This window comes from Henckelia pumila, chromosome 2, assembly GCF_033568475.1.
Source record: "Henckelia pumila isolate YLH828 chromosome 2, ASM3356847v2, whole genome shotgun sequence".
NCBI classification, from domain to species: domain Eukaryota; kingdom Viridiplantae; phylum Streptophyta; class Magnoliopsida; order Lamiales; family Gesneriaceae; genus Henckelia; species Henckelia pumila.
The window spans coordinates 103,065,340-103,137,428 of NC_133121.1; the positions used below are offsets into that span (position 1 = coordinate 103,065,340).

General features: G+C 34.2%; 3 protein-coding genes and 1 long non-coding RNA gene across 5 annotated transcripts; 2 read left to right on the plus strand and 2 right to left on the minus strand.

The window, feature by feature from the left end:
• Window positions 1–2,722: 2,722 nt before the first annotated feature.
• On the plus strand, window positions 2,723–3,400 carry LOC140878048 (probable pectinesterase/pectinesterase inhibitor 17). Its single transcript, XM_073281648.1, has one exon. The coding sequence runs from the start codon at window positions 2,723–2,725 to the stop codon at window positions 3,398–3,400; it is 678 nt and encodes a 225-aa protein (XP_073137749.1).
• A 1,474-nt stretch (window positions 3,401–4,874) lies between these two features.
• Window positions 4,875–7,453, plus strand: LOC140878049 (probable pectinesterase/pectinesterase inhibitor 39). The gene is made up of 2 exons (XM_073281650.1): window positions 4,875–5,319; window positions 7,263–7,453. The coding sequence occupies exons 1-2, from the start codon at window positions 4,875–4,877 to the stop codon at window positions 7,451–7,453; spliced, it is 636 nt and encodes a 211-aa protein (XP_073137751.1).
• Window positions 7,454–19,329: 11,876 nt separating this feature from the next.
• On the minus strand, window positions 19,330–20,040 carry LOC140878050 (uncharacterized). Its single transcript, XM_073281651.1, has 2 exons — window positions 19,968–20,040; window positions 19,330–19,820 (listed from the first exon to the last, which is right to left on the minus strand). Exons 1-2 carry the CDS (start codon window positions 20,038–20,040, stop codon window positions 19,330–19,332), a joined length of 564 nt encoding a protein of 187 aa, XP_073137752.1.
• A 44,552-nt stretch (window positions 20,041–64,592) lies between these two features.
• LOC140883106 (uncharacterized) lies at window positions 64,593–68,834 on the minus strand. Of its 2 annotated transcripts, XR_012150325.1 has the most exons (3): window positions 68,621–68,834; window positions 66,136–66,629; window positions 64,593–64,840 (listed from the first exon to the last, which is right to left on the minus strand). It is a non-coding gene; the product is annotated as an uncharacterized lncRNA (long non-coding RNA). The 2 variants fall into 2 exon arrangements; XR_012150324.1 differs by having other exon boundaries at window positions 64,593–66,629.
• Between the last annotated feature and the right edge of the window lie 3,255 nt (window positions 68,835–72,089).

The following is a 72,089-nucleotide window of genomic DNA, read 5'->3' on the forward strand; positions in this document are numbered from 1 at the left end:
GGTAAGCCAACAAAAACTTGTAGAAACATGTGAACTAGGAGGCTTGTTGTTACAAAAACCTACACAAATTTATATAGAAGACTCACTAAAATTTGATATTATCCATTAACATTCTATTTCTCATAATGGTACGTAAGAAAAAAAAAATTATTTCGTGGAAACTTGTAAATATCGCAAGGAGATGATATGCATGCAGATAGCCATGACGAAAAATTCCAAATCCCGGCCATTATATGATGAGAAATAACTATTGGGAAATTACAAGCATATTTAATATATTATCATATGGCTATATATTCTCATTTCTATATAAACTTAGTCATTGTCTTTATCCATCTTAAACATGAAAATAGGAATTAACTATAATTGTATGTATAATCATTTTTGTAATTTGTTAAAATGATAAACAACGAAATTTCAAGCTTATATATAAATGTGGCCGGACAACGTAACAATGCCTATCACTTACACACTAGCTAGCTAGCTCCATAAACTTTCAAGCTGAAATTCTTATAAGATCGTAACTCGTAACAACCGTGTGGTAGTTCTTGCTTTAAATTCCGAGGTCGAATCTGCGGCAAAAATCGTAAGGATTCTCTTGAGTTTATTTTTACGTACCAATATTGTTCTATGATTTGTGCAATATATATGATCTTCGATATAATCACAGTACTTCATAACAATGTCCAACTTCTTGTCAATTATATATTGTAGAAGAAACTGACGAGGAATTCTGAGGCTCTCATTATATGATCAACATTATTTAGAGCATACGGACTGCAAATAATTAACCAGGTAATTAATTAAAAACGATTTCTAATTCGTTTGAAAGAGCTGCGTTTCGGTTTATTTTTTTCTCAGTACTCAAATGTTTTAGTAATTAGCATTGCAAAAGTGAACATACGTATGGTCAATGGATTGTGTAAGGTCCGTGCATGGTAATTATATTTTATTTAAAATTAATTAGAGATAATTATTTTAAATTTTTGGTATTTAAAATAATTAAATCAAATAATTTAATCACGTATTTAATAAAATCATGTTTTGGAAAATATCGGACGGCGCCGTATCTCCATCATCGGTGATCGGTTTTCAAAAGTAAATGTAGCTTTGGAAATCTCTATCTCTCGACGAGAGCTATCTTCCGGCACCTATATTTCATTTTTTATATCTGCTCTCAATGTTCGAATCTTAATACTATAGTCATTATGCACACACTTTATATCAGTAACATAATTATATGAATATTACGTATTGTGTATAATTTGTTCTAAAATTCTTAATAATGAATTCTTTATTTTGTAAATGTCAAATTTTTTTTTTTTTAAAAATAGGGATTAAAGTAAAAGGTGAAGGGAAATTATGGGATTAAGATAAAGGCTTCACAAAAAATTAGCTATATTAAATTTTCTTCGTTTATTAATTGCATAGGGATGCATATTTTTTCGCTTTATGATCAAAATGGACTAACACATCGAAACAGAAAAGTGGGTAAAAATGATGTTATGAATCAAATGTTAGGCTATAAAATATTATTTTATCATACTCTCAACTTTAGTAATTTTTCTACGAAAAAAAATTTAAACTGATTTGTTTGGTAAATAATGACAAAATTCAAAATTACATTAACATTACATCGGAAAAGAAATTATTGAAGAGCGATTTTATAGATGGAGAAGATCATTTTAGATTTATATTTCTAAATCCTAAGTTTTTCCGGTATTCGAACGTTTTTGTTTTTCATTATTTAAAAATGCATCTATGAAAATTGACGCTTGACCACTTCGTTTTCATTTAAAAAAAAAAAAAAAATTATATGCAATTCTTACAAAAGAATTATTATGAACAAACTCTCTTCCATTTTATCTCATTCGTGCACCTCGATCGTTCTCATCATAAACTTAATTGAGGATTAAAATTAAAATTCTTCTTAGTAAGAATCTTTCCCTATCAAAAAAAGTTATATATGTGTTAAAATAAATGTAATTAAACCTTAGAGGAAAAATAAAATACCATATGAATTAAATAAATATTACGTTTTGGTTACACCCCTTGAAGTAGTAAGAAAATTGACTACATGTGCCCAAAAAAAAACAATGTGTACACAAATTCAATGGAATGCTTACTAAAATTTTTAATTTTCTATCAACACACCATTTTCCATAAGTTGACTATGATCTCTATATAGTATTTACCACTTAAACAAGAAAATACAATTAACTATAGTCCAAAAACATATGTAGGTGTTTAAACTTTTGTATAGGACAGTCATTTGGAGCTGAAAAATAATTGAGATCATCACTTGCACTCTCATCAACTTCATTTCCGAATTTCTGAAGCTCAACTTCTTAGACACAAAAACGGTTCTTGATCATAGCCGGAGGCCAAACTGCAAAAAACAAATTGTAAGAATTTGGTGTGTATATTTGTACAACATTCTGGTATTGTTTCTGAGTTATGAGAAGATCTAACTCTACTCAGGCACTGTTTGCCTCCAAGGCCAAACTGCAAAAAACATGGGCTACAACACTTTTCGAACAGCAACAGTTAGTAAGTAGATGATAATATGTCTTCCAAAATTTTTCTTGACCAGTATGTGTTTTTCCCTCCCATACAGACTAGTAAATCGGTTTATATTTGCTAAAGGTAGGAGTGACCATTTCAATTGAACACCATTATTAACGAGATGCTGGTTTACATTTTAATTTATATTTCAGGGATCATGGCCGATGGATTTGTGGCCAAAGAAGTTACATTCGAAAACACAGCTGGTGTTAACATGAACCAGTCGGTGGCGATGGCAAATGAAGGAAAATATTCAGCCTTTTACAAATGTCGATTTTCTGGTTACCAAGATACACTGTACGTCAAAAAAGGGATCCAATTTTTCAGGGAGTGCATCATTTATGGCACCGTGGATTTTATCTTTGGTGATGCAAGCGCCCTCTTTCAAAATTGCAGTGTCTATGCCCGCAGACCTCGACAAGGGCAGTCGAATACCATCACAGCCCAAAAAAGAGAATCAGTAAAAGATGTTTCAGGCATCGTGCTTCAAAATTGCACGATTGATGCTGCACCAGATCTGCAGCCGATGTTGAACGTTGTGAGGACGTATCTCGGGAGGCCGTGGAGGAACTACTCCACGACAGTGATCATGCAGAGTTACTTGGGTGAACTGATTGATCCAAGCGGCTGGTTGGAGTGGCCAGGGCACAGCTTGGACAAACTATATTACGCAGAGAATGCAAACGACGGGCCTGGGGCAAATACGAGCCATAGAGTAGGATGGACGCACAGGAACATCAGTTATACGGATGCAAAAAAGTTTACTGCAAGGGCCTTCTTAAATGGAAGTGAGTGGATTCCTTCGACAGGAATTCCTTGTAACCTTGATCTCTAGCAAAAGATTTTTATAGTTTAGAAGATTAATGTATTCCTTGATTTGATGTTGTTAAGATTCTTACGGTTATGATTATATGTAATTTGATTAGATGTTCATGTTTGTTTGGGAACTCTGCGTTGTATGAAAAAAAGAGATTGAAATGACCAGCTATGCCCCGGTGAAGTGGCAGATTTGCAAGTATATGTTTGGTAGAATGAGATTTTTTTGCCATGGAATTGGTTGATCTTTGAATTCAATATTAATTTGCAAGTATGTTTGAATATTTGATAGAATGAGATTCTTAAATTATATATTAAGAGAAGAGAATGGAATGACCAGCCATATGCTTCGGAGATATATTTGCAAGTATATTTGGTAGAATGTGATTTTTTTGCCATGGAATTGGACAATTGGTTGATCTATGAATTCAGTATTAATTTGCAAGTACATTTGAATATTTGATAGAATGAGATTCTTGAATTATATATTAAAAGAAGAGAATGAAATGACCAGCCATATGCTTGGGAGATATATTTGCAAGTATATATATTTGGTAGAATGAGATATTTTTTTGCCATGGATTAATTTGCAAGGATTTAATCGAATGATATTCTTAAATTATATATGATTTGTTTCTCATTTATATATCCATTGATTTTAAATAAAGATATATAAATGTTTTAATAGTTTTTAAAAATTTGAAAATAGAATTATGCTAATTATAAAGAGATTCAAATAAAAAAAATGGTTTTTTTATTGAATATGAATAAAAATGGAACAATTTTTTATAATTTGAGAGGAGTATTTTTGGCATTTTTGAAAATTCACCGTCATTCCAAAACGACAATATTATGTGTACATAAAGTGTTACATTGAGATATATACGCCCTAAGTTAAGAAATTATCCCAAAATTCTTCTAATTTTTTTTATTCAAACTACAATTGCTTGTTTGGTTAATTTTTTTTTAATAAAAAGTAATTTTTTTTTATCTTTTTATTATTAATAAAAGTCATATGCGATGCATATAAAAACATCTTTTATTATCGATAAACGTTAAATAAATCAGTTGAGAAGAGAAAAATAAGCGTCGTTCAGTTAATTAATAATTTGCGTAGTATTTTAGTAAATAGTGAAATTTAATTTAATATATTATGTTCAATGTGTATTATAAAATAATGAGCGCAAACAATCTTTGTTTAAAGATTTTATATGTTACAAACCTAATTGATTTATTGTTGTTAGCAAATAATGGTTGTAATGAATATAATAATTTTATATAAATTAGACACTGGGTTGAATTTACTTGCCTTGATAAATGAAAGATTACATAATTAATAACGATTAATCCTATGTTTACTTGCAAAATTGAAAATAGATATAAATCCTATGAATATAATAATTTTATATAAATTAGACACTGAGTGACCATTTCAATTGAACACTATTATTAAAGGGATGCTGGTTTACATTTTAATTTATATTTCAGGGATCATGGCCGATGGATTTGTGGCCAAAGAAGTTGCATTCGAAAACACTGCTGGTGCTAACATGAACCAGTCAGTGGCCATGGCAATTCAAGGAAAATATTCTGCTTTTTACAAATGTCGATTTTCTGGTTACCAAGATACATTGTATGTCAAACATGGCATCCAATTTTTCAGGGAGTGCCGCATTTATGGCACCGTGGATTTTATCTTTGGTGATGCAAGCGCCCTCTTTCAAAATTGCAGTGTCTATGCCCGCAAACCTCGGCAAGGGCAGTCGAATACCATCACAGCCCAAAAAAGAGAATCAGAAGGATATGTTTTAGGCATCGTGCTTCAAAATTGCACGATTGATGTTGCACCAGATCTGCTGCCGAAGTTGAACGTGAGCACCTATCTCGGCAGGCCGTGGAGGAACTACGCCACAACAGTGATCACGCAGAGTTACTTGGGTGAACTGATTGATCCAAGTGTTGGAAAACGTGTTCAGATCAATCAAGAATTGATACCCGGTGCAGTGAAAGTTTAAAAATTTTATTTTATTATATGAAACGATTCCATATCAAGGGTATCAAAACTTTTACGATTAAATATGTGTAAGTAAAACAAATAATCACAATTAAATATTTTACCTTAAAATCTCAAAGCGAGATTATGGACACCAACAGAACTTAATCTGCTCTTCTTGTAAATCCCGGAAACCGATGGCGTCACGATCAATCACCGAAATTAGGTCCACGAACGAAAAACAGAAACCCTCTAATTGACTGCACTAGAAATCAATCAGAAGTTTTACGTAGAGAATAAACAGATTTGATCTGTTAATTCGGATTGCAATTTTTCACAAAAATCACAGTCCGAATTTTCTCAAAAGGGACAGAGGAATTTTCGAAAATCCTCTTGAATAATTTGATGCAGTATTTTCGAAAATTCAAGAATGAATTGTATGGAATTTTCAAACACTGCTGCCTATTTATAGATAATTTCTAGACTAGATTAAGTTATAATTGTATTAGGACTCTAACTCCTTAAAGCCCACAATCCATAACTTAAGCGCAACAAGGCAAGCCCGTTGTTCTAGAAATTAATATAAAATTCATCGTGACTCCGATTGATAAACTGATTTCACCAATGTGCACAGAAACCATTTCTGCATCTTTTAGAGTCAAGATAATTTTTCTGAATCCGAATTCAGTGATTTCCAAAAATGCCCACCCCTATGTCATTGTAGGAAATCCCACTCCCTTTAGTTAAGAAGTCCAACTTCTCTTTCATTAAATTTAACTCTTTAAATTTAACTATCTCTACGGGATTTTAGTAATCCATTACTTGTGTAACTCTCAATGGTTCAGGGATACAGCTAGCCGTGGGCTCACAACTCCTTGTGACTCGGAACAATAATTTCCGACTTACCCATCGAATCATGGTAAGAGCGTCTAGCAACATCGCCCCATGATTCCCTAGGTATCACTGATAGTGCCTGCAAGAACCAGTAGATTTTGGTTAGCGTACAGTACAGTCCCTTCATCCAAATATCCCGATCGAATCAACAACCATTGGTACATCGAGAGTTGTTCGAGATTCGATAACTATGCAATGCATCTTGAAGATCAAATAGTGACATCGCATGTGCTACTAGGAAACCAAGTAACCTAAATCACATCGAGTACTCTGGCCAGAGATTTGACACACTAATATCTCCTCAGATCGCATAGGATATCCACACTCGCAAGTATGTGGTGAATCCTTGACAACAAAGCATCGACTCCTATATGTGTCGTAATTGTACCCAATCCCGACACCTGATGACCCCAATAGAATCGATAAACAAGTCAAAGTACAGTACTAGCATATAAAGTCTCAATGATGTTTCAAGTAATAAGGACTAATGGTGTACAACCAAAACCGCGGACTTTATCCACTCGATAAGTGATAACCACTTGGAAAGTTCGAATAGGGTAGTTCGATCATTCATCATATGAATATCTATTTGCATGCTTTGAACATCTCCATGTTCATTTCCAATGAAACATGGTACTTGGCATCACAAATGCTAGTCTCAATCTCGAGCGATCCTTATCCTTATTTGCGGATGACTCAATTGACTAGGAACTGTTTAGAATATACAGTGACTATAAGATGTGTTTCATAATAGTGATCTCTCTTTATTCACTATCTCATCTTACTTACACTATAGTATATTCAAGGTCTTTATCAAAACAGCAATAGTATATCACAATATAACAATATGAAGAAAGATAAAGAAAATGCCATTAATGAATATAAATTATATTAAACAAAGATTGTTTATACATAGAGTCATAAAAGCCCTTTAGCCACAAGTTGGCTAACCGGGCACCCACTCTTTCACCAATTGGCTGGTTGGAGTGGGCAGGGCACAGCTTGGACAAACTATATTACGCAGAGTATGCAAACCAGGGGCCTGGGGAAAATACGAGCCATAGAGTAGGATGGGCGCACAGGAACATCAGTTATACGGATGCAAAAAAGTTTACTGCAAGGGCCTTCTTAAATGGAAGTGAGTGGATTTCTTCGACTGGAATTCCTTGTAACCTTGATCTCTAGCAAAAGATTTTTATATATAGTTTAGAAGATTAATATATTCCTTAATTTGATGTTGTTAAGATTCTTACGGTTATGATTATATATAATTTGATTAGAAGTTCATGTATGTTTGGGGACTCTGCGTTGTATTAAAAGAAGATAATGAAATGACCAGCCTTTAGTTTATGAAGTGAAGTGGGAGATTTGCAAGTATATATATTTGGTAGAATGAAATTTTTTTGCCATGGAATTGGTTGATCTTTGAATTCAGTATTCATTTGCAAGTATATTTGAATATTTGATAGAATGAGATTCTTGAATTATTATATATTAAAAGAAGAGAATGAAATGACCAGCCATATGCTTCGGAGATATATTTGCAAGTATATTTGATAGAATGAGATTTTTTTGCCATGGCATTGGTTGATCTTTGAAAGTATTAATTTGCAAGGATTTATAGAATGATATTCTTAAATTATATATGATTTATTTCTCATTTATATATCCATTTATTTCCCAGCAAAAAATGGAAGTTTAACGAAATATAAAATACGGAATTGAAGAAATTGATCCAAAATTTGCCCAACAATTTCTTGGTTCGTCGGAATTGTGCGGTTACCGGATTGCATAGCCTCTGTTTCAATAATACTAGTGCCTCTTCGCACACATTTCTTATATATACGAAAAATTTTGTATTTTGTTGTTTTTGTTTTTGTTTTTGTTTTTGTTTTGTTTTGTTTTATTTTTATTTTTATGGTTACTTATAATAACTACATTCAAATATTTTTTCTTCTTCAAATTTTATGGGTTAATAAATTTTTATGTTAGAAATGAAAATCTGGATAAAGATAAATAAATATTTTAGTTGTTCTTAAAAATTTGAATAGAGAATTATGCTAATTATAAAGAGCTTAAAAAAAAAATGGTTTCTCTTTTTTTTTTTTTTAATTTATTGAATCTATATATCTATATACAAATAGAATAATCTGCTAAAAATAAGTAATTTTCAAAAATAGTAAAGACAATATCATTAATCTTAAATTTAAAAATACAAATAATATATGGTTAAATTTAAAATTATGGATTAGAGATAATATTGAATATTAAAAAAATAATATTATGAGTGATAAAATATTTTATCTAAAAATTTTAAAATATAGATAAATAAGATTTAATTTAAAAAATTTAAAGTACTTTTTATAGTAATCAAACAAAATTTAATTTTTGTTTTTAATGAGATGATTGTTTTGTGTATCGATCAATATATTTATGCATAAAAGCAGAAAATTATTCTAAAAATATAAATTAACATTATACCGCTAAAAATTCGGTTCTAAAAAAATTAGAGACACTAGAATTATATTTAAAAATACAAATAAATGTATGACTGAATTTAAAGTTATAGATAAATGAAATTTTAAAGATTTAAAAAGAGATATGATATTATGAGTGTTAGATTATTTAATCTAAAAATTTTAAAACATAGATAAAATAAAATTGAATTTACAAAAAAATTCAAATAATTTTTTTCGTGATCAAACAAAATTTAATTTTTTTTTTAATAATGTGGTTTTTTGGTTGTATACATATAAAAATCTACGCTACAGATATTCAAAAAAATATGATATAATGATTGATAGACTATTTAATATAAAAAAATTAAAATATAAATAAAAATATGATTGAAATTAAACAAAATTTAAAATAATATTTTACGTGATCAAACAAACTTTCATTTTTTCTTTAAACAGGATGATTGTTTTGCTTATATATACAGATACACAACAGAGATTCCAAAAAAATAGTATTATGACTGATAAAATATTTAATCTAAAAATTTTAAAAAATAGATAAAAATAAGAATGCATTTAAAAAATTAAAAATAGTATTTTCATGATAAAAAATTAATTTTTTTATTTTAATAAGGTGGTTGTTTTGAAATAATTTCATTATTATAAGTATAATTTGATAACATAATATTTTCATGTTTTATAAATTTCTATTATTGTTAGAGAACCGAACCTATAAAGAGTTTTCTATCACATGCATATACAATAGATATATTATAATTATTTTTCATTATCACAATATTTTGTTTTTTTATTTAATTTCATATATTTTTCATATTAATTTTTATTATATTTAATATAAATATCATTTTATACTGACTGTAGAGTTTATTGTACCTCATCTTATATCAAACTGTTGTGTGATTTACATTTTATTATATTTATTTTTCTATCTTGCGATTTCAATTTTAAAAATCTACAAAATTTATTTTCGCATTTAAAAAGTTTATTTTATTTTTATAAAATATAAGTATTGCACGTGTCAAATTTATAACTACTAGCTAAATAAACCCCTTAGGAAAATAAACAAGTTTAGATATTTTGTTGCAACAAATCAAAACAGAAAAAACTGCTATTTTTTAGATTTCAAAACTTAATATACAAAAAATAATAATTCAGAAGAAAAATAATAATAGAATTAAAATGATTTTCTCATAAGAGGGTGTTCTGAGCTTATAAGTTGTTTTGAAGTTTATAAGATCTTCCAATTTATTTGACAAAAATTTGATCAAACAACTTATAAGCGGTCAATATAGCTATCTTGAAGTTATAAGTTCTTCCAATTTGTTAGACAAACATTTGGTAAAACAGCTTATAAGCAGTTAAATGAGTTTTTTGACAACTTATAAGCTGTTTTTAAAAAGTTGTGGTGACTGCATTGAATGTTCGTATATCATCGTCGTCGTCATCATCATCATCATCATCATCATCATCATCATCTATTTTTAATAAAACTTTGTATGAATATCTTTACCTATATCCCATGTTTTTAAAACCGAACCGGACCGGCCGGTTCGACCAGTTCGACCATGAACCGGTAACTGATCCGGTCCGAATCACCCTTAAAAATCGCTTTAGCGGTCAGAATCGGTCAAAAACCGGTTGCACCGGTCTTGAACCGGTCGAACCGGTTTAAAACCGGCCAAAAAAATGGTTCAACCGGGTTTTTATTAGTTTTTGTAAATTAGTTTTTTTAATTTTCAAAACTTAATATAATATTTTATTATATATATACAAGATTATTTAGAATTTGTACTTCATTAAAAATATTATTTTAGTAATATTAGAGTTTTTTTTAAAAAATAATTAATTTATTTATTCGTAAAAAATATATAACTATGGTTAATATTTTGAACATATTTATATGGTTATTTAGTTTTCAAACTATGATAAATATATATTTCTATTTCTATACATTTTTAAGGTCTTTAAAAATTTAAATATATTATTAATTATATTATATTATATAAACGATTTTCCGGTTTGACCGTCCGATTAAAACGGTTCGATCGGTTAGACCATTTTTTTAAGGTAAATCGGTTTGATCATCGGTCCGATTATGAAAACATTGCCTATATATATATATATATATATATATATATATATAAACAGAAAAGTATACTAAAAAAAGAAACTATCAATTTCCGGTTTATAGTTTCTTTCTAAGTAAGACTGGTTCTATTCTAACCAAGTTCAGTTTATGTATTCTCTTTTGATATGTTGCGGTCAATGGTCTCAGTTGATCTCTTCTCTTGCCCTGAAGGTTTTGATAAGTTTCTGTGTTTAATGCTCATCTCTTGATAGGTTCAAACATTTAGTTGATCTTTAGTTGTGAACCGGATTAAGTCAATATCAAAAAATTGTAGTTCCAACAAATTGTTTTTAAAATCAAAATTTTAAAAAATAATTATGACATGATGAAAATATATGATAAAATATAAAATAGTTTTTTTCTCAAACATATAATATATAAAAATATAGTAAATATTTTTCAATTACATAAATAATTTAAAAAAAATTGGGTCATCTCAGGTTTACCCAAATCGAACCCAACCCGATTAGTTTCTTCGAGTCAAATTTCAGGTACAACTCGATCTGACCCCGAACCCAAAACTTCAACCCCAATCCGTTATTTTTCTGGTTGATTCAGGTCAGGTTCAATTTTGACACCACTAAAATTGCATAATAAATAATAAAATTAAAAAAATATTTTCATTAAAATTTTTTTGAGTAAGACAAACAATTGTAGGTTGAAAAAAAATATTTTTTTGTATACTTTCTTAATTTTAATAGAATGTATAACTCTATATGTAAAAATCTACGTACAAATAGCATTATCTTCCCAAAAAATAATTACTATAGACACTGCAACGTTAATCATATAGTAAGTGTTAGAAATATCATGTATCAAAGTTTCGCTGTTTGACAAACTACTTTAGACATCAACTCAACTAAAGAACATATCAGTTGAGCTAAGAAAGTCAAATATCATACCAGTTAAGATGAAGGAAATCAAGACAACAACTTAACTGAATTATTAGTTAATTAAGAAAATCAGCAAGCAAATCAATTGGAGAGTAGACCAATTAAAGATCAGATCAATTGGTGAGCAAACCAAAGCAAACAGATCAGATCAATTGGTGAGCAGACCAAAGCACAAACATATCTGTTAGAGAACAAATCAAAAGAGCTTATCTATAACCAGTCGAAGCTAACAATTTTTGGATATGATTTCCTATACATTAAACAATAACAAAATGTGCATCGCACTACTAGTGTACTAATATTGTTGGGAATGATTATGTGGAGAAATACAAAGGAAATGAATATCTTATTAGGGACATATGAGATTTGAATCTTATGACCATTGAAATCCAAAGCTATTAATAACTATCAATTAAGAAGATGATGGTTGAAAAATCTCACTCGTCTGAGAACTCTCGCAATATCAAAGCGGTCAAGTTATCAAGCATTTGTGTTAAGATATTTAAGAGAAATTGAAGCAAACAAGTCAAGCACACATCTCAAACTATATCATATCAAGTGTATGATCAATTGTGAAAAGTCTTTCGAGTTTTAAACTCATTGTAACAGATCAGTTGAGTGTTTTGTAAAACATCAGTATCATTATAACAAGAATCAATCGATGGCTGAGTTCTTGGGATTAAGTCTAGGATTTCTGAGATGTGTAGTTTTGTATAAGTCGAAGTATTGGATAGGGCTGTTGCAAATTAATTGTAATCTTCAAATTATTATGGAGTGAATTCTATCAAGGTGAAAGAAGGGGTGACGTAGGAGATTTTAGCTATGAACATCCAGAAACAAATTTGAGGTGTTAATTACTATATGTCAAACACATTCACTTACCTCACCATGAAACCAAGACATTTGATAAATATTCAATATGTTAGGTTGTCTGTTTCCGCATATTATTTTTTTTGGTCAATTAACATCGACACATGAGAAAGATTAGTACTCGGTTGCTAACCATCTGAACTCATAATTGATCTGGTATAAGCCAGATTAGTTTTTCTTGCCCGGATGAGAACAATTCATAGCCATAGTCTGAACAATCCAAACACCAACAAGTGGTATCAGACCAAGGTTTCTTCTCGCCTATGAATATATTTTAAATCACTACTTTTATTGTCGTGACCCTGCATTGAATCACCCACTAACTGATAACTATTGCATGCATTAAAGTTAATTAAAGTATAAATACTAAACAGAGTAATAACGTGTGGAAACTTAACCCATAATATACAAAAACACAAAGTACAAAAGTTCAAGGTTTAAATACTGTAGTGATACAACCAAATCTAAATAACGTGTGAAAACTTAACCCATAATATACAAAACCACAAAGTACAAAAGTTCAAGGTTTAAATACTGTAGTGATACAACCAAATCTAAATAATTAGGAAGTAAACATTATACAGCTATATCGAATCCTGCTGTATAACTAACTATTCAAGGCTACTTCTCCCTAATCCTGCCTCGAACTCCCATCCCCATCCATCCTGCAACCTGCCCCGTGGAATAGGGTGTCCAAGATAACAACTAGGACGTGAGCAACTAACGCCCAGTACGTAAACATGAGTAAACACAAGTATATGATGCATGCAACCGTGATGACTGGTAATGGGTCATTTGATAAATCATGCTCAGTACAGGCGCCACATGAGTGATGTAACCTCACGAATCAACCTCTGGGTACAACCACACTCGTCTAGAACACCAGAGTAGTCATACTTACATGTCCCCGTCGTTGCGGTACTCTCAGCGATAGACTATCAAGTATAGAGATGAGCGGCTCTATAATAAGGGAATAACAAGGTATAGGCTCAACGTGTATGTGAACATGACATATGAATATGGAAAGCAGAAAACATACTTCATGACAAAAAAATAATGCCAAGTAAATGCAACATATAAACATGTATACTCGCTGACAGTCTCATTCAATGTGTACGTACCTCTAGGCTAGTTCAAGTCTAGTAGGACCTAGATTCCAAGCCTATATTCAAAAGTTCACCTTATCACTACACAAGTTCTATAAGCCTTAAATAAGCTAATAAGTATTCCCAAAACTTAAACAGATTCTTAGACCATACCTTCGTCTGCCGTAAGACCTTTGGAGTCGCTAGTTCTGGAGAACTATACCAACTTTTGTTATTCCAGAACCTTACTATAAACCGATAGGGCCCTCAAGTGTATATATCACACTATATAACTGAAGAAGGAAACTCAGAATTCGTATTGAAAATGAACTCCGGAGATCACTATTTATAGGCCAAGGATCCGTCCACGATCGGAACTTTTGATCCCCTAATCGGAGCTTTCGATCCAGCTCGATGCTTGCATGTGCGACACATTAGGATCAGAACTTCCGATCTGGGATCGGAGCTTCCGATCTAGTGCATGTCCGACACTTGTCAAAACTCATGGCTGAGTCATCGAGTATTGCTAGCAGCTGGAGATCGGAGCTTCCAATCCTGGATCAGAGCTTCCGATCATGCCTTCATTCCGAAGTAAACAAGCTTTTTTTGGTGCTTCCGATCTGCAGGGATCGAAACTTCCGATCTGAGTTCGGAGCTTCCGATCTTGTTCATGCGTGTGAAGCTCAATTAAGCCCTTGAATTTGTTAATTACTAACCTTCAATTATGTTTACCATATTATTATCCTAATATGGAATTTGGGTTACTAAATTTATTGAGATCTCTAAGGGGTTTTGGTACACCACATTGTACCATTGTACTGCCAAAACCGTCAAAACATATATTACTGCTAAATTTTTTTGGAACCATTCGATCTATCTATGTGATGTGAGAAGACTGAACAGATCAGTATTCCACTGACTGAAGACATTGAATAATCGGGTGCTCAAACAATGTCAGAACAAATTATGAAGAGAGCATGAGACAACCAATCCTGCCAACTGACTCACTCAAGAAATGCTCAACTGAACTGATTATCCTTATTAATGAAACTTGCTGTTCACTTAGATCATCAAGCTCCTCTGATAAAGATGAAGATAGTTTCTTCATGGATCATAAAGATCATTCCTTCACCAGTAAGCAAGCATCAGAACAACCTTGCATGACATGGTCAATGAGTACTGATCAAGCTTTTCTTGCACTACAAATTCAACGAAATAAATAATTCTTTTACACTCGAAATTATTTCAAGTGCACGAATCAAATTATAGTATAATGTACGAATACAAGTATCGTCCATAGAGACTGTATTTTTCAATTTCTAATTTAACGGACTTCTCTAGTCACGAAAATTGAGAATTGGATGTACCAACTAAAATAAAATAACTAATTTTTAGAATTAAGTATCAATCACTACCAAAAACAATTATTCAAAGATTTGAAATTCAAATGATTAATGACTATGTTGGAACTTTGGTACACCTTCCCTTTAATTGAATTGAATGAATTACTCCGATTATCAACTCATGATTTTGATAAGATTTCCTAGTTTATTAACACACTCTTTCAAGTTATGCTAAAATAACTCGCTACTATGAAGTAAGTAAATCTCTTTAATTATTTATCATATATGGTTGCAGGAACGGTTCTTAGAATCTCCTAGCTTTCAACTTATTCTTCTATCATTATCAACGTTTATTCAATTCCACATGTCTCTGTAAATTTTAAATTCACGGATTGCATTATTTGTTCATATCATGACCGTACCCAAGATAAAGAAGAAGTTAGCTATGCTTCAACAAACCAATTAAAATAAATAATGAAATCAAACACTTTTCAAAAGTTGGAAAATAATAATTCAAAATTAAAAAGTCGGGGTTGGATCCTCTAAATCCCAACAAAATAAGTTTAGTTACACATAAAATCCATAATCTAATCACAACTTAACATAAGAAAATAAGAATTCAATAAGAAAATTTGCAAAATTTGAGAAAAGAAGCTGCAAGAGATTCTTCAATTCCAAGACTTCGTCTTCTCTTCTTTGCCGCCTCTCTAAGTGTGTTCTTCTCCTTTTAACCAAATTCTCGACCTCTTTTAATCTCCTAGAGTCCAAAATTTTCAATCTTCCCTTTTCAATTTCTGAAATAAATTTTCCTTTACAATCATCTGTATCACGCCTAGGCGAAAAAACTTTTGTCCGAGCTTTACATATTTTGTCAGTCTTGCCTTGGTGCAATTGAACCTAGGCGCGACCTGTTCTTTATTTTTTCCATCATTTTTTGCCCAGTTGGAAAAAATATACCCTCTAAGCGAGAAATGTTCTTCATGACTCCTTAAAAATAAGCCTTCCCGAGCTCAAATTTCTAACATTTTCCTACAAAAAGTCTTAAGTACATGAGTGGATATCATAATGCTAAAAAACGTGAATTTCGGACATAACTATGAGGTACTCAAATTTCCAAGCCAATTGACCGCTTAAATCGGTTTGATTAAAAATCTACTGGCAAGCTCACCAGGTCAAGTTATAGATAGTGAATAAAAATCAGATGTCGAACCCACATGGACTGTTATTTTGTAACTACCAAAATATATTTATTTCTACTTAATCTAGACTAGTGAATAAGAGAAATTTCAGATTTTAAACTATGAAATAACTTTGTAAATAAAATAAAATTAACTAAAACGCAGCAAGAAAATTGGATTAAATTCAAATATGATAAAATTTCGATCAAGGACACACGTAGGTACCAGACAAATTATGTAACAAGTATTCGATTCAGGACTCAGATTTAATCTTAAATTACGAAAATTCTCCTAATTTTTTCAAAGGTCTATTTCTAGAACAATCAAACCTATTCAAATATTGACGGATTAATTTTTCGTAATTCTAATCAAATTTGAATGCATTAAATATTTATGAAAATTCAGTTTGCACCTAAAACCGCACATTGAAACCGAATTTTATTTTTAGTCGGTTCTACCATGTGTTAAATATTAGAGTGATCAAAATCAATCCATCATCTGTCGACTTGGAATCGATTAATATGCAAGCAAACAGTTGATCAGGCTATTCACAAGACAAATATGAATCTGACAATCAATAAAATAAAATCAAGTCTGAAAAATCCCAAATAAACATCCAAGTTTTCTACATAAATTTGTCTGACCCAATCACGTGGTCTTGATCGAAAAGAAAAACTACTCAAAATCTAACATGAATCATAAACAAAAGTTTTTTTTATCCAAAACATCAACCAAAAATCAAAAAATAAAAGAAAAGAAGAAGAGTAGAATGAAAGATGATGTTGGCCGCCTCTTGATTCTTCAATCTGCGTCCAGAATCCTTAATCTGATGGTAAAAGATTTATTTATATGCCCAAATATTCAAAAGATTGATCCTACTCGGCCAAGGAATTTTCCAAAAATAAAACTCTGCCCGTCATTCTCGCTCGAGCGGACACAAGGTGCGCTCGAGCGAGCACACTTCTGCTCCAAAGAATTATTTTTCCCGTCTTTCTCACTCGAGCAAGCATAACTTGCGCTCGAGCGAGTGATTTTCTGCCTCGTTAGTTCAGCTGCGCAAATTTCTTGCACGATAGCACATGATTTTAGCGCGATAGTGCTTGTTTGAGGCGCGATAGCTCATGATTGAAGCGCGATAGCACTTGTTCTTGAGCTGTAGGATAGAGCGATAACACTAGATGTATTGCTGTTGAATAGAGCGATAACACTAAATGTAGAGCGATAGCACTACATTTAGAGATGTTCAATCTCTTTAGCGCTTCAATCTCTCTTTTTTTTCTTTTCTCTTCTCTTGCCTTCAAAACTTTTTTAATTTCCATTTTTCCTACAAAGAAATCCCGGAGAGTGAAATACACATGAATGCAATAAAACACATAAAAACACACAAAACAATATGAATGCACACAAAATAAACATATAAAAATCTTGAAATAATACATATTAAATGCACTTATCAACACCCACATACTTAAACCTTGCTCGTCCTTGAGCAAGACATGCAAAAACAATATACAAACAACGACATAAGTAAGAATGAATCATGAACAAAATAGCCTCAGAAGTTCCAACTTCAACAACTAAAACCACTAATACTTTTGATTGACCACAATACACTGTCAGTTTAACGTAAATGTGTATGTGTGTGCCATGTCATTCCAATTTCATGCAACTTCAAAAGAATCTGTCCTAAGAATGCTTAGCGACCTATGACAAATCAATGCAAGTGTCACACTCCAGCACTCTTTCATCCCAATAATCCCAAACAAAAACATGGACTCTCTTGAGATAAATTACGCACCACTGGATTTTGCACCCGATTTTCTTAAGCCCCAATAATTATCCGCAAACTTAGCTATAACTAAGATAGGATTCGAATTTTAATCCCCTCGTCTATAGCCCGGATGGAGCTACAATCTCATTTAGCCTGCAAACTTAGCTATGGAATAATGATTAGAATTTCAACAATTTTCCAAGCCCGGATGGAATTGTTCTTTTAAATTTTTTTTTAACCTCATGGAATCCGCATACTTAGTCAAGAACAGAGGATTAGGATTTCAATACCCTACTCGTAACCCGGATGGAGTTAACTTAAGTTTCAACCAATTTTTCAAAAAAATTCTAGGTACGCCCAAGATAATACATGCAATGTCTAACAATCATCAGGAATCCAAAGACACTATCATATCAACAAACACCTATTGCCATGCAATGGTCAAGAAAACACGAAATTCATCAATTACTTTGCTACATTACACCAGTCTAACATGTGTGCTTAAAATGATTCACGATTCAACCAACATCTTATCATGTTCAATCAAAAGCAACATTTTTACAAAAACAATTTTAACAACTCTATCATCATAGGCCAACATTCATCATTCTACTTATGCACACGAAACCAACACTAAACACAATGACATGAAATGAGCACGAACTATATGCAATTAACTAAATAATATGGATGCAACAAAATGATAAATGATGCAAAACTAAACCCCCCATACTTATATAAAGCATTGCCCTCAAAATGCTTTAGAAACAATGAACAATATGCAGAAACAAACAAACTGCTTCAACACGAACAAAACACAATGAAAAAAAAACTAACACTCCCCTGGTCATAAGAACCCTCTTCATATTCCTCCTCGGCAGCATCTTTTGGGGTGACAGTAGCAAACTGGGTACATCAGTCAGGCACGGAAAACTGGAATGCTAAAGAAGCAAAAATAAAATAAAGATAAAAATAAAACTAAACAAAAAGAAACTAAAAAGCAAGGTAAGAACACTGGGTTTCCTCCCAGTCAGTGCTAAATTTATAGTCTATAGCCCGACTATACTTCCCTCTTTAGTTTCATGGCGGATCATCCACTATCCTGGTTGTATGCCTGGCTTTATCACGGCTCCCTCCAACTCATTTAGCATGCGAGTTGTGATCTCGTGGCTGCAACACGACATCATTGTTGTCATTTTCCTGCAAAATTCTTCCACACAAATATTAACAACATAAATCGCAAAGCAAGATTTTCCAATTGGATTATCTCTAACCGACTGCAGCATATTAAAAACCACTTGCTCATCATTCATTCGCTACACTAACTCCCCTTTTTCCACATCAATTAAGGCCCTACTAGTAGCAAGAAACGAATGACCTAAAATCATAGGAACATCATAATCCTCATCCATATCAAGAACGACAAAATCAACAGGGAAAATTAGCTTATCCACTTTAACTAATACATTCTCTACTACCCCTCTAGGATATTTGACAGAGCGATCTGCAAGCTTAAGAGAGATGGTAGTGGGTTCAATCGCCCCCATACTTAATTTTGTAGCAAGTGAATAAGTCATCAAATTTATGCTCGACCCTAAGTCATACAAAACATTATCAATTGAAAATTTTCCAATATGACAAGGTATGGAGAAACTCCCTGGATCGTGAGATTTTGGTGGGAGCTTATTCTGAAGTACAGCCGAGCACTCCTCATTCATTGTGAATTGTGTTATATCATTCAATTTCTTCTTGTTTTTCAGCAAGTCCTTAAGAAATCTGGCATAATTTGGCATCTGAGCTAATGCATCTGCAAAAGGTATGTTAATATGCAGTTTCTTGAAAATTTCAAGAAACTTTTTAAATTGATGATCAAATAGTAACTTCTTAGCTCTTTGAGGAAAAGGTAAATTAGAAATATCAACAGCATCATTAACCTCAAATTTTGAAGTCTTACCTTTCTTACAGGTCATGGAGGAATTTTCTGCATGCGCATCCTTTTTGGAATCTGAATTTTTCGGCCCCTCCATAGTTTTTTATTCGTCAGTCTGCTTAGGTTTTTTAGATTGTGCTTGAGTCACGACCATGATAGCATTCACGCCTCTGGGATTTGGTTCAGTGTTACTCGACAAAGTTTCAGTAGGACGAGTAGACAGTTGGGTTGCTATCTGGGCCATCTGAATTTTTTACATAAATTTATCTGGCACAATCACGTGGCCTTGATCGAAAAGAAAAAAATACTCAAAGTTTAACATGATTCATAAAAAAAAAAATTTCTATCCAAAACATCAACCAAAAATCAAAATATAAAAAGAAAAGAAGAAAAGTAGAATGAAAAATGATGTTGGCCGCGTCTTCATTCTTCAATCTACGTCCATAACCCTTAATCTGATGCTGAAAGATCTATTTATATGCCCAAATATTCAAAAGATTGAATCCTACTCGGCCAAGGAATTTTCCAAAAATAAAACTCTACCCGTCATTCTCGCTCGAGCCGACACAAGGTGCGCTCGAGCGAGCACACTTCTGCTCTAAAGAATTATTTTTCCCATCTTTCTCGCTCTAGCAAGCATAACTTGCGCTCGAGCGAGTGATTTTCTGCCTCGTTAGCTCAGCTATGCAGCTTTCTTGCTCGATAGCACATTATTTTAGCATGATAACGCTTGTTTGAGGCGCGATAGCTCATTATTGAAGCGCGATAGCACTTGTTCTTGGGCTGTAGGATAGAGCGATAACGCTTTTTCTTGAGCTTTAGGATAGAGCGATAACACTACATTTAGAGATGTTCAATCTCTTTAGTGCTTCAATCTTTTTTTTTTCTTTTCTCTTTTTTTGCCTTCAAAACTCTTTTAATTTCCATTTTTCCTACAAAGAAATCCCGAAGAGTGAAATACACATGAATGCAATAAAACACATAAAAACACACAAAAACAATATGAATGCACACAAAATAAACATAAAAATATCACGAAATAATGCATACAAAATGCACTTATCACCAATAATAAACCAAATATCGTGCTAATTTGCACGCAAATTCCAACTCCATTAACCACCAATATTAACCTTTTGCTCGCCCTCGAGCAAAATAGATTACAAAATAAAGACAAGGAAAATCAAAGACATTCACAATATTTTTTGAGGAGACTTAGAGAATCAATAACACTTCCCCCCGTCAATTCAATGCAGTCATAGCACCCCTTAAATTTTGCACACTATACCTTTAAATTGACATTGAACCTGTGTAGTGACCCGTATCCTAAATAATTGATTAAGTAGTAATTAACCATGTGATCATGTTTAGATTAAGAAAAATATGATTAAGAGATTTCCAGACGAGTCTAAGGAGTTCAGAAATGGATTCAAAATGCTCGAGAATGGCCCAAAGGGTCCTAGTCCATCGAGTAAAGATCGGAAGCACCGTTTGGAGTTCGGGAGCTCCAGTGAGATCAGAAGCTCCTAAGTGTGATGTCACCTAGTGCCAGCTGTCCAAAATATTACGTAAGGCAGGACGTTATGTAGATCGGAAGCTCCAATCAGACTGTCAGAAACCAGCCAGCATTTGAAACGTGGTTGGCTGGGAGGGATCAGAAGCATGGGTTTGGAGGCTGTGATCAGATCGGAAGCTTCGATCGTGCGATTGGAGTTCCAATCTTTGTCTATATAAGGGGATGTCGAGATCATTTTCAAATTGCACCTTTTCCCCTTTCCTCCCTTCATCTTGTAGTCTCTTACTTATTAGGGGCTTTCTAGGCAGCCTAGTGGCGAACCGATAGTATCTAGGCGCTACGGGGCTAGTAGCGGAATTGTGCCTAAGTATTGGAGGCAATCGCCATCAGCGGGCTGACGGATGCAGGGATAGCTTTTGCTTCCTAAAAATATTTAGAAGTATACAATAGCTTAGTTAAGGCTTTTAGAGCATAAATATTTATGTATAGATATTTGCATTGTAGAGTTGATGATAGGCGTGGAACTTAGAATGAGACTTTTATGACTGCCTCTTTAATAATGTACGTAAGTACTGACTGAAATTGCCAGCGGGTATGCATGCTTATATATTGCATTTATGTGTCATGTCTGCATGTTTATGTTATGCTACACGTGCATACATCTTGTGTTAGCCGGTTTTATTGGCTTATCCAGTACAGGGGATTGCTCAGCCCCATTGCATGTATGGACGATTGGATACATGGATGTGGATTAGGTTCCCATTTCCACGATTATATTGTATGGGAGGCATGACCGGCTAAATCGGTGTGATATAAATCTACTGGCAAGCGTACCAGGTCAAGTAATAGTAAAGTGGACAGAGAGTCCAAGTATCGATCCCACAGGGACTGTTGTCAATTCTCAAGATTTAATTATTTTACTTAATCTAGACAAAATAATAGAAGGATTTTAAATTAAATAAAATAAGAATATAAAATAAAAACTGATTAAAAAATAAGAATAAAAATAACTGAAGATAAAAATAATTAAGACAAAGACAACCAAGACACACGTAGGTACCGAACAAATCACGTAACATGTAGTCGATTCAGGACTCAGATTTAATCTTAATTCACGGGAATTCTCCTAATTTGTTCAAAGGTCTATTTCTAGAACAATCAAACCTATTCAAATATTGATGAACTAATCTTTCGTAATTCTAATCAAATTTGAATGCATTAAATATTTGTGAAAATTCAGTTTACACCTAAACCGCACACTGAAACCGAATTCTATTTCTAGTCGGTTTTACAATATGTTAATTATCAGAGTGATCAAAATCAAAACATTCTCTGTCGATTTGGAATTGATTAACATGCAAGCAAACAGTTGATCAGACTATTCACAAGATAAATATAAATCTGACAATCAATAAAATAAAATCAACTCTAAAAAATCCCAAACAAACATCCAAGTTTTCTACATGAATTTGTTCGGCCCAATCACGCCGTCTTGGTTGAAAATAAACTACTCAATAATTAAAAATAATAATTCAAAAATAAAAATAAAAAGAAGAAAAGAAAGAAGAAATCTTCTCTCCCAAGCCTTGTAGCCGCCTCCTCTTGCGTTGTCTGCGCTCTGGAGCTTTCGAAACCCCCAAAAATATGTTATATCTTCTATATATATGGTCCGGAACGCCTACCAGTTAATTTCCTCCCAAAATAAGGATTTTTCGGAACACATATGACCCCCGAACACGCGCGCGCGCGCGGCATAGGCCTCGCACGCGCGCAGCAGTTAAAAACAGAGATCTGATCACGAAACTCGCGCGCGCGCGAGCTTGATTCTCGCGCGCGCACAGTACAAGTTTTCTGCACCGAGCGACGATTTTCAAAAATTCATATCTCAAGATCTAGCCGTCGGATTGAGCTGAAATTTGGACAGCAGCTTCAAAACATCGTGAACTGTAATCGGACCGGTGGAGATCGGATTTGGAGCTTTCTATAATTAAATTTGATTTTTTGAACAAAGCTGGTCCGCAATTCACTCTTCAACAATATATTTTCCTACAAAATTAACCGAAGGAGTGAAATACACACACATGCACTAAAACACATAAAAACACATAAAAATAATATGAATGCACACAAAATAGACATAAAAATAACATGAAATAATGCATACAAAATGCACTTATCAACACCCCCATACTTAAACCTTGCTCGCCCTCGAGCAAGACATGAAAAAACAAAATGCAAACAAAAACATAAGTAAGGATGATTCATGAGAGTGCACAGCCTCCGAGAAGTTTAATCACAAAACATAAAACACAGACATGCTCTCAACTTTTCATAATACACCTTCGGTTGAACGTGAACGTGTGTGTGTGTGAAATGTCATTCCAGTTTCATACAACTTAGACCGAATTCGTCTCAAATCTGCTTAGCGACCTATGACAAATCAGTGCAAGTTTCACTCTTCAAGTGCCCATTCCTTCCAACGACCTCTAGACTAAACCCACCTCCCTTGAGATAATGAATTACACACCTCCGGATTTTGCACCCGGTATTGCATTAGCCCCAATAATTACCCTCTGACTTAGCTATAACTGGCTAGGATACGAAAAATCATTCTATTTTTTTTTCTAATCCCCTCGTCTATAGCCCGGATGGAGCATCAATCCCATTGAATCCGCATACTTAGCCTTAAATTTATTTATTATTATTATTATTTTTTTTTTAGGATTTTAATCCTTTCAAGGCCCGGATGGAATTGCATATAAATTTTTTTTAGGTGCGCCCAAGATCATAAGTGTAAACTAGAGCCTCATCAAAATTCATAGAACACAATCAAGATCCACAAACCATCTATTGCCGTGGAATGGTCAAACAGATAGAAACTTCATCAAATCTTTCGCTACAATTCACTGGTCTAACATTAGTGCTTAAAAATATTCACGGTTCAACCTACAGTTTCTCATGTCCAGTCAAGAGCATTCATTTTTCAAAAATCCATTTTTTTCAAATAAACTTCATCATCATTGGCTATCATGACTCATCCTACCCATGCAGGACAACACAAACAACAACAAAAACACACTATATGCAAACAGACATGAAACGAACTTTATGCAACACAAACACAAAACATAATGAAATAAACTAGTCTACCCCCCCATACTTATCCAAAGCATTGCCCTCAATGCTTCAGACAATGAACAGAATTCAAAACGAACAAAAACACAATGAAAACAGAAATAACACTCCCCTGGTTTTCGTTTCATTCTCTTCCTTCTTGTCGGCATCAGCTGGGATAGTAGCATCAGTCTAGATATATCGGCAGGCATGACCAACTGGCATGGGAAAGAAAACAAAATCAAATAAAAACAAAATATAAAAAAAAACAAAATAAAAACAAAAGAAAAAACACTGGGTTGCCTCCCAGTCAGCGCTAAAATTATAGTCTATAGCCCGACTATGCAGAAGCCACCATCAAAGAGCGGCTGCCGCCCATAGTAAGAATCATATGATTCTACGTATGGGTTTTGAATTTCTTCGCCCTCAAGCTTGGCGTGATATTTGCAGTTTAAGCTTGTCGGTACAACAGTACTTGGCATTAAATTTTTCCTTTGGAAAGAGACTCTGATTCTAGGCTGAAGCTCAAAGAGGATGTAATACTGTGGAGGTGGCGTCAATGGCAAAAAAGTATCTTCTAACGGTGTACATAAAACGACCACTGACGAGGTAAAATCTCTCTCCTTGTATAGTTCTTCCTCCTCCACTATCATGTTTGGCTCATCCTCACAAGAAGATTCCTCAAAAATGATTTCTTCATGCTCTGGCTCAGTTACTTCACTCAATTGGCAGATATCCAAAATTGGTTCTCTAATAAGCGCAATCTGTTCATCCAAAAGACTTATGCGGCTTTCTAAAAATTGATTTGACTCTGTCTGCTGTCGCACAAGATTTTCCAACTGAGCCACATAATCTTCGGAACGCCCCATGCAGTCTTCTTGATGATCCGGTGGCTGGTTCGCAAAATTTTTAGAGTTGATATCTGAAGGATATTGGTGACTCCAACCCTGCAGTGAAGGATCACAATGCCAATGGTAGTCAAAATCTGCCATATCATTTAACAAGTGCATCGCACTGTCTTCATCTCTTCTAAACAATTGACTGCCAGTGGCCAACACTCCATAATCCACCCAACTTCTTGTAATCTCCTCCAAACCACCATAAAAAAATTGAGTGAGGGTGTAGCTCGAAAATTTATGGCATCGAAATCTGTTCGCCAAATCATTGAATCTCCCCCAAACAGCATAGAATGGCTCCAAGTATTGCTGGCCAAATCTTGTGAACACCTGATGATGATCCATATCCAAGTACCTCACAAGCAAAAGAAAAGAAAAAAAAATCAAAATTAAAATAAAATAAAAAAAAACGAAAAGATAGAAAATAAAAAAAAATGTCTAGCCTCAAGCAAATAATCTATCCTAATATCAACTAAACAGTCCCCGGCAACGGCGCCAAAAACTTGACCGGCTAAATCGGTGTGATATAAATCTACTGGCAAGCGTACCAGGTCAAGTAATAGTAAAGTGGACAGAGAGTCCAAGTATCGATCCCACAGGGACTGTTGTCAATTCTCAAGATTTAATTATTTTACTTAATCTAGACAAAATAATAGAAGGATTTTGAATTAAATAAAATAAGAATATAAAATAAAAACTGATTAAGAAATAATAATAAAAATAACTGAAGATAAAAATAATTAAAACAAAGACAACCAAGACACACGTAGGTACCGAACAAATCACGTAACATGTAGTCGATTCAGGACTCAGATTTAATCTTAATTCACGGGAATTCTCCTAATTTGTTCAAAGGTCTATTTCTAGAACAATCAAACCTATTCAAATATTGATGAACTAATCTTTCGTAATTCTAATCAAATTTGAATGCATTAAATATTTGTGAAAATTCAGTTTACACCTAAACCGCACACTGAAACCGAATTCTATTTCTAGTCGGTTTTACAATATGTTAATTATCAGAGTGATCAAAATCAAAACCTTCTCTGTCGATTTGGAATTGATTAACATGCAAGCAAACAGTTGATCAGACTATTCACAAGATAAATATAAATCTGACAATCAATAAAATAAAATCAACTCTAAAAAATCCCAAACAAACATCCAAGTTTTCTACATGAATTTGTTCGGCCCAATCACGCCGTCTTGGTTGAAAATAAACTACTCAATAATTAAAAATAATAATTCAAAAATAAAAATAAAAAGAAGAAAATAAAGAAGAAATCTTCTCTCCCAAGCCTTGTAGCCGCCTCCTCTTGCGTTGTCTGCGCTCTGGAGCTTTCGAAACCCCCAAAAATATGTTATATCTTCTATATATATGGTCCGGAACGCCTACCAGTTAATTTCCTCCCAAAATAAGGATTTTTCGGAACACATATGACCCCCGAACATGCGCGCGCGTGCGGCATAGGCCTCGCACGCGCGCAGCAGTTAAAAACAGAGATCTGATCACGAAACTCGCGCGCGCGCGAGCTTGATTCTCGCGCGCGCACAGTACAAGTTTTCTGCACCGAGCGATGATTTTTAAAAATTCATATCTCAAGATCTAGCCGTCGGATTGAGCTGCAATTTGGACAGCAGCTTCAAAACATCGTGAAATTTAATCTGACCGGTGGAGATCGGATTTGGAGCTCTCTAAAATTAAATTTGATTTTTTGAACAAAGCTGGTCCGCAATTCACTCTTCAACAATATATTTTCCTACAAAATTAACCGAAGGAGTGAAATACACAAACATGCACTAAAACACATAAAAACACATAAAAATAATATGAATGCACACAAAATAGACATAAAAATAACATGAAATAATGCATACAAAATGCACTTATCAAGGCACCTCTTGATGCGATGGCCCAGTGTGCTACATTCCATGACGCCTAGACTGAGCAATATATTATTCCCACTATGACATCCAGATATACATATGCATGCATCATGTTTGTATGTTACCCGAACTAGCTTATTGAGCATAGAGCTCACATCCAGTGTTTTTTTGTCCGGAAACCCTATTATACGGGGCAGTTGCAGAGGCAGATAGTGCGCCCAGAGACTCGGAGTAGTCGGTGATCAGGAAGAGATAGCAGGACGTAGCTGTAGGATTGTTTTCAAGATTTATTAGATTGGTTTGTATATCGATTTGTTGTATTCAGCCAATCATTGTTTATTTAAGATTCTGCAACATTTTCTGATTAGTGTTAATTGCATGCTTAGTTAACTCTAAACTCTTATTAGTAGTGGATCCGGGTTGAGTCTCTACATTTATTGGTATCAGAGCATGCAATAAGATTTTTGGGATATAATATTGATTATTTGGGATTAACTTGGGTTATTCTTGTTTGAAGATGACCGAATTAGCATTGGACGCTGGAATTGCGAAGTACTTGGGAGTACTAGAGATTTTCATTGCCAAGATTGGCAACAGAGATTTCCATTATACAGGATGAAACAGTGATGAGAACACCAGTAGTAGCATATCAGTAGATAGGCTAGCTACCTGGTACATTTCTTCATTGAGCATAGTATAGCTGGTCGAATATCACCAAGATTCCAGCCGGGCAGGATGGAAGAGAATATAGAAGATTTAAATTCAGGTTCCTCAGAAGATTGGTTAGAACGCATGGTGCATCGTGACCCATTTGGTTTTAACCAAAGAGGATTCTCCATTATCAGTTGGATATATTGTCATAAAGACCTTAACTCATCCACCAGGGTATTCACCATAAATTAGTGTTTCACCCGGTAGATAAATAAATATCTTTTTAGGAATATACGTCTGCCAGAGTATGCTTGCATTGATGCATGAAGATGACAGACGGAAAACTTCACGTTCAAAACCAGTAAACGGAATGAAAGAATTCCGCAGATACGTGGTTTTAAAATGTTGTCTTAAGTTTTGTTATAAACAAAATTTCATTTGCAAGAATTGAATCATCTATAATATTGATTTCAGGCCTTGATTGTATCATTTCAAGTTGAGTGGTACATTTCCATTGTATTTGGATTTAGTGATTTCTATTACTTGGGGTTTTAATAAAAGGTTGTACATAACTTGAAGTAATGATACCATTGCATTTATTTTAGGAAATTACTTGAGAATAATCTAATGCTTAATTGATTTGGGTTTGACTTTAATGACTTACTGGGGAAAAATTGTATGGTTTCAGTTGACTGGTTCTAGGTATTTTCATAGGATAAACTAGTTAGTCGGTGGACTATGTTTAGTATCATGGGATGAGGTGATTCATCAGGGGCATGAATATTGTTATATGATTGTTATCCTGAGAACAGTAGGATCATGTGAACGTTAGTAGGATATCGCCATGAGATTATGGATTTCTTCTTAGCACCAGGTCAAGTAATACCAAGAGTTGTGGACCGTGACCGGGACTAGGCATGAGAAGGCTTGGTTTTACTCTAGGAGTTTTTCATTACTCCGGTGGATATTTGGAGGCTTTATGCTCCTGGGGCTGTTAGGTGAGGCTATCTCAGTCTAAGGATTTTTTTTGTAGCAGTCACAACGGGGTATGATTTTGGTATGGACAGATTCCAGGGTATGGTGTTCGAGGAATGGTTATCATCTGGCTTGTGTCAGAGATATTGATTTGAAGATTTCTGCTGTCAGAAGCAAGTTTTGGAAGGATTTCCTTGACGAGTGGTTAGTGTGAGCAGATAGAGTTAGATCTTTGGGATCTAGGATATTACTAGACGAGTAGATCTAGTAGGTAGACGGATTTCTACTGGTGACTACGCGGAGCCTCGTACAATGTCTTCAGTGTTAAGCGTAGGATTTTCCATGGGATGGAAATGATCTAGGTTGATAGATCTAGATTTCCCTTGGGATTAGTTTGCCTTGGTGTTCCCTTTGAGTGAACAAAAAAGCAGTTAGTAGTTCTAAAATGGTACAAGGTAAGTGCCAATTACTACTCTTAGTTATTGCCTGATGCTGTCAAGGATATGCGTGTTGAACCCAGCGTGATTTTGTTATTTCAAAGTGTTTGAGAATAATTAATAGACTCGGGGAAATGGGACAATGTAGTGAACCGCATCGTGATCACCTATTTATCAGAACCTTAAGCATGAAATTAAAAAATAAATAACCTTAATCATAGTAAATGTGGAATTTTAAAATGAACCAATACCGGGTAAGCAAAAACTAGTGGTCAACCATGTTGTTCAGCCCTGGTCACCACCTAATCTCCCTATCTCCAGGAGAACTACCTGCATCTGCCTATTGAATGGGGTATCCAGATAATAGAAAATAACTGGAAGTGAGCCTAACATGCTCAGTACGAGAGTATGAATATACACTATTATATGTGCATGAATGTAAGTGAACTGGTTACCAAGACACTCAGGTCAAGAAACAAGCTCATAGACCAGGCCCAAGGTATATAGCATGCTGCGTCGTCGCCTTAGGTGGCTCATATACCCAGTGGATAATGGTGACCTGATACAAGTACAAGTGTCCAACCATCACGATGACTTGACATAAGACTTACGTATCCAATCATCCACAACTCGTAGAGTGAGCGCCCTACTACAAGTTACCTCTAAGGTAAAAGGCTAAATATTCATATGAATGCAACATACAATCATGACATGTTGTATCATATAAATCATGCAATCACAAAATGCATGCAAACACATAATACATGCATACTCATCTGGATAACTCGAATAAATATTTTCATACCTTACTAAGGCAGATCCTAGAAGCTCCTCTCTATGTCCAAGCCTACCATGCGGCACTACAATACATAATTACCATGTATTATGTAGCATGTCCAACATCACCTATTAAGCTCTAAAAGTCGTAATTAAACTATAGCCTACTTCCTATTTACTATAGGGAACCAAAGCCTTACCTTCGTCCGTTGTCAGCCCGCTGATGGCGACTGCCCCACAACTTGGGCACAACCCTGCTGCAGCTTCGCAGCTTCGAGCACATCTCCGCTACTCGAGCACTGTTCTGCTACTATGTCAGACACTGTCTGACTATACTAAAATATACACTTCCTACTCCAAATCTAAAATAAGAGTACCCAAAAGGCCATAAAATAGAGCCATTTGGGCGAAGGAGAGGATTCTGAACGGTTGAAAATGAGAAAATCTCGCCCCTGTTTATTGACGGAGAATGGACGCAATGTTCTGCACCGTCCAGCCATGTGTTATGATCTTGTTGACATCTGTCCAGCCAGCAGAACGGAAGCAACGTTCTCTAGATCAAAAGCAACGTTCTTGCACCGTCCAGCCACATGTCACGATCTCGTTGACACTTGTCCAGCCATCAGAACGGAAGCAATGTTCTCCATAATGGAAGCAACGTTCTGGTTTGGACACAACGTTCTGGTTTGGTCCTTCCAAACTCGTTTGGCTACTTTTGGACTGTCTGAGACCCCCGAGACCCTTCCTACCATTTTTTGACGTTCTGGATCTGATTTTCCACTTATTTTCACCAAATAGTGACTCCTTACACATATTTTTCCACTTTTAAAATTATGTCATTTCTTAACATGTTTAAAATCACTTGATCTTGTAAAATGGAACCAGACTACTACAGTCAAGGTTATCGATCAAGAAATGTAAGTTTTCAATAAATAAGTGGTTGTCTGATTTGGTAAACAATGTTAGAGAAATTACAAACATCAATAGTTCGACGATGCAGATACGTTTAGTGAAATCAATGATTGATCGAGATATATTGAATCAAGAAGTACTTGGAATAGTACTGTGAGTCGATGTGCGTAATAAGCACTACAACAAAAATAAAAATACACAACACTTAAAAGACAAAGGATTTGAGATCGGTTTTGTAGCTTTCTTTGACTCCAGCAGCTGCGCGCCATCCATATTTTGATCTTTTCCGTTTCTTTTTGTTGATTACGTGTTCTTGGTACTTTGGAAACTTTATTCAGTAATCCAACTCAAGATTTCAATTGTGAAGGTATATTTAGATATATAGGGTTTCAAAATTTGGGGATTTAGTTGAGGGTTTTTGTTCTTCACATTGCAAGCTTTGATTTAAGATTTGAATATCGATTTTAAACTCCCGATTTGTGTGACTCAAAGTTGAGAGCTCTTTGTTTATCTTCTTTTCTCTCACAGTTTTGGAATTGCTTCATAAAATTACGCCTCTCTCTTTATCTTTCTCTTTCTCTTTCTCTTTCTCTATCTCGTCGTTTATTTTTTCTTTTCTTTTTTGCTTCAAGTTTTTTAGATTTTCATGTTTATATGTTTAATTTGTTTTTTTTCCTAGTTATTTTTTCGTGTTTTTGTTCTGTTTATATGAATTTGTGATTTCTACTCTCGGAAAATATATGACAATGTCATGTTCTCATGCATAGCAATTTTGGATTCCAAAATTTTGATATGTTAAGGTATGTAGTGTTATTTTTGAATTGTGGCATGTATGTTTAGTAGTATAGTAAAAAATTTTGAATTTTTATAATATATGTATGTATTAGTGTATTTATGTGTCATGCAGTGAACAAATAGTCCATATTTTTAGTAACTGAGAGTTATGCTTTTGGATTTTGTAGATACATCGTAAAAAAAATTTTTACCTCTATTTATTGGCTTCAAATTTGTGCTAGAATCACGTCATTTGATTTAAATTCAAAAGAGATATTTCCATTTTATTGAAAGTGGCATAAACCGGCGGCGTAACAACGGAAAATCGAGAACCGAAACTCAAAGATAACAACATATTCATATTTTTCAACGTCAAACACATACATATCATCTAGATATCATCATTAAACCAACATAAATCAGTAGGCATAGGTTCGAACATGAACTGAAAATCCTAACAAATTCATACGACATCCAATCCTCGATCCGATTTCGATATAGCAATTCATATAATCGCAAGAACACATATCCATAATCATTTTTGATTTCTCCCAACTTCCAACCTTCAAAACATGCTGGAAATATAAGAAAACTTACATAAAATCGAAGTTTTTGAATAGAGGATCGCAATGCTATATCCGGAATTAAAATCGGTTGGCCGGATCAAAAGATATCAAAGTTTGAATGTCAAATCTCAAGGAAAAAGGTGATGCTCTCGGTTTCCTTTGGGCTGAGAATGTGATAATTCTGATGCAAATGCTACAATACACGTTCATATCTCAAATAAGGCCATGTGTCCTCCACTACATGCAAAATTTGCACTTTGGCCTTTCAAAACTTCAATATTTGCAATTCGGTCCTCGACCCTCTTTTAATTCAATTTCAATCCTAATAATTTAAGAATATTAGAATTTAAATCTAAACTCTAAAAAATTTCAAATTAAATATCTTCGGATTAAAATTAAATAATCGCGGATTAAATCAAATAATCATGGGCCTTACATTCTTAGCAAGAAGATACTTCAATGTTGAATGATCAGTGTATACAATGAATTTTGATAAAACAAGGTATGACTGAAATTTATCAAACACAAATACTATAGCGAGTAATTCTTTTTTTGGAGGTGGCGTAATTCAGTTGAGCCTCATCTAAAGTTTTACTTTGAAAGTAAATAGTATGAAATACCTTGTTTTTTCGCTAACCAAGATAGCACCCACTGCAGTGTTACTGGCATCACACATTACCTCAAAGGATAGATCCAAATTAGGGGCCACCAAAACGCGAGCTGTCACCAATCGCTCTTTCAATACCTAAAAGGCCTGCACACAATTGGAGTCAAAATCATACAGCACATCTTTCATCAATAAATAAGATTAGGGCATAGAAATTTTGGAAATTTTTTTAATAAATCACCGATAAAAACTAGTGTGCCCTAAAAAAAACTCCGAACTCCCTTTATAGATGTCGTTGGAGGTAAGTTCTTGATGAATTTCACCTTCGCTTTATCCACCTCAATTTCTTGTTCAACAATTTTATGCACAAGCACTATAGCTTCCTGCAGCATAAAATGACAGTTCTCTCAATTCAACACCAAATTAGTCTATTCGCACCACAACAATACCAAATGCAAATTTTTCAAACAATTATCAAATGACGACCCAAATATAGAAAATCATCCATGAATATCTATGAAAAATTCTCTATAATGTCATGAAAAATTGCAATCATGCATCTTTGAAATGTAGCAGGGGCATTACACAATCCGAAAGGAATCCGTCAATATGCAAAAGTACCATAAGGACAAGTGAAAGTAGTTTTATCTTGATCCTCGGGTACAATCATAATCTGGTTATATTCCAAATACCCATCTAAAAAAACAATAAATTCATGACCAGCTTATCTTTCAAGAATTTGATCTATGAAGGGGAGGGAAAAATGGTACTTCCAAGTGGCGTCATTTAATTGCATTCCTAACACTTTCCAAAATTCCTTGAGATTTCACTTGTTCTTTGCCAATTCTATTTGTTTGCAGATCTACACAAATGTCGATACTAAATACATGCTTAGGAACTTTGAGGCAGTTCAATCGGTGAACAATGCAGAGACATCTAAAATTTAAACATGCTAGAGGCTTGAGGTCTAAAGAAATTTCTAGTTAGCTGCTCCATCCTCAACCTACCAGCAGTCAAACAGTTCTTAGCCTCTGCCCATATACTCCATGGGATGATTGTCTACGTTATCAATGGCAATACCCACTCATATGATGAACATTTTTTTGTTGATGCATTTAACTTGCCCATCAAGGGTCTGGGTCAATGCTCAGAGCTTGCCGATGTGAATGTCTCTTACTAGGCTCTGGAATTCTCACTAGACGGGCATCGATCAAGATCCCGACACTAAAACACCACATCAAGTTTCCTTACAAATTTTTGGCCAACATTGTGGCCAAAATTCTTCTTTCTAGAGCTAGATCCTATGACAAAGTGACGCTTGAAATGTTCTAATACATGGCTTTGATCACCTCGAAGATATATGTCAACTGGTCGGACATTCTTTACATCATTCTTGTTGGGCTTTGGCCCAACTAATATTCTTATTTTCCCCAGCCCATTTGCTTGGCCCTTATATATTTTATTCCTCAGCCCTAAAGAAACACAGCGCCTCCTTTCTGTATAGCGTTCCATCCTATCTTTCTGCCTCTATGTGAGGCTGCCAAAGAGAGAAGAGACCGTGAGATTGTGGGGAAGATAGTGATAGAAGCTTGTGTGCTTCATTCTTCGTGTCTTCATCTTTCCCTATTGCTTGGTGCTTATCTGCTCCTTCTTTCTCGTTCCGCCTTGGTTGGGATTCCTACTGTATGTAGGAGCTGAGCGTGAGGTGTGGGCGTGAGGTTGGGAATGGGGAAGCTTTTGCGGTCTTCGTCGTGGTTCTTGGTGAAAGGAGATAGTAGCGTCTGAGCCCCGGAATCTTGATATTGCTCACGTTATTGCTTCTGTCTTTTCTTGGTTTCTTTGTGTTTATGTTCTTTGCTCTTTTCCTTTGTTGTTTTTGTAGGAACAGATTGATCGATGAAGATGGCGGATCATAAGAGGTGGTTGGAAAATACCTAACAGTGGTATCAGAGCCACTGGTTCTGTCGAGCCGCCGCCGCCTTCAGGACAGCAGTCGTGCCATCTGGACTGCAGCTGCCATCGCCACCGGGGTCGTCGCTGGACAACAGCCGCGATGACAACCCATTTTCCGTCACCGCCGTGAGCACGCTGGCTTTACTGATTCATGGAATCGAAACTCTAAGTAAGGGAGTTTTGCGCTGGTATATTGGCTTGACCTTGAACTTTTTTTTTATCGCATTAGTAGCCGCTGGCCGCGGTTTAGGTGCTGGGATTACATGCTGGTAGAATCCTAGGACTTGCGTGATTACTTGCATTGTTTGTGTTGCTTCAGTTGTGTTTTAGCTGCTTCCGTTGTGCCTTGGTTGTGTGTTTACTGTCTGCTGATATTGTTGTATCAGATTTCTAGGTGTAAGTCTGCATCGGTGATAGGTTGCTGTTTTCTGTGTGAAAATTTGTTGGTTTTGGTTTTGTGTTTTTTCTGTGTGAAAAACTGGCTTTGACTGGTTATAACATCGTACCTTTTAATGGTAAAACAGATTTTTCAATATGGCAGCAGAAAATGAAAGGAATTTTGATTCAACAAAAAGTTTTCAAAGCGATAAATCTTTCATATTCTGCCACTGATACTCCTGAGAAAAAAGCTGAAATAGATGAGTTTGCTTATTCTTCTATTATCTTGAACTTGTCAGACTCTGTGTTAAGAAAAGTTGGTAAACTAAAATCGGCTAAGGAACTTTGGGAAAAATTGGAAGAACTTTATACTGAGACTTCACTGCCTAGTAAACTGTTTTTTCTTGAAAATTTTTTCCGATTCAAACTTGATTTGAATAAAGATATAGATGAAAATCTGGATGTGTTTACCAAACTTGTTCAAGATATTAAGCTAACTGGAGATGAGCATATTGATGATTACACCCCTATTGTGCTTTTAAATGCTATTCCCGATTTTTACAGTGATGTGAAATCTGCCATTAAGTATGGTAGGGATAAGATTTCATTAGAAACTGTAGTGAATGGTTTAAAAAGTAAAGAGATATATTTAAAAACTTATAAGGGTGATAATAATTCTGGTGAGGTTATGCATGTGAGAGAAAGGTCTAGAAATCATTTTCAAAGATCTTCAAACAACTTTTCTATTGAAAATCGAGGTAAAAGTAAGACAAGATACCCGTCAAGGCCCAATAATAGAAAATGTTATAACTGTGGTGAAATAGGTCATTTCATTCGAGATTGTACTTGGCCTAAGCAAACCCATAACCATGATTTGAAAAATCAGCATGATGAGCATGCTAACATGGCTTCTTCTAGTGAAAACATTGGTCATGTTTTTATGGTGACTGAAGTATGTGATGTGCCTACTGTGAATTCTGTGCATTCAAGTGCTTTGTGTGAAAATGAATGGCTTGTAGATTCTGCTAGAACTTTCCATATGTCCCCATTTAAAAACATGTTTTCTAGTTATAAAGAAGTAGTGCATGAGTATGTTTCTATGGCTAACCAGAAATTGTGTCAAATTGTTGGTGTTGGAGATATAAAACTGAAATTTGATTCTGGTTATGTATTGACTTTGAAAAATGTGAGACATGTGCCAGATTTATGTCATAATTTGATGTCTTGTTCTTCTTTAGAAGAAGAGGGTTTGCAGGGTAAATGGGGTAGTGGAGTGGTGAAAATTTTGAAAGGTTGTTTAGTGATTTTCAAAGCCTCCAAAAGGAGAAACTTATATGTTTGCCATGCTGAATTTGTTTCTCGTGTTCATGGTAGGCAATCTAGAGTTAAGTCTCCTAATTCCCCTGTTTTCGAACCTGCCACTGCTCCAAACAAGGTGGAGCACTTACCTGGTTTAAGTTTTAATTCTGAAAATGTGCAAAATGTGCCTGTTGTTGATGAATTGCATGCTAATCTGTCTAAAAATGCTATTGATGATCAAGTTAATGCTGATGTGCATGAGGACATTGCTGAAAATGTGCCAAAAAATGATCTTTGTGATTTGAATGATTGTCAATTAGCGAGAGATAAAGATAGAAGGAATGTTAGGTAACCACAACAAGCTGAAATATTTTCTCCTATCATAATGTTTACTATTATGAGTATTATGCATGCTTTTTTGCTTCAGTTTGATTGGGAGATGAAATATTTTGATGTTAGATTTCAGTACCTTCTTGACGTTGTTGCAAAAATTATGATTTATCTTGAAAAATTCCATTCTTGCATGAGAATTGTGTGTTCTTATGATAATTTCAGATTTTGTCTGAAAATTTGTGAACTTTGTGTCGTAGCTTGTAGTTTACTTTGTGTTTGCTACATGTTTTGGTTTAAGGACTAACTTTGTGGTTTGTTGTGGGGCGATGATGATGCTATAGGTGACTCTCTGAACTAGTGAACCGACGTTGGGCCAAAAGGGGGAGATTGTTGGGCTTTGGCCCAACTAATATTCTTATTTTCCCCAGCCCATTTGCTTGGCCCTTATATATTTTATTCCTCAGCCCTAAAGAAACACAGCGCCTCCTTTCTGTACAGCGTTCCATCCTATCTTTCTGCCTCTATGTGAGGCTGCCGAAGAGAGAAGAGACCGTGAGATTGTGGGGAAGATAGTGATAGAAGCTTGTGTGCTTCATTCTTCGTGTCTTCATCTTTCCCTATTGCTTGGTGCTTATCTGCTCCTTCTTTCTTGTTCGGCCTTGGTTGGGATTCCTACTGTATGTAGGAGCTGAGCGTGAGGTGTGGGCGTGAGGTTGGGAATGGGGAAGATTTTGCGGTCTTCGTCGTGGTTCTTGGTGAAAGGAGATAGTAGCGTCTGAGCCCCGGAATCTTGATATTGCTCACGTTATTGCTTCTGTCTTTTCTTGGTTTCTTTGTGTTTCTGTTCTCTGCTCTTTTCCTTTGTTGTTTTTGTAGGAACAGATTGATCGATGAAGATGGTGGATCATAAGAGGTGGTTGGCAAATACCTAACAATTCTCTATGAAATGATCAAAGGCAAAGGTCAATCCGAAGGTTTTTCTCTTCAAATCTGCCATGTGTGAAGCCTTCTGGATGTTGATATTTCTGCAATTGAGCCTCTTCATGCTTCCAAGTGGTTATGTGGCTACTTTGAAAAAATTTCTGAGAAGAATCAGTTGATGACTGAAGACACCCTCTAAGTAATCAAGAAAGAAATAGGAGCTACCCATGTTGCACAAGCTGCACCCGTAAAGAAAAATCGTTCCAAACCTTTAATACGCAATGTGATATTTGTCTCCGAGGATGTAGCTGAGGAATTGGATAACACCACCATCGACCAGGTTTTTGGCACTCCGTCTCCTGTTAAGAAACCAGATTCTGTCAATAGCAAGGGATAAGCAGGAGATCAACAGAACACAAAGAAGTTAAAGTATTTGTGTGATGTCACACCAGTCCACCACCACAGGTTGAGAAAAGCTTTGAAATAATGTTGGTAGAAGAAGTTTTTGAATCAACCCTGGTCGAGGCAGAATCCAAACTAGTAGTGGACGAGAAGCCTCCTATCTCTACCACTCTATCCCACTCCACTCGATCGGTAAGTTTAATAAAAATTGTTGAACCTACTGAAGCTCCATCCTTCTCCAATATTTTTGAAAAAGCTCCCATAGACAAAGGCAAAGCGGTGTTGATACAATAAAAGAAACCTCCATCTGTAGCAAATGTTGAAGCCACTCTTATTCTATCACAAATTCTCAGAGCCATACACTTGAGACTATGAGAACTTAAAGAATGGTTCATTTGCAGAATAAAGTTCACACTTTATCAGATTCTAAAGGAAAAGAATTTGGCTAAGTTGGCCAAATCAGAAGACAAAATGCTTGTTCTTAATTCTTCTTCTAGCATCGAGAGGGGTCTTAGATGGGACCAACTTGTAGATGTGCAGCTGCGTGATTGTCTGCTCCGCTGCATCATTAATCAACGAGAGAAATCTTTGATCCTCATCGAAAGGCTGATGCTGATGAATTTGAAGTCCTCAAGCGAATAAAGAAAGTGGCTATTATTACGACTGTTGACTTTCTTTTTTAGTGACGGCTCAACCATGGTATCAGCCTGATTCTTACTTATGCTTACGTCGATGCCTACATGGATGAAATCAAGGCCATGCTCCCTACCATGGACGCTCATGATGAAGACAAAGATGGTGAGCAAGTCATGATCCTGGATGAACAAATATTTATAGGCCTTCAATATGATCCTACAATAGAACAACCTTCTTCATCCACAGCCTATATCTCTCAAGCGCTGACTCATCCTCCTCCAGTCCACATCACTTTGCCTCCTCGAATATCATAAACCATTCGCTCCTACTACCTCAACAGCAGACACATTTTCACTTGATAAAACTTAGGTACCTTTTACTCCCTCATCCCAAATTATTCCAACAGGTACTGCACTAGAGATGCCCCTACCGGAAATTCCACTCACTTCATGGATGAGGTAGTAAGGTCCATTTCCGAGTTCGAAATCTTTAAGGATCCCAAATAGCATATGGAAACGGACACCAGCCATCACCACTATTTTCATAAAACCATCCTTGAAGAGAAACATCCTCAATATCCTCCAATAGCTGCTCATGAGACCATGACCTTGTATCCACCTCAGTCTCCCGAACACATGGAAGCAGCGAGTGATGCCTCTTCCATTCTGCCTACCTAGATGAAACATATGGCCCACAGGCCAAGGATACCATTTTTCAACCCCATACACATCACTCCAATTCAGCATTTTATGCCGGCAAGGATACGTTTGTTCCACCTCCTCCAAAGCAGATATTTATTCCGATCAATGACTTATCTGACGAGACCATTCATAGTCATCTGGAAATCCTTCGTCGCACCATTCTATCTATGGATGTTCATTTTATGGGAACCAATGTTTCAGTTGCGGATTTGAGCGCGATGATCATGACCAAATTGAATGATCTCTTTCTGAAATCAACCGGAGTGTGCAGGTATTCGAGTCTCATAAGCGCATAAACGAGGAGGATTTTATCGTTTTTTTGGCCAAATTATCAAAGTGAAAGGCAACTTACTGAATACCTCAATAATCATATTCACCTTCTCATGAGGAGTTGTGTACTCATTTTGATGCTCGGCTTGACACCATTCAAGCCACCCTAGTAACGACTGTTCTCAAACCTGGAATTAACATGCCTCGATCGATCAAGCACTAGTTATATCATCGACGAGTCACTTGCTCAGACTTTTAATCAACCGGCTCATAAAAGATTTCCTTGACTTCCTACACATATAAGTGAATACCTATCAACGGTCATAAGGAAAGAATTCCTGATCAAAACTTTAAAGCATTAAATCTAAAAGCGGCCTGAAGTATTTATGAGCAACCAACAAGGAATATTGGAAAGTTACTCGAAATGATTGTTGAGACCCTAGATCAGAATCTACCTACAGCTGTTACTAGAAAGAGCAATAACTCACATTTATTAAAAACCCTACTTGTAATATAGAGGTCAGCAGAAATAGTACTCATGCATTTAAGATTATTGGAACCGTCGGAGCAAGGGCAACATTCAAAGGACAATAAGCATTTAATGAATGCAATAAAGACGTGGAAGTTCTCATGCAAAGGATACTATAAATAAGAGATTGTCTGAGGAAAGACATAAAAATAACTATTACCTGCTCAATGCTTAAAAAAATCATCTGAGCACTCTCACTCGAAAATATTTGCTCACTTCAACCCTCGCTAAATCAAAAAACGATCAGATCAGTCAGGATCATAAAAGGGTTCTTCAAATCCCTCGAATGCTTTAGAAAGAAATCTTGAGAGGTAGGATTTGAGTGCTTGAGTTTGTAAAATCAATCTTAACCGTGTTTTTGAAGAGTTTAATAAGAACTTTGAATCTTATCAATTTCGGAGTTCTGAATTAGGCAGTGTTTAAGTCCATCTAAGTAGTTGGATTACAAGACGCGGTAATAAACCAAAATCTTCTAATGAATTCCTTCCTATGTGAAAAATGAAAGACGTAGAAGTATTCAGCTTTTGAACTTCCATAACCACCGTTGTACTTCATTTTTGCATCTTATCTTACTAATATTATTTTTTATTTGAGTATAAAGCTGTCACTGAAGTGTTTGAGCTATTTCCGCACTTATTTTAAGTTTCCCAATCGACTTCAGAAGTGGAAAATATCGGTTGAAGTGAACTTACTTTCATTCAAGTATTTACTTTGATCAAAGATTTTTGAAAGTGTGTATTCACCCCTCTATCCTCTACATACGTAACCGATCTCCAACATCACATAAGGGTATCAAACCGTAAATCCGTGTTTTATTTATTTATTTTAAAATATAGTTGTTCCATATTATCACTTTATAGTCTTTTGAAATTTGAATTTTTTTAAAAAAAGGAAACTTAAATTTATTCAATCCACTCTGTATACATGAATGACCTTGGAAGAAATTTTTTGGATCAATTCGAAAAGGAACTATATGATGCTAGCAATCGAGTTAACAATTATTTTTTTCTAAATGATTTACCCACGCCATCTCTTCCCTTCATCTCAACTGTTGAGGCGACCAAATAAAATTCTTTCATTAATAAAAAACAAAAAAGTGATATGAACAAAAAAAATACAAATATAATTAATTATTTTGTAAAGAAAATTTTCATTAATGTTATATATGATATGAATAGGTCTCTTGTGAGACGGTATATGTGAGAATGGTTAAATTCACTAATATTTACAATAAAGAGTTATACTTTTGGCATAAAAAATAATGCATCATAAGTGACCCAATTAAGAGATGTATCTCATAAAGTTTTGGGTTCAAACTTTGAAATTTTATAGGATGTTATCTTTATTTTTAATTTCAGTTAATTTTTGTTAGTGAAGGTTGTATTTAAATTATGATCCATGAAGTTCAACAGGACCCTGGGGATCGTGCTGACGGGCTTCGGCCAAGGGGGGCCAGAGCAGGTCGGACAAGAAGGAAAAAAAGGGCGGGCTGCGTAGGGTTTGGAAGTGAAAGGTTAGGGTTTAGCAGCATATCGAGTAGCACGAGCAAGGGGATCGGGAGGGACGTTGACCGCTTAATTCGGTGTCTAATAGCAAGTATACTAAGTCAAATAATAGTTAGTAAAGTGGACACATAGTCCAAGTATCGATCCCACAGGGACTGAAGTCAATTCTCAAGATTTAATTATTTAACTTAATCTAGACAAAATAATAAAAATATGAGTGCGAAGAATTAAATAAAAATTTAATTACTAAAAACAATAAGAATTAAAATAGCTTAAAGAATAAATTTAATTAAAATAAGACAACCAAGACACACGCAGGTACCGAACAAATTATGCAAACAAGTGGCAAAATCTAAGATCCAGATTAAATCTTAAATCACGGTGAATTCTCCTAATTTATTTAATAGTTTATTTCTAGAACAGTTAAACTTATTCAAATATTGACGGATCAATCTTTCATAATTCAAATCAAATTCAAATGCATAGGGAATTATGAGAATTCAGTTTTCACTTACAACCGCATACTGAAACCGAATACTATTTCTAGTCGGTTTAACCATATGTCAATTATTGGAGTGATCGAAATCAATTCCTTACCTTTCGACTTGGAATTAATTAACAAGCAAGTAAATAGTTGATCAGGTTATTCACAAGAAAAAAAATATAAATCCAATAATCAATAATTTGAAGAAAACTCTAAAAATCTCAAATCAAAATCCACATGTTCGACATAAAATTGTTCGACCCAATCTCGTTGTCTTGGTTGAAGAAAAACTACTCAATAATTGAAAACAATAATTCAAAAATAAACTAAAAATGAAGAAGAAACTAGAATGGAGTGTTTTTCAAATCTTCAATCTCCGCCCTAGCTGCCTCACGATCTCCGCGTGCGATTCCAACCCCTACTCACGTCTGTTCATATTTTATTTATGTCTTTGAAAGTTCATAAAATAAAACCCGGCAAGTTAAAAATTTTAAGTTCCAAAAATTCTATTTTTTTTGATTCTGCGACATGCACGTACCCTGGACATGGGTCCGTGCTTAGGTCCGTACATTAAAATGGAACTCTGATTTTTTTACGAAGATGCATGGACCCTTATTAAGACCTATACACGGGGTTCGTTCATACCTCCCTAGCAGCGCACAGTTTTCTTGAAAAAATTATATCTCGAGTTCTAGCCGTTGGATTGAGCTGAAATTTGGAGAGCAGCTTCAAAACATCTTGAACTTCAATTTTTTTGGTGGAGATCGGATTTGAATCTCTATAGAATTGAAAATAATTTTTTGTACCATGGTTGCTCTGTAATTCATTTTTCAAAAATCTATTTTTCTTACAAAATTAACCCGGTGAGTGAAATTCACACACATACCATAAAACATATAAAAAACATAAAATAATATGAATGAGCACAAAATAGATACAAAAATAACACAAAATAATGCACACAAAATGCACTTATCAAGCGTTCAGGTCGGGTATGGATTTTATTTGGGTCGTTTCATATGGGTATGGGTCCAAGTTATTTTATTTCGGGATCGGATAATTTAGTTAGAGGCCTAAGTGTTTTAATTAAATAATAATGAACTTGAGTGATTAAATGTACTAATGGGCTTAAGTTAGTAATTTAAGTGAACCATTAGCTTTTCATGGGCTTGTGATCGATGAGAGCTATCAGGCCTATTTATGTTAGGCTAAGTTGTTAATGGGCCAGTCTATGTTATTGGACTTAAGTTAAGGGACAGCAACTCGAACGAGTCCATGGTGAGTAAAATAGTCCGTATATATATATATATATATTTAATTTATATATGTATTTTTATAAGTATACTTTTAATGGAAAATAATTTAAATATATATTACAAGAAAATTTTAATTATAAAGAAGATTTTTAAGTTCATGACTGATGCATTTATTTTATGAAACGAATAAGAGCATGTAAAAAAATATTTTTGGAAAATTGATGTGATTGTGGCAACTCGTGGGATTGAAAGTCGGGATACCCAGTACAGAGGCAAAGGGAAACGAGCAGACCGCCGCGTACTTTGGTTTCTAGATTGATCAATCGCTTAAGTTTATGGTCGCACATCACTGATATGACTCATACTGATGATTTTACGATTATGACATGTCGTATTTATGTTACGTATTAAGTTTATGATTCTGATTATGTTTAAGACTCAGCAGTACACATGTTTTTACGAGCATGCATGCATAAGACACCCTCATGATATTTTGTATGATACGTGCTTGCGTGCGATCTTATTATATGATATTTGTTAGTATTGGATAGAGTATGTTGAGCCTCTATGCTCATTATATTTAAATGGTGTGCATGTAAGGAATATGATACTATAGTTGAGGATGTGGTCCCTACTGATGGTGAGGGCGTCTGAGCATCCATGACAGCTAGCACCCGTGACCATTGCACGTTTATGATCTGATTTATTATGGGATTTTATACATCATTTTATTTTCTCATATGATTACCATTTTTCACTGGTTTGCATGGTTTTGAGATTGAAGACGTATGCATGAGATTGGACGATGGATTATGACTAACGTATTTACGTTATAAAACTTGCATGCATTAGATTTTAGTTATGCTTGAGTATTTAAATTAATTGCATACAAACGGGTATATTATGTATTATATTTTATGAAAAGCTATTTTTAAGTATAAATACATATATGTATGGTCGTATATGTAGCATCACTATTAAAGAAAAAAAAATTAAGGGACGTTTCAGTTGGAGCTCCAGTTCTATTGTTGCGGAATATGTCATTATTATCTTGAATTATACCATGACAATAGACTGATTACGATGAGACTCAAAAATCATGCTTTGTAAGGACAAATTTTGATGAGAGGTAATATTGGTCATTGTAAGGGATATCATGGTTCATAAAAATTATCAGAATCAGATGTTGTCACTAGGTGTTGACAACATCCTACTCAACATGCAGCGGAAATATTAAAACGTGAATAGTAACAACAAACTAACAGTAAACCAACAATAAAAATAATCAAGAGTAAATATGCAAAAGTACTAAAGTAATAAAAGGTTGCACATAAAACAGATTCAGATGTTGTCACAAGGTGTTGACAACATCTTCAATAACACCTTGATTAACATGCATCAGAATTTTTGAAAGCATGAATAAAATAGATAAGCAACCAAACAAAGTAGACTCAAATATTTAAGCAAAAGTATAAAATACTCTTGCAGCGCCTCAGGGCAAAACTTTCACTAGAAAATAATCAAAGAGTTTTACAAACCCTAAAACTAGTGAATTATTGTAAAAATCAATTTTCTCAAAACATGTGAGAAAATAAAGAATAAAACAAATAAACCAACTCCTAAAAGTCTACTGAAGGTAGACAAGAAAATCAAGAGAATAGAGTTGGCCCTAGATGCCAAAACACGAGAGCAAAAAGGCTTTCAATCTTTGATCTTCAATCCTCAATCAACATGCTCTCAAACTCTTCACGACATCTACAGAAAATAACTTCAACAAATAGACAAGGACTCTTCAACGTGAAAGCACTCCAGAAAGTCGAGTTCCTTGTCTTCTACACTTAAGCTCTCTCGTCTCTCTCTTTTATTTTGTACGCTCAAATTCTCATCTACGGCTTGAGATCTCTCTTTTCTGCGCTCTCTCGTTTTTCTCCAAGCCGCTCAATCTCTACACCCTCTTCTTCTATTTAAGCGTTTCAACTTATCTCCAAAAAAACTTGATCATATTCCGTTTCAAACTTGAACCAATCTACAAAGATAAGGAAATAATATTAAGTTAAGAGATAAAGATATATTATGATAAGTGCATAATATCTCCTACAAAATAATCAAGTGAATATTTAAGCTCTTTAAGATATATGAATATCTTATTCTATAATAAAACAATTCCTATTTAAAATATCTCAAACACTTAGATAAGAAAAAGTATCAATCCAAGAAAGGCAAAACACCACAATAAATCTTTCACAATATAGAAAAGATATCAAGGATTTTATTCCTTTCAGTCATTATAAAGTCCTTATTTCAAGAAAGTCATTTACCTCTTCTGATCAAAGAATTTCTCTTAAATTTCAGCGAAAAGAGTATCTTTTAATTGTATAACATGTAATATTGACTATCAACATAAGATTCTTTCAAAAAAAAAAAAAAAGACTATCAACATAAGATTGGATCAATCATCGTAGCATGTAAGCCTTCTTTTGAATAAATTTAATTATTTTAATCATGGTGATCAGTATATGTCGATGTATATTGAGTCATGGTTATCGATCGTAAATTTATATTATTTGAATCCGGAAAAAATAAGTAATAAATTATTATTAATCATCACATAGTTTGCTAATTATGTGATAAGATTAGCATAATGTCTTCAGCGATATGACAAAGAGCAACAAAATAAGAGTAGATAGCTGTGACGGGTGACTTGAGTTTGATTGGATCCTCAAAACATTCCTCGCAAGTCTCTGCATCTTCCCGTGCCCACACTACATCAGTTATTGCCTGTCCCAAGTAACCTGATTCCAATTCTTCTATTGCTTGTTGAAGTAGTTCTGCGCCTTTATCATACTCTGGATAACAGTCATCGATAAGGCACCGCCGTATAAGCGGATCGGATTCGTTCTTGCCCATTCGATCGATCGTTGCCAGTATTCCATCTGTTTTGGCCTGTAAAATGCCTATCATGATACGTGCTAACCCTTTTACGTCGGTACTATTGAAGCTGTGAGGATTCGATTTCAATGTAGACACGCACAACTTGAAGTCATGTGTTTTCTTACACACACTTTCTATCAAAGTCATGTCTTTGGTCATGTTTGCATTGCCCTGTCTGAAAAACAACACAACCACCAAAACAACAACAATTTCAAACACTTGTTTTGCCATTTGTATTTTTTTCGTTGATTTGCAACACACAAATTATACACACACACACACACACAAAATATACACACCAACCCTATCGATATAATAGGAGATATTTCAAAAAATTATTTGTTTCCCTTATATATGATGATCACAATAAATAGAGAAAGATACTCTCACCGCATTAAGGATAATTTTATTAATCAAGTATATATATATATATATATATATATATATATATATATATATAATTTTTTGTGTAAAGAAACTATTTAAATGTAATTTTTGAAGAGAGATTTTATATTTGTAATTTGTGTGAAGATGTTCCTAATTTTTATTTTTCCGATCACTGTACGTTACGTATTCAACTATTTCAAATGTTTTTTTTTGTTTTAATTTTTTTTTAAAAAAATGCATCTATAAATGTTGACATTGGCCCTCATTTTTTCATTTCACAAAACATTATATTAATGTTTTTAAAAAATTGTGGTTATTATTATGAATACAATCTCTCCCATTTATCTCATGATTGATGCATCTCGATCTCATCTGAAGTTGCATATGAATTTAGTGATGAAATTAAAATTAAAATTCTTCTCATTATATATAGAATCTTACCAATATTAATAAATAACGAACACACATCTTTATGTGTACAACATTAGTGACGTTTTTTTTGGATCAAATATTATTGACGTTTTAAAATCCAAAAATCGTGCACATATATTTTACTCGATTCTATTAGGGAAAATGTAACGAGATTTCTAAATTTGAAGTTTCCAAATGAATTTATTAGATGATTTGAAAATATTGGGAAATGTTATTAACACTTTACAAAATGTTAACAACACTCCATCTCATATAATTAATCAATTCTTAGACAAATTTACCCTTGCATATACTATCATTAAATTATGAAATATTAATTATTTTAAAAAAGCTAAATATAAAATATTTCTACATTAACCACTAAAAATTTTATTAAAAAAATAAAATTTAATATTTTAAGAAAGTTCCATATTTTGTATAATATACAAATAACCTCTTTTTTTTATTGTATTCAAATAAATATAAAATAACAAAAAAATTATACCAAGGCACATAAAATTTTGGTCACTTTTTTATTCAAGAAATATAAAAATGTGAGACCGTCTCACAAGAGATCTACTCTTACATATATATTTTAAAATGACTTCTCAGTTCATGAAAATTGGGTCTAATATAATCTTTTGTTGTTTCATTATTTGTCGGGAGTTCTTTAGTTTAGATTGCAATAAAATAAAATAAAAAAATCAAAGAGTATTAGTACCTCATCAATTTTCAAATATTTCTAAAATTTTAATTTATGTAGACTAGCTTGTTTTGACTAATTTTTAATTCACGTGGGACGAGTTTCGACTTTTTTAGTATATGTAGACTGCTTTCGTTGCCCCCATCTGATCGATCGTTGGTACTATTCCATACATTTTGCGTTGTATTATGCCTAGCATGATACTTGCTAACCCTTTTACGTCGCTTTTGAAGCTTAGAGGATTCGATTTCAATGTAGACACGAACAACTGGTAGTCATGTGTTTTCTGGCACACACTTTCTATCAAAGCCATGTCTTTGGTGCTGTTTGCATTAATTCCCAGCTGGCTGAATAACAACACAACAACCAGCTGAACAAGAACAATTTCAAACAGAACTACTTGTTTTGCCATTTGCATGTGTTTCGTGGGTTTGCAAGCCAGAAAATTGGACTTTCCTATATATATATATGTATATGTATGCATATATCGATGTATAATATGAGATATTTCAAAAAAAATTTTGTTTCCCTTATGGTCATCACAATAAATTGAGAAAGATACTCTGACCGTATTAAGGATAAGTTTATTAATCAAATAATATATAATGTAACTTTTGTGTAAAGAAAACTATTTTTAAAGTAATTATTCGAGAGAGATTTTATAGAATCTTACCCATTATAATCAAAGATCCAAAGTTGATACTGATTACTAATTCTTAAACTAACACTTTTTTATGTGTAGGTAGAGCACGTAGATGATCTTATCCATACAGGCAGTGTGATAATCCATTCAAAACATGGTATGTGTGTAGACTTATCAAAATGGGCTGAGCCCGCCCCGCCATAGAAATGGGTTGGGTTGGGCAAATCTTAGCCCGTTTGGAGGTGGGCCAAACGGGCTGAGCCCGCGCGGGTGGCCCGCCAATTTTTATTTTTTTTCCAAAATTGTATTTTTTTAGTGTTTTTTATACATATTTTTTAGTTTTATTGAACTTATTTTGAATGAATTTTGATGATAATTAACTATGTAATATATTTTTTATTTTTTTATATTTTATTTTACTAATTGATTTTATATATTATTAATTTTTCATAGTAATACTTTTTAATATTGATTAAACTATTTGATTAAATTTAATTTTTCATTTTCTTAGAATTTCAAGTGTTTTTATAAATTTTTAATTAAAAAAATAACATTTATTTAAAAAAAATAATAAAAATTAGGCGGGCCGGCCCGCGCAGCCCGCGGCCCAAGGCGGGTTGGGTTGAGCATTTGGAGGCCCGCCCCGCCGGCCCATTTTGACATATATATGTGTGCTTGATTTTTCATTTTTTTTAAAGAAAGTTGTTTACTCCATTCTTATTATTGTCAACGAGATTTCTAAATTGGAATTTACAAATGAATTTGTCAGAGGATCTGAAATGATTTTAAGGTTGTGCTTGGATGAGGGTATTTGGATTTGAGAGAGGATTTCAAATTAATGGATTTGAAAACCATTGATTTGAATCCTCCTTTTATTAAATCTCTTGCTTGGATGAACATAAAATTTCAAAGTGAATTTGAAATCTATTGATTTGAAATATTTTGCGTGGCTAAAAAATTTAAGAATTTCAAATCTCAGAAAAACATACTATATTATTCTTTATATATTTTCAAATTAAAACAAGTATTATTATTACAAAATAACCTTGTCCAATTTAAAGTAATATAAATTTACATTTTATTTATTTAAATAGTATTAAATACTAAACTTACATATATAAATTTTTTTAAAAAAATATTTAATATTTTTTCTCAAAAACTATATCTTATTACAATCAAACTTCATAAGGTAAAAAATCAGGTCCATCAAATACTTAGTTTCAACATAAAGCAATAATTTGTTGGAAATTATTTTTTCATCATGCTAGTGACATAAGAAATATTTTTCGTACAATCATTCTATAATCAAATTAAAATTTTAGTATTAGTGTTTCCATTCATCATGTTTGTTAGTGAGACTCAGACTCAAACTGAACTAAGAGGAGCTGCATCTCTTCCAGTCGATATGAATTTTTTTCATACCAATATTTTTAGTACGGTATACCGAAAAACCACCCCTAGGTAGAGCACGTAGATGATCTTATTCATACAGACAATACGATAATCCATTCAAAACATGGTATGTGTGCTTTATTTTTCATTTTTTTAAGAAAGTTGTTTACTCCATTCTTATTATGGTCAACGAGATTTCTAAATTGGAATTTACAAATGAATTTATCATAGGATCTGAAAAGATTTTACAATATTTTAAAAAATAAACTATGTATGAGCATAGACAAAACCGTCTGAATCATAGGATCTGAAAAGATTTTACAATATTTAAAAAAATAAACTATGTAACGGTTTTGTCTATGCTACCCCATTCGGATAGTGCCCGAATGGGGATCCAACGATCCATGTTTTTTTTTTGGATTTGATATGATCTCATTTGAAATGGATTAAATCAAATTCAAAAAAAAAAACATCAATCATTGGATGCAGCACATGGGCAGTGCCCATGTGCTAGCATAGACAAAACCGTCAGAGGGTTTTGTCTATGCTACCCCATTCGGATAGTGCCCGAATGGGGATCCAACGATCCATGTTTTTTTGGATTTGATATGATCTCATTTGAAATGGATTAAATCAAATCCAAAAAAACATGGATCATTGGATGCAGCACATGGGCAATGCATAGACAAAACCGTCAGAGGGTTTTGTCTATGCTACCCTATTCGGATAGTGCCCGAATGGGGATCCAACAATCCATGTTTTTTTTGGATTTGATATGATCTCATTTGAAATAGATTAAATCAAATCCAAAAATACATGGATCATTGGATGCTCATGTGCTAGCATAGACAAAATCATGTCGCAGGGACATGTATTGGATATGACATTAACCCCTAGTTCAACGATTACAAGGAGACATGTATTCAAATGGACCCATATACGGGAGAAAAAATATATGGAAATCGGTCCTACCCCATGGGATAGGTGGAAGCATTTGATTGGTCCAAATGATGTGGGGCCATTTGGACCAATCATATGCTTCCACCTATCCCATGAGTAATACCCATGTGGTAGGGTCGAACTTACCAAAATATATGATCTCTTTGTAGCACATAGGTCTATATTTAGATATTATTCATATTATTATTTTGCTCGTGCGATTCATAAGGTACTGTTATTTTTATGTAATTAGTGGTATAATTAGTAAAAGTGTTTGAATAATAATTAAAAAAATAAATTATGTTCGTGTTTTGATGAAAGAATTTAAAATCCGTGGATTTAAATATATCTTTATTGTTTAGATAACTTACTAAAAAATCATATCTATTTATATATATGTTAGGATCGGGTTTGGGAGAAAAATACACAAGTTTAAAAATATTTTGAGCTATAATAGCTTGATTCTTGAAATATTGAATACCAATTAATTAAATCGAGTTTTTTTTTTCAAACCAAGCGGAAGACACTAAAAAGTAATCCTTCATAGAAACCGGTTAAATATTTTCTAAATCATTTGAAAGATATGCAAGTTGAAATGATGAAAACAGTTTGGTTGAAACATTTTATCAAACACTTTGAATGCAACATTTAGATATTTTATCAAAACACATAAAATGCTTCAATAATGCAATCCAAAACAGTAGAAATAAATAAATGCAACAAAAAGAGACACGGTCACACAGATTTGTTTATGTATGTTCGGATATTTCAACAACTCATACGTCACTCTTCCTCCTCCTCGGAAGGATAGCAATAGAAAACTTTGATATATACAACACATTTATACAAACTCACTTCAAGACTAATGTTGAATCCTAACTTTTGGTGATAACAAAACAATATATCATTGTTATAGTTTGGCTCCCGCTTACTTGTATAACAGGAAAAATTCCATCAAGAGATATGAACTAGAGATATCAATTCGAGTTGAGCCCGTCGAGCCAACCCGCCCCGCCATTAAAAAATGGCGGGTTGGGTTGAAGAATTGGAAGCCCGTTTAGGGGCGGGCCAAAACGGGCTGGTCTGTTTGGGCTGCGGGTCAGGGCGGGCCGGCCCGCCATTTTTTTTATTTTTTAAAATTTATATTATAATTAATATTTTAAATATTTTATGCATGATTGATAAGTTTTGAATAATTTATATTGTTTGAAATGTTTTATATATGATTATAAGTTCTAAATGACTTATATAATTTATTATAACTTATGTTTAATTGATTAATTTTAAAAATTTATATTATTTATAATGATTTATTTATTTTTAATGAGTTTTAAATATGTATATCATTTATAATTGTTTATGTATGATTTTTTAAAATTTATTTTTATTGTTTTAAATATTTTTTGAATTTTTTTTATTTTTTGGCGGGCCAACCCACAACCCATGACGGTTGGGTTGGGCTGGGATATTCCTAACCCACCATCAATTCGGGTTGGTCCGCCCCGCCCCGTCTGATGGCGGGCCAAGGCGGATTGGGTGGGTCGGCCCGAATTGACATGTTTAATGTCAACTGATTATAGCACATCAACGGATCGTTGTAAGACATCGACTGAATTTTGGGATATCAACTAATCTAAGAATGCCAACCAAAATTGAAGATATCAACTTCTTACAGTCATCAAAGTGTAAACCGGTCTCTGCATATCTGCTAACTACTGTACAACCGATCTCGACAATTTGAATAAAGTTCTACTAATGTTCACAAATTTCAAGGACATCTACCGACTTCTTAAAGTCACGGATTCCTAGTGAACGGATCTTTGACAAGACAACTTAATGCGAAAGGATAAATCATTTAAGGAGTCGTTTGACAAAATGCGAAAAACCATTAATAACATTTATTGTGAAGACACATTGAATAGATAAATAAAGAGCGTCGGGTACAAATATCTTGGAAGAAAACAGATCGCACCTTTTCAAAACGAGGAATGTTATCTGATCTACATAACGTTTCCTACCATTGGCAGAAAGATAAAGACGTTGAGACTTTTGATATAAATATCAGAGTACATCAAGAAGAACGATAGAGAGAGGATTTGTAAGGCCCGAAAATATTAAGTTATTAATTATGAAATTTGAGAATTAAATTCCGTATTTTGGGCAAATATTGATTTGATAAGTTATGGAAATTAGAGATTTAATTTCCGAGCCGAAAATATTTAATTTGAGAATTTACGGATTTTGAGAATTAAATTCTGGGAATTCTTAAATTAAAAGAATAAATATTCGATTTGACTATTTATGGAATTTAAGATTAAATTCTAAATTTTTGGAATTAATATGATTTAATTCAAAACTAAAACCCGATCAGGGGTTGATTTGAAAATATCGAAGTTGCAAGGGCTAAAGTGCAAGAGGTCGGGATTATTTAATTTAATTCGAACTTATTTAATTTTAATTCGAGTATATTTAATTTGGGAATATTTAGAGTTTTGATTTAAATTCTAATATTCTTAAATTATTTAGGATTGAAATTGAATTAAAAAGAGGGCCGAGGACTGAATTGCAATTTTTGAAGTTTCAGGGGCTAAATTGCAAATATGACAATACATATCCGATTAATAGGTGAATTATCAGCATGTTACGTGTATGTCACTTATGCAATTCAGAAACTTGAACAGAGGAAGCCGAGCTCTTCATGTTTATGTTGATTTTTGATTTTCAAAACCTCGTAACTTTTGATCCGATCGCCCGATTTTGATTTCGAAAATAGTTCTGGAATCCTTGCAACAACGAATTCGATTTGATGTAAGTATTTATTTACTTCGGCAGGTTTTGAAGATTGAAATATGATCAAGATCAGAAATTGTTGTTATGCGCATGTTTTTTAAATGATATGTGGATCGTACCGAAACCGAACCGAGAAATGAACAACGTATGAGTTTAATATGAATTACAGCTTATATTTGATGATTATAGCTGCTGGTATGAGGATTAGGATGATGTTTTACTGATTTGGATATACGTATGACTTGTATTGAAGTTGAAAATGATTTCGATATTTTGTTGGTTACCGATTTTAAATCGCTACGCCGTCGATTAATGTTTTGAGATCGTTTTGATAGCCTATGACTGAGCTGATATCTTCTTTGAGATGTTATTAATGATGTAGAAAATTTATTCCTCAGTTTCAGACTAGTTTTGAAGGCTAACGACTCAAGACTCTGATTTCGAACCAAAGAAGAAGAAGTCGAGGTTTGAAGTGATTTGATTGAAGATATATTGCTGATTTTGAATCGATTTTGAAATGATAGACTTGAACGAAGTTTGACATGAATGTTTTGATGTTATGTTTTAGATTTGAAGCATTCAAAACCGAGAAAATACGAAGGTATAAGACGACATCGCGAGTCAGGGATCTGAAACTCGAGAATGAAGCTTCTTGAGTTGTCCCGCCAAAATCACATACTTTTTTATCGCTTTGATTTTATTTGATGTTGTGGATCCATCTCAGGTAGTGGATCTTTGAATTCGATATGATTATGATATGATATGTATGGAATTGATTCTATTGCCAAGGTCGGAGGCGACCTTATTTTTTAGTCAAGAATGGCTACGATAGATGGATATCCATGTCAAGATCGTTTACGAATCTTGACGGAAACGAAGTTTTATGAATCAATTATTGATCGATATATGCGTTATTTACTCTATTATCGATTCGATTATGATTAGAGTCGATATGATTTATTTAACGCTTTATATGTTGATTATACTGGGAATGATTTCTCACCGGAGTTTATCCGGCTTTTGCTTTGTTTTGTATGTGTGCATTGCAACAAATGGGGCAGGAGCTAGTCTGATAAGACATTGACAGCTCGGGAGCGAGACTTAGCAAGTGTGGACTCGGGTTTAAGCTGAAGAATGGTAGATAGATATCATCAAACATGTTAGAACTATTATGTTTGAAGTTCATGTATGAGACTCAATGTAGTTATGACTTTTATTGTTTTTTGAACGATCCGTTTGATGTACTAAATGCATGATTACATGCTTGAGACTTCATATATGTTTATATGCAAGTTTTAGAATTGATAAACTATGTTTTGGAGTTAGTTTTTGATGATTTGGATTGAAGGTCAAGCTTTGACAGCAAAATGCAATCTGCAGAATTCTGAAACAGAGGAGCTCGCTCGATCGGGTGAACTCCACCGATCGAGCGAGGCCCTTAAATTGCAAAAACAGAGAATTGAGCAATTGGAGCTCGCTCGATCATGTGAGTACATGGGATCGAGCACGACCTGAAAATCCTGAAATCCGAGAGCTGAGGAATTGGGCTCGCTCGATCGGACGAGTTCATCCAATCGAGCGAGGTTCTTGAATTTAAAAAAAAATTAAGCTCTTGGTTTTAATATTCTTTTAATATTTGATTAATTTTTTTAATTAATCATTAATTGCCTTAAGATTAGATTAGCAACCCGAGGTCCCCACAACAGGTGGTATCAGAGCGTAAGTTTCTTGGACTGAGATAGAAGCTGAGCGGGGTAGATTGAGTCGCATGCATTTATAGTATTGCATGATTATGCATTACTTGATTTGATGATTTGATGAATTGCATGTGAGTATGATCTACTCTTGAAATTAAACTGACTAATTTACTGATTTGTAACTTTCTTGATTTTGTTATAAGATTCCCCGGGTGATGTAAGCACCCAGAATTGAATAGAACAATGTTATTTGGGTGAAGTAAGCACCCTAGACTGAACAGAACTATATTGCTCAGCTGAAAGAAGTATTTCCGATTGAACAGGACAGTGTATCAGCGAATTAATAGATGTTATTGCAAATAGAAGTTGGTTTGCAGAGCTTGATTAGTTGTGCAAATCTTTGAAATATACAGATATATGTCGTATCAGATTAATTGTATACCAACTTCAAAACCTAACAACCAGCTGATGGATTGTGACGAATAAATTCTGAAAGAGAATAGGTATATTGATTTCTTGGTAAGTGCATAGAACAGAGATTTATTAGCGGTTCTTTGCTATAACAGATAGAAATGATGAGAAAAAGAAGATTGTGCCAAGAAAGATGAATAGCCAGAAAATAGAATATACCAATCAGAAGCAGAGCAATTCGAATACTGAAGAATATTATTTTATTAGATTTTCAAGCCTACTACGATTCCTTGAATTGTAGATGAGGAAGAAGCTCAAGATTGAGTTGTTTATTCATGGCTTGAATTCGGAGATTATGTCTGAGTAAATGTTGACGACAACATTTTATGAAAGTAGTTCTTTAACTCTAATGAATCGAGACAGACTGGTCTGGGTCTGAATGCAGAGTATGTTAGAGATTATTGCACTTATTGTGGAGGGAGATATCCTAGCAATCAGTACAAAGACATTTCAAGCAGATGTGCTAGAATATGTTCGAAGCAAATCAGATTCTGAGAAAATTTGAATAAAGATCATTTCCATAAATATACAGAGGATCAGAATGAAAGTGCACCTGGAAATGTGATTGCAGGTAACAGATTCATTTTGTTTTAACCTGTTTATGTTATTGGTGCAAGAGATATATGATAGCTGACATCTTATTATATTTCCACCTCTGTATCAGAAAAGAGAATTTGGGAATTGAACTAAAGAATGGAACTACTGTTTCGATGAAATGAAATTGAACATGATTTTGTTCTTACTTGAGATATCTGTTTATGTTGCATGATAGATGATGATGCAATAACCTAGTACAGATTAGCAGAAGATTGATGATAAGAAGCGATTAAATTAGATCAACAAGAACATAATGTGCATATAAATATGATGATATGATATGGGATCTAGAATTCAGATTCTTTGATTTCGGTTCAGTGTATATTATGTTTGATTACAGAAATGTTCCGAACTAAGTCTATTCTATGCACTAGATATGTTAAAGATCTAAACCAGCAATGAGTAGAGATTGCAGATATGTTCCAGGAATATTTTCGACTTTAGTTTAAGTTGTGAACTGGAATTCAATAGCGAATTGATGAGTTTATGAATTGAATAGTGCTTTTGAGGTTTAGAGAATAGATGAAGAAATGAAAATCAGTTACAGTTGAATCTGTTCTTTGATTATGCTTAATCGATTACATCAATTGGAAATATGATTCTTGAAATATTTGATTTGAGTGGCTCTCCTTGTTTTGTTCATAGAGCCTGAGTTGATTTACTCATTCTGAGTTATGAGATGCAAGTGAGTTGTTTTCAATTAGCAGAGTTTGTTATCCAAAAAACTTGATTTTTGGATGACCTTGATTGAGAGATTTTCTCAATCTTGATTTATTTCTTTTGATTTTGAGAATTATTGATCATTTGATGAAAATTTCAGTGTCTTTTGAGATTTTTGGCTCGTAACTGATAGAAAAATTAGATTATTATCCAGATTTTTGATTGATTGTATGATTTTTCAGTACTTTGGAAATAGAAGTGAGAAATGAAATAGGCATTCGATCGATTGATTTCAGATTTCTGTGTATTCTGGTTTGAATATATTCAGACGAATGCATAACCAATCAGAATGATTTTCGATTGGAAATGAGCCAGATTTGTTCAGAAGATGAAAAAAACACAGAAAGTAAATCAAAGTGATAAGAATTCGATAAAGAATGCCAGATTGAGATATGAATTGAAGTTGCAGATTAGAATGGATGAATTAGATTGTGATTGATTATATGATTGTGCTTGATATTTCCGAAAAAAGATATCAGATTCTGAAAGAAATGCACAACAATGAATTCAATATGCATCCAATAAATTTTTTATCAGAAGATAGAGCAAACAGATGAAACAGAAGTTATGCGTTCTAGAGTGTAAACGCATAGAGAGTTTCAGCTGAAGTTGAAAAGCATTGACCAGATGGTTTCAATGACAGTTTAGAAACTCCAGAATTGGAATGAAGTCATGATTTGATAGATTACTTTACTAAACTACCAAGATGAAGCAGTATGCATGATGTCAACTGTGGTAGTGATGATTGAATTGATTTGAATTACTGACTAATATGATATGACTTATGATCAGATTGATTGAAATTACTGAATAAGCTAATCTATAATCATGATCAGATCACTGATTTGTGATCAAAAATATTGTGAGATTACACAGTAAGCCAATTGTTTCATATTGAGACAGTAGGTTTACTATTGAATTATGATTCAGAGTATTTAAAACTCTGAGTACTCTTTGATGTGAAAGTACAACATATTATCCTTGAATTGAATGATAGTCAGGGCAAATGAATCGAATTTCAATAATAAACTATATCGGACATGATATAGATTATCAAAAGCTCTGAGTACTTTGGAATCTGTGAATACAGCATATTATTCTCTAATTAATGAATAGTCCAAACAGACTAATCAGATTTTCAGAATATGCTGTAAAAAATGTGATACGGATATAAATAGATAGCTATTAAGAAGTTAATGATATGATGAGATTACAGGAATTATTGAAATCTATTGTCAAGATAGAGACTTCAGATTTCTTTGATAGATGTGGCATCGATTGATTGATGTTATGAGTGTTTGGTTATATGTGATTACATTATACCATTCTCTGATCGATGGATTATCTGAGTTGATTTTCCAGATTTTGAGAATATTCTCAGAACTCTAGTACCTGATTCAGTATTAGTTGACTTGATGTATTGCCACTTGATTATTATGATTCATGTAACAGCCATCAAGTCGATATTAAGATAGTGCTTTAATGATACGATAAGAAGGACACCAGATTTTTTTGTGTTGAAATGATATTTCAGAAGTATCCGACATCAGATGTGATTTGAGAAACACAAAGAATGTGAATATGAACCGAATAAACAGAGTTAGTAATTGAATGATAAATATAACTTTTAAACGCTGGAACTGATTGGTCAGCGAGAAAGTTATTCTTGAGACATCATTCAATTCAACGAGAAAGAGCAGTGTTTGATATACAGATTCAAAATATGAATATAAGATACAGATCTTGAAGCGATGAACATAATGACAGTATAGACTTGGTATATGTTCTATGTAGAGCATGGAATAATATAGAGAAAGAAACAAGTCGTCACTGAAACTGAATTTTCCTGAATGAGATGTCAGAAATAATTGATGATGGTATGGAAAGATTTATTCTTTCTAGCTCGATATGGTGGATCAGATTGTTCCACGTATCTAGAATAAGGAAGTGCCAGTTAGATTTTTCCTATGTACTTTAAGAAGATGAAATAGATATTGAAGAGATTCTGAGTTACGTCAAATAGTCGATAGATCCTTGATTAAGGAGAGAAATAGCTCAAAAAGAAGCCTTTTCAGTTAATTAAAGTACGAATGAATAGATACAGAATACAAGAGAATAAAAGCAGATTAGAAGAGATAATCTGATAAGAGATGAAGAGATGAGATGCGAAGATCAGAGTTATATGATTGAAGTGAGAATTACTTCAGATAATCATTCAGTGTATCAGAATTGATAGTTCGATTGAATACGATTTCGAGGACGAAATCATTCCTTAGAGAGGAGGAATTGTAAGGCCCGAAAATATTAAGTTATTAATTATGAAATTTGAGAATTAAATTCCGTATGTTTGGGCAAATATTGATTTGAGAAGTTAAGGAAATTAGAGATTTAATTTTTGAGCCAAAAATATTTAATTTGAGAATTTACAGATTTTGAGAATTAAATTTCGGGAATTCTTAAATTAAAAGAATAAATATTCGATTTGACTATTTATGGAATTTAAGATTAAATTCCAAGTTTTTGGAATTAATGTGATTTAATTCAAAAGTGAAACCTGATCAGGGGTTGATTTGAAAATATCGAAGTTGCAAGGGCTAAAGTGCAAGAGGCCGGGATTATTTAATTTAATTCGAACTTATTTAATTTTAATCCGAGTATATTTAATTTGGGAATATTTAGAGTTTTGATTTAAATTCTAATATTCTTAAATTATTTAGGATTGAAATTGAATTAAAAAGAGGGTCGAGGACTGAATTGCAATTTTTGAAGTTTCAAGGGCCAAATTGCAAATATGACAATACATATCCGATTAATAGGTGAATTATCAGCATGTTACGTGTATGTCACTTATGCAATTCAGAAACTTGAACAGAGGAAGCCGAGCTCTTTATGTTTATGTTGATTTTTGATTTTCAAAACCCCGTAACTTTTGATCCGATCGCCCGATTTTGATTTCGAAAATAGTTCTGGAATCTATGCGACGAGGACTTCGATTTGATGCAAGTATTTATTTACTTTGGCATGTTTTGAAGATTTAAATATGATCGAGATCAAAAATTGTTGTTATGCGCATGTTTTTTAAATGATATGTGGATCGTACCGAAACCGAACCGAGAAATGAACAACGTATGAGTTTAACCGAACCGAGAAATGAACAACGTATGAGTTTAATATGAATTCCAGCTTATATTCGATGATTATAGCTGCTGGTATGAGGATTAGGATGATGTTTTACTGATTTGGATATACATATGACTTGTATTGAAGTTGAAAATGATTTTGATATTTCGTCGGTTACCGATTTTAAATCGCTACGTCGTCGATTAATGTTTTGAGATCGTTTTGATAGCCTATGACTGAGCTGAGATCTTCTTTGAGATATTATTAATGATATAGCAAATTTATTCCTCAGTTTCAGACTAGTTTTGAAGGCTAACGACTCAAGACTCTGATTTCGAACCAAAGACGAAGAAGTCGAGGTTTAAAGTGATTTGATTGAAGATATATTGCTGATTTTGAATCGATTTTGAAATGATAGACTTGAACGAAGTTTGATATGAATGTTTTTATGTTATGTTTCAGATTTGAAGTGTTCAAAACCGAGAAAATACGAAGGTACAAGATGACATCACGAGTCAGGGATCTAAAACTCGAGAATGAAGCTTCTTGAGTTGTCCCGCCAAAATCACATACTTGTTTATCGCTTTGATTTTATTTGATGTTGTCGATCCATCTCAGGTAGTGGATCTTTGAATTTGATATGATTATGATATGATATGTATGGAATTGATTCTATTGCCAAGGTCGGAGGCGACCTTATTTTCTAGTCAAGAATGACTATGATAGATGGATATCCATGTCAAGATCGTTTATGAATCTTGATGGCAACGACGTTTTATGAATCAATTCTTGATCAATATATGCGTTATTTGCTCTATTGTCGAGTCGATTATGATTAGAGTCGATATGATTTATTTAATGCTTTATATGTCGATTATACTGGGAATGATTTCTCACCGGAGTTTATCCGGCTGTGGCTTTGTTTTGTATGTGTGCATTGCAAGAGATGGGGCAGGAGCTAGTCTGATAAGACATTGATAGCTTGGGAGCGAGACTTAGCAAGTGTGGACCCGGGTTTAAGTTGAAAAATGGTAGATAGATAGCATCAAACATGTTAGAACTATTATGGTTTGAAGTTCATGTATGAGACTCAATGTAGTTATGACTTTTATTGTTTTTTGAATGATCCGTTTGATGTACTAAATGCATGATTATATGCTTGAGACTTCATATATGTTTATATGCAAGTTCTAGAATTGATAAACTATGTTTTGGAGTTAGTTTTTGATGATTTGGATTGAAGGTCAAGCTTTGACAGCAAAATGCAATTTGCAGAATTCTGAAACAGAGGAGCCCGCTCGATCGGGTGAACTCCACCGATCGAGCGAGGCCCTTAAATTTCAAAAATAGAGAATTGAGCAATTGGAGCTCGCTCGATCGTGTGAGTACATGGGATCGAGTGCGGCCTGAAAATCCTGAAATCCGAGAGCTGAGGAATTGGGCTCGCTCGATCGGACGAGTTCATCCGATCGAGCGAGGTTCTTGAATTTTAAAAAAAATTAAGCTCTTGGTTTTAATATTCTTTTAATATTTGATTAATTGTTTTAATTAATCATTAATTACCCTAAGATTAGATTAGCAACCCGAGGTCCCCACAGAATTTCTATTACAACAAGATAAGTATTCGAGCACTTAAACTGTTCTTGAACAATCTATTGCTCATTTAACCCTTCGTTCAAATTATATTCGTTCTACGAAGAGATCTACTCAAGGCTCACTCAAATTCAAGCCATTGTTTGAAGAACATCGGCTGATTCAAGGATTTGAGAATTTAAGCTTTCAAAATCTTATCCATCCATCATCATCAACCGAAGAAGTTTGATAAGAACATAGAATCTTATTAGTGTAAATCTAGGAGTTCAATTTTAGGCATTTATAAGTCCTAAATTGGATTGGGTATATTACAAGACTTTGTAATAACCAAAGTCTTCTAGTGTATCCTTCCCGTGAGGAAGAAGAGGTGACGTAGGAGATTGATCTCCAAACATCCATAAACATTCCTGTGTCTTTTTACGTTACTGCATCTGTAACGACCCACGTCCTTCCAGCGCATCACTCCCCAGCCTATAGCATGGGCTCGGACCGCATGGTTCGACGGGCATCGCACTCATGACCTCCCCACTCCTGGTAGTGGGTTTTTGCCCTTCCCAGGAATTGAACCTTGTACCTCCTGGCTTAAGTACAAAGTTTTTATGATTCCTGGTACCATTGAGCTAACTTTCGCTCCACAAGGATCAAGATCTAACTCCCACATCAGGAAAAAAAAGTAAAAGGCTAGCTCAATGGTACCAAAAATCATAAAAACTTTGTACTTAAGCCTAGAGGTACAAGGTTTGATTCCTGGGGAGGGCAAAAACCCACTACCAGGAGTGGGGAGGTCATGAGTACGATGCTCGTCGAACCATGCGGTCCGAGCCCATGCTATAGGCTGGGGAGGGATGCGGTGGAAGGACGTGGGTCGTTACAAAAAAGGGCGCCCTTTTTTGTAAAGACCAACTTCCTTCCACCGCATCCCTCCCCAGCCCATAGCATGGGCTCGGATCGCATGGTTTGACGGGCATCGCACTCATGACCTCCCCACTCCTGGCAGTGGGTTTTTGCCTTTCCCAGGAATCGAACCTTGTACCTCCAGGATTAAGTACAATGTTTTATGATTCCTGGTACCATTGAGCTAGCTAGGAATCATAAAACTTTGTACTTAACCCTGGAGGTACAAGGTTCGATTCCTGGGGAGGGCAAAAACCCACTGCCAGGAGTGGGGAGGTCATGAGTGCAATGCCCGTCGAACCATGCGATCCGAGCCCATGCTATAGGCTGGGGAGGGATGCGGTGGAAGGACGTGGGTCGTTATAGCATCATATCATTCTTTCATCATTATCACCTAGTTTAGTGAGAGATGTTTTCCGTACTACTTTAGTAGCTCTTATTTACTTAGGAAGTTGAGAAGAATCGATTAAGTGAACTAACATTTACTTAATCATATTGCATTTGGGCATAAAAATTCAAAGTGTATTAACCCCCCTCTACACAAGTATTCGATCCCCAAAAGGTGGCATCAGAGAGAGTTTCTTCTTAGCTGTTGATAATCATTCATCATGATTTCTATAAATAAAAATCCCATGTTTTCTAAGGAAGATTATGATGACTGGAAAATTTGTATGCAGACACATCTTTCTGCTCAAGATGATGACATGTGGTATGTAATCACCGACGAACCTATGAAAATTTCAAAGTTAACACTGCCATAGCCATATCAGGAGGCGAACCACAGATGTTTGAACAACCCAGAGCAGAATGGAGCACTGAGGATAATAAGAAAGCAAACCTTGACGACGTAGCCAAAGAAATCTTGTACAAAACGCTAGACACATATATTTTTATTGTTTAGATAACTTAAAAAAAAATTCAAATCTATTTATATATATGTTAGGATCGGGTTTGGGAGAAAAATACACAAGTTTAAAAATATTTTGAGTTATAATAGCTCGATTCTTGAAATATTGAATACTGATTAATTAAATCGAGTTTGGTTTTCAAACCAAGCGGAAGTCACTAAAAAGTTATCCTTCATAGAAACCGATTAAATATTTTCTAAATCATTTAAAAGATATGCAATTTGAAATGATGAAAACAGTTTGTTTGAAGCATTTTATCAAACATTTTGAATGCAACATTTAGATATTTTATCAAATAAATAAAATGATTCAACAATGCAATCCAAAACAGTAGCAATAAATAAATGCAAAAAATAAAGAGACATATATTTTTTTATGGATGTTCGGAGATTTCAACAACTCATGCGTCACACCTTCCTCTTCCTCGGAAGTATAACACTAGAAAACTTTGATATATACAATACATTTATACAAACTCACTCCAAAACTAAGACTTACCCACTGTTTATGAAACGACCCTAACTCTACTTTAAATTAAATTAAATAAAATGCGGATTTTTTTGAAAATTTCGGCATGACCTCTCTATTTAAATTCAAACCCGCCTGTCCCAGACAACAAACATAATAAAATAAAAAAAACAACTGACAACACTAAATAAACTAGACCAACAAAGTGAACGAAAAACCTGAGAAAGAGATTCGACATTTCAATCGTCCATAAATCATATAGTTTAATATTTACATGTCCACCAATAATTCTAACATTTCTTACATAAACCATTGTCCCATCAACAACATGAAAGACCATAAAAATGATAAAATAAAATTTTGCGGAAGACTGGCATAGGTCGAAGGGATGTGTCGTGCTCGCATCGCCGTCTACTCGATAGTCTTGCCCCTCGATCTCCATAATAACTTATACCTGCACCAAGTAGATGTAGTGAGCCTAGGGGCCCAACAAGAATAAGGAGGAAATAACGAGTGTTTAAAAGTACATGCTTAATACTTAAAATACTTATACTTAATATACCTTGAAACTTGCTCCGAAAAGTTGAATGATAAATGTGAATGAGATGTAATGCATGCAATGAACTCACACATTTAAACTTGGGAACTTTCTTAAAATTTACTTAATCTCATACATGACTGAAACTGAATATAAACTAAGTCGAGTCAAATTAGAACTGATCTGTAACTGAAACTGTAACTGAAATCTGTAACTGTGAACTCAGATCCTTGAATTGTGACCCTGTGGTTTCGATCATGATCATGGCTACAGTGCACTATGCCGCAAGGAAGTCAGGATATCTCCCAAACTCGTATTGCCCTGTGATTGGTAAGGTAGGCCAAAATTTCTCTTAACCCCACACATACACGTCTATATTTGGTAAGGTAGGCCAAGACGTCTCTCAACCCCACACATACACGTCCTTTGGTAAGGTAGGTCAGAACGTCTCCCAACCCCACACATACACGTCATTTCTATAGTCACAATCATTTCACTTCGTTCAAAAATATTTTCTTTCATTCTTACTTGACTCGACTCAAAGATATATCATGCAATCATGGAAATGACTTTCTTTGAAAATATTTACTCGATTACTCGGTTCACAAATAAATGATGAAAGATGGTTGACAAAGATGGTGATTTAGATGGCAAATCATAGCTAAGAACTTAAACTTTACTTTAGGCACTTAAAACGTATCTCGGGCAATCTACTTGAAATGCTTATAACTTACTCAACACTTAGACAAAACGACTTCTGCTTGAAAACACGGTTCACATGCACTTATACTTAACTAGGAAGGTCACCCTCGAAGTACCATTCTTACACAATAAATCCCTGACAATATTAGTACCATCTAACAACTCAAACAACATCCACGTACTGCCCAAAACTGGAAGGAATATTGGTAAACCAACTCCGTTTAACTTGAAATCGCATTTTATAGAAATAAACAGTCAAATAGTACACTTTAAACTACTAAAAGAAATTCTCCGTTTAACTTGAAATCGCATTTTATAGAAATAAACAGTCAAATAGTACACTTTAAACTACTAAAAGAAATTTTTTTTAAACGAAAATAAACACTAAAATATGCATTTAAACAAATTAAACAGCTAGTTTTGAAAATATTTACAAAATGGATGACATCAAAACATTTAAAGTATCAATTCGAGCATGACTAACATATAAAACTCTAAAAAAAACTTACAGACTTTGAGGCGATATTTCTCGAGTTTCTTGCAACCGGAAGTAGGCACAACCCAACCAGAACCATGCTTTGATACCAATTGAAACGACCCTAACTCTACTTTAAATTAAATTAAATAAAATGCGGATTTTTCTGAAAATTTCGGCATGACCTCTCTATTTAAATTCAAACCCGCCTGTCCCAGACAACAAACATAATAAAATAAAAGAAACAACTGACAACACTAAATAAACTAGACCAACAAAGTGAACGAAAAACCTAAGAAAGAGATTCGACATTTCAATCGTCCATAAATCATATAGTTTAATATTTACATGTCCACCAATAATTCTAACATTTCTTACATAAACCATTGTCCCATCAACAACATGAAAAACCATAAAAATGATAAAATAAAATTTTGCGGAACACTGGCATAGGTCGAAGGAATGTGCCGTGCCCGCATCGCCGTCCACACGATAGTCTTGCCCTTTGATCTCCATAATAACTTATACCTGCACCAAGTAGATATAGTGAGCCTAGGGGCCCAACAAGAATATGGGGGAAATAACGAGTGTTTAAAAGCACATGCTTAATACTTAAAATACTTGTACTTAATATACCTTGAAACTTGCTCCGAAAAGTTGAATGATAAATGTGAATGAGATGTAATGCATGCAATGAACTCACACATTTAAACTTGGGAACTTTCTTAAAATTTAATTAATCTCATACATGACTGAAACTGAATATAAACTAAGTCGAGTCAAATTAAAACTGATCTGTAACTGAAACTGTAACTGAAATCTGTAACTGTGAACTCAGATCCTTGAATTGTGACCCTGTGGTTTCGATCATGATCATGGCTGCAGTGCACTATGCCACAAGGAAGTCAGGATATCTCCCAAACTCGTCTTGCCCTGTGATTGGTAAGGGAGGCCAAGATTTCTCTTAATCCCACACATACACGTCTATATTTGGTAAGGTAGGCCAAGACGTCTCTCAACCCCACACATACACGTCCTTTGGTAAGGTAGGTCAGAACGTCTCCCAACCCCACACATACACGTCATTTCTATAATCACAATCATTTCACTTTTTTCAAAAATATTTTCTTTCATTCTTACTTGACTCGACTCAAAGATATAGCATGCAATCATGGAAATGACTTTCTTTGAAAATATTTACTCGATTACTCGGTTCACAAATAAATGATGAAAGATGGTTGACAAAGATGTTGATTTAGGTGGCAAACCATAGCTAAGAACTTAGACTTTACTTTAGGCACTTAAAACGTATCTCGGACAATCCACTTGAAATGCTTACAACTTACTCAACACTTAGACAAAACGACTTCTGCTTGAAAACACGGTTCACATGCACTCTATACTTAACTAGAAAGGTCACCATCGAAGTACCATTCTTACACAATAAATCCCTGACGATTTAGTTCCCGGGCAGCACACTCAACACTTAGATTCTTGACTCTTATCATTCACTAGTCTAGAACACCATCAAGACTTAACCGAATTAGATCCCGTTTGGAACGAAATTTCCCAAAACATGAGTATAGCACTGGCATAAACCACTATTCTCGGACAGCCCTGCCCCTTGACAGAAACTGTGCACTCTTCCCACTTGGCTCCCTTGTAAACCTTCAACCCATACTCCACTAAGAATCCCAACTATAATCTAACCACTTGACCACCTCGAGACCCCACTAGCCTAAAAACAAATGCCTTACCCAAGCCTAGCAACTCAAAAGGCAGCCCTGCTCCTGACCCTTCAAGACCAACCCTTGAACCTCAAACTAAATCCTCAGCTTGAAATAGCCCTGCCCCAAGCCCATTTCCCAGCCCGAAGCAGCCCTGTCCCAAGCCCGTTTCCCACCTCGAGAAGCTCCTGTCCCAAGCCAATTCTCACCTCGAGACAGCCCTGTCCCAAGCCAATTCCCAGGCTCGAATCAGTTCTGCTCCAAGCCAAATCCCAGCCTGTCCATCAATCCCCTGATCAAGAACCAATACTCCAGCTCGTGCTAGCCCCTGCCCCTGCCAACCTGAAACCCAATCATCACAATGGCCAAACCGACAGCCTTTCAACCCATATTCTAGCTATATCCAACACAACCTAAGCGCTAGCATGTGAGCTACGTCTCAACCATGGCAGCCTCTAAATCACCAATCAAGACCACACAACAAACGAATCACATAAGCCCAAGTACAATGAGAATTCGAACTGAGGCAGAAGCAATCATTCAACAGAAACTTTTATTCTCAACAACTATCCAACACAAGAAGACGACATAAGCACGTACAACTCCATGAAACCTGAAAAGGGCTCGACGGCTTTGAAAAAAAAACAAGACAGAACATCGAGCATTCCTCATGAAAATCAGAAAAGAAATCGAGCATCTTATAAATCCAAATAAAAATCGAAATACAAGCAAGAAAACAAGCACACATCGTATTAATCTACTTGGTGGCCAAAGAAACCTAAAATTTCTTGCCTCGGCTCCAAAAATCAGAAATGGGGGAGCTCGGCCGTCGGAAAAATCAAGCTGGAAAAGATGGTGGAACTTGAGCAGCTCGCCTGGAGGGGTGTTTTCACCGGAAGAAATGGAGCTGGCGGCGGCCGGAGGCTGGATATGGAAGAGGGAAAGTGCCGATCGCCTTGGGAGGAAAATGAAGGGAGAACATGGAAGTTTGTATTGGCCAGGCTTGAGGGAGGGGAAAAGTGTTTGGGCCGATGTAATTAGGTAGGGTGTAATCCCTTATTGGGCCGGGTCAACACATGAGTTTAAGTGTCTAAGTAAATATTATATAATATGCAGTATTTTATATGGCGCGAGTAAAAGTGTTCTTCTCAGATTTCGCAAATAATCAAATTTGAAAATTCAAGAATTAAACACTTTAAATATTTTAAAATAATTTTAAAAAAACTAGATAATCATTTAAAAGAAATTTAAATTAATACACATGCGGAAATAAAAACCTTTAACATGATTTGGACAATTAAAAAGCATTTAAAATAAATAAGCTAGACATTTAAAATAATTTAAAATAACTAACCGCTAAACTAGGCTATTTAAAATAAATAAATAAGTTGGACAACTAAAAATCATTTAAACAAATAAGCTAAATAGTTAAAATAATTTGAACGAATAAACTAAACAATTAAAATAAAAAAAATCATTTAAATAGGCAAAAACAAATTGCACAATAAAATCATTTGAATAAATAAGTAATATTTTATTAACACATAATTCAAATAAAGAATTTAAATCAAATAAACTTAAAAATAAAAATCTTAATATTTATTAAATTAAATGCATGCGATTTAGTAAATTGGATTTTAGGTGTTACAATTCCTTCCCCCCTTAAATGAAATTTCGTCCTCGAAATTCATGACTTACTAACTAGGTTCGAACACCTTATACCCGATCAACACTAAGTTCTCAAACTTCGCACCCACATCAGTTGACGCTAATTAACTTACTCTGTGCACTATGATGCTTACAGAGATCTATATCACTAAGGGCCTAACTAACTCCTACCGCAAAAATAAATTTGTAAATTCCTATATACCCCCAAATGATTGAAGCCCTAAAGAAATTTTCTTTTTTTTTTTTAGTCACTGTTCCCATGTGACTGTAAGAGTTTTTTTTTTCGCCACCTAAACTCCTAAAATATCTGATATCTTCCTTAGTTTGATAACTTTAAATCCTAGATCCCAATTTCAAGCATTAAAGTTCCTGTATACCCATTAAAGAATTTATGTCGATCTTTATCATAAATTAAAAACTTTCCTATCCACGAAGCTACGCTTATTGTCTATTTACCAATTAAACTTAACTCATATAACATACAACTCGAGCTCTTAAGAGATTCACAAGTTCTCAAAATACTTAGAAACTAAACACTAAACTTCTCTAAATAGGATAGCTAAGGGACTGCACTATTCTACCTCGTTAGACCTCGAAATAAAATATGAATCTGACACATACTTCACAACGAAGACACATGGAACCCATCATGCATCACTAACAACTCTGCACCACTTATTAGCAATGCTACGCTTATTGCTCTTGGACTATGCTCAATCGCCTTATTAGTTACTATAACTCTCAACGCTTCTAAGAATGCTTAAAATTTTCTTAAACAACGGCTCTAGCTCAGCTAACCTTCAAGTGGGACGAATGATTCTTCTCAACTTAGAATTGATCGACCTAATTCCATAAATAAATTTAATCCAACCCCTGATAAGAAAATAAAATCTTAAAATCCATTGTGGTTCAGTCCTATGGTATTAACCGATAACATATAGAACCCAAATATGTGACTAAACAGATCACAAATATCCATTCACCAATTTATACGTTCATCTCTGGCATCTTTGATTCTACCGGAAGTTCAATTCTTAATTAAAATTTCTCAACAGATTTATCCACTTTTCTATCCCAGACGCAACTACTAAGAAATATCTATTTATACCTCAAGCCAAATTATACCACGTACTATTATCCACTTATTGGATTAGATCATCTCTAAGTACCAAACAATTTTTACATATCGTCTGATGACATATCTCAAATCCCTAGTTCAACTTAACCGCAAGTCTGACAAATACAAAAATCCCCAAACTATTGTATGGCACAACCTGAATTCATACTTCAAAGAAATTAATATGCAATTGGAAACCTTGCACAGTTTGTAATTCGATTGCAAATACTTTCTCATTGTTCCCCAAGTACCTTAGTATTTTACCGATAAATAAATATTCAGCTTATTCGGAAATCTTCCTAAATATTATATTCATCCTTCTGTACCCATAGTTGGTGCAAAAGCCTTATCGGTTGACATTCACAAAATCTTAGAACGCTAGTATATATTACCCAAAAGTATTCTAAGGGCAGCTCTATTTTCCTATCTCGCGACTGACCACCTATTCAGCTTACCAAAGTCATCTATTTACTCTTAACGATCCTATTTAAAATTGAAACAACCCATTTGATTAATCTACTACCTGGCAGTCTACTCGCTAGAAATTATATAATTAGTAGTTGTCATTCCTTGGATCACAACAATAACTTAGGATTTTATCTAATACCAATACTAAATTCCAACGGTCTAAACACTTACTAAGCGGTTACGAGTCGATTCTCTTCACAAGAATAGAGATGATAATTTGAAACTATGATCCACCCAAATAATTCACCATGATGGATCATGAAAGGAAACAAATACACAAGTAATGTTGTTTAATACGAAATGAAATAATGCAAGCATTGCATGCAAACGAGCTGAAAATAAGAATTTAGATAAGTGAAAACAACTCACTCATAATTAAATTCTAGGGATGAATGAATAATAATAGAGGCTCCATGAATAATGAATATGAGCCAACAAGATAGCAATTCTCGTGATCACTCATCCATGAGTACTGAAATCATGCTCAAACAAGCAGCGCACAATTAAGAGCAATCAGTGTGACTTCAGTCGAGAGAAGTCCACGCAAGTCAATAATCAGGGAAAAACAATGGTCTCAAAGTAAAATCAGATGTCAGCCACAACATAAGTAGATAACTAAAAACAAAGACAAGGTGAATCTTACTCACATCAACATGTGGACCTATAACCGAAGAAAAATTCCAAGAAATGAAAAATATAAACAATATTTTACTAAGAAGTTCAACTAATGCCAAAGTGGCAGAATTCAACGTTGATTAATGTCATACGAATCCATCAATGCTCAAAGGAAGTGCAAAGAAATTTCGGGTACTCAAAAGAATATGTTGCAACAGATTTGAGCACAAAAGAAGGAAAAAGGAAATAACGATCGGAATAATAATTCACATAATCGAAAGACTCATAGTAACCGACTCCCTAATTCCAAAATCATATCTACCCAAATACCAAAAGAAACTCAAATTATCCATAATCATATAAACAGAGTACATATCCCAAGTATTTGCACGG

Bases quoted from the DNA above. Each gene is read 5' to 3' on its own strand.
- LOC140878048 (XM_073281648.1), top strand. From the start codon at position 2,723: ATGGCCGATGGATTTGTGGCCAAAGAAGTTACATTCGAAAACACAGCT.
- LOC140878050 (XM_073281651.1), bottom strand. From the start codon at position 20,040: ATGGAGGGGCCGAAAAATTCAGATTCCAAAAAGGATGCGCATGCAGAA. The intron at 19,821-19,967 runs GTAAGACTTCAA...TACCTTTTGCAG, and splicing joins CTCCATGACCTGTAAGAAAG to ATGCATTAGCTCAGATGCCA.
- LOC140878049 (XM_073281650.1), top strand. From the start codon at position 4,875: ATGGCCGATGGATTTGTGGCCAAAGAAGTTGCATTCGAAAACACTGCT. The intron at 5,320-7,262 runs GTGAACTGATTG...TGGAGTGGGCAG, and splicing joins GATCACGCAGAGTTACTTGG to GGCACAGCTTGGACAAACTA.